The following is a 72089-nucleotide window of genomic DNA, read 5'->3' as shown; positions in this document are numbered from 1 at the left end:
ACAATCGTGTTATCTGAGAGAGGGACTTTGACAATTTCTTTAATGGCATCTGGGCCAAGCATCCTGTTCACAATGGCATTGCAAGCCAGTAATATTAATATCTCTGCCACGGTGTTTTGCTTTGTTGATTTGGCGACTAGTTAGCCACATCCAAGAGCTCTCTTAGACACTTTTGTGGTCTTCCTCATCAAAGCTACCTGTTTCTCAGTGTGATCACGCAAACAAACAAAATAGTCTGTGTTCTTGTTTTGGGGTGATCGGTGTTTCATTTGCAGATGGCATTTAAGCTTGCAAGGGCCATGGCACTGCTGGATTTTCCCCACATACTAAGCACAACAGAGTCGGTGCAGCAGGATCCCTGGTGAAAGAAAATCCGAACGACAGATAACTGTCACTGTATTGCCCTGAGTTAACCATTTTTGCTTTATTTTGACGCCAACTTGTATTGGGTTTTTCATCTGGGTCTGGAAGGACTTTGATCAGGATCAAGTCCAGGGTTTGTATTTTTCCTCTTCAAATATTTATCCATCTCTGTTGTTAGTATTGTCATTTGTTCTAACAGTCTACCTGCATCTCTAATTCTATTGTCTGAAATCAACAGGTCATTAGGCTACTAATCATGCTAAAGCCACCCACAGACATAGAAGAGTAGTAGACGTTGACTTTGCCTACCAATTGCCTCTATCAATAGTGCAACAATAAATGTTCAGAGTTGTATGAAATTAATTCTCTGGCGCAACTTAAGATTCATTTTTTTGGAACAATTAAGTGGAATTGGATAATTTCCCATGGCATACCTGGCGATATCTCACAGCCCGCTAGTGTGCCATGGCACAGTGGTTCAAAAACATGGGATTAGATGACAAAACGTCCCACGTTCACAAAGCACCTTTCACCCAGTTCTGGCCTGAGGCTGTATGTATATACGGAACATATATATGTTCTAAAGGTTCCACCAGTGAAGAGACATTAAAATTTCAGGGTGGAATAACCTCTCAGAGTGCCCACATAAATATTTAATGTGCTCCATTTCTCCATGCGAGGCCTCCAGTGGGTGTCTGTGCACGTGTGTGTGCAGACTGTAATTACCTCGCTGCTGCAAAAACACCAATAGACGAAGAGAGTGAAGGGGAGTGAGCAAAAGGATGAAAGAGAGGGCAGAGTGGGGAAAAGAAAAAAGTCAGACTACTCAGAAAACATGATTATGATAATTTACACTGTTGAAGGGGCATTGTAAAGGTTTCAACTCCTTTGCTCTGTAATTAGATGGAAGCACGTTTGCACAAATGCGTGTACCTACACCCACATGCACCCACTCACAAATTTAAGGCTCTCTTGCTGTCTCCATGTTTCACACAACTTAGATGAAAAACTATGGATGAGTTTTGAAAGACACAGATTATCAGCGGTCAAAGCACAGTGATGCCTGTCATACACATATGGGATGCATGTGTTTGATTTGGATTTAGGGTACAATAAAACTGAGATCTTAGGAATGAGTTAGAAATGCCCAGCAGAGTTTGTATTTCATTTTGGATCTATGACACAGAAAATCTGAAAGAATCACATGGAAACACATCGTCACCACCTGAAAATACTGATGGTAATAACTCACAAATCAAATCATATTCTGCAAAAATCACTATATTTTGCCAATATTGATCTTCCTCTGTCTGAATCAACTATAGAAAATTACAAGAGGGTAAAGACACCCAGCACATTCCAATGCACACCGATGCCCCAGTTAGGCATAATCAGCTTAAGGCAATATTTTAATAACATTTGCATAGTTTGAAGTAAGAAGGTTATTTAATATAATAACAAAATTATTTTCATAATGTCATTATTTAAATAATGCACAGTGGTTGAAATTCCTTGGTGTCTAAAATATTTTGATCAGTTGTAATCAGCATTGAACATTTTATATATATAACTATAATATGTAACACATGGACACAAAAATGTATGTTTTTGAAAGCAGCTTTCTTTGGACAAATTTTGTGGCGTTAATGTCAAGGCAGGATAGTAATTAGGTCGATGAGTCAAAGATGGAGGATGAGGAATGCTTGATTCACACATTACATCACTGTGGATTTTAATTTGCACAGGACTGTTAAACCTGCGCTAATTTTTTACTGTGCATTCACAAGGAGGTGAAAGGTGACACAATCTTCGCTTACGCAGGAGAATGAATCCACAAAAATTGCTGACATGGACGGGTTAAAAATCATTGAGATGTTCTGGTAATAATTACATTACCCCCTCGCTCCCTGTAAAATTGATCATGTCTGAATACCGCTTTACGCTCACAAAAAAAGTGTACACGGTTAATGATAGGCCCCTATGAGTGTACCTACTTGGATCAATGAGCTTGTTTAAGGAGGAGGGATGGAACATCAAGATAAACAATAGGAAATGTAAGCTGGGATTTGCAGTGATGGAGGAGACATGAAAGGGACATGGAGGTTACCTATCTATTAAACCTTAACTCCTCTGTGTAATTTCGTACTCCCTCTTTCCCACTTATCTCCCTCACCCCTACACTCCTCTCACTTATCTTAAGATAAGCATTTCTTGAGAGACAATTTACTGCTTGAGTGGTTCAGTATAAAAAGAGGGCAGAGAGCATGGAAGGATTATTATTATGAGGAATGTTGAAGTTTTTGCTACTATTTGGGCGAGAATCCTGCAACAGAATTTCATGGGAAAAAAAACTTGCAAAAGTACAGATGGACTGCCTAAAACAGTGATTCAGTCACCACATTACTATGTTGCTAATGCAAAACTTCCTATTTTCACACATGGAAGTCACCCCTCAGGTTTGAGAGCTTAAAACGGCCCCAGGGTTGGATGGAGTTGGGTGGAAAGCTGCCAACAAGGCAAGTCAAGATTTATATACAGTATATTTCAAGTGGCATGGGAATAGCACACTTTTTTCTACTGCCACCATGTTGAAGCTATAGGATGCCAGCTAAGTCTGGATTGATTCTCAAATTAATATATTGCAGTATTTCTGACTGGTGGACAGGACTAGATGTTTGTTGCCAGTGTTATATTACATATGACAGGAGGAGCTGACAACAGGCTCACGGGACCCAAACTGTCATTAATAAGACAGGTACAAGCTAGAATAGAATGAATAGCAGGATGCAAGAATAACATATGAGACCCATTTTTTCCACTTATAGTCACACGGAGAAATACTTTGTAAAAAGTAGCCGTAAGCAATCTGATAATAAGCATGAAAAAAGCATCCAATGATGAAACAGACTCATCTAAAGTCACATCACCGTGTTTATCCAAGTGTCAGGAATGAGCCAACATACTTGAACAATGCAGAACTCAGAACTATGAAATTCCACGCTAATATTTTCAAGGCTAGAACATTGCTGGGCAGAAAAAGATGAGTAAAAACAAAGGAACAAATGTATAAATGTAACAACTGTATCTACAAGCCAACAATGTATTTCTGTCATGTAAAATTAACAATCCACTTATTTAAAGAAGTGGACACCCATCAGTTGATAAATTTAAATACTTGGGACTCTATCAGTCAATTGTTTTACTCTCCAAGAAAACAAATTGTCCAACAGCTTTTATTTCCCATGATTAAATATGGTTATATTATATATCTTTTAAATGTAGTCTACAATAATATATGTAGATTTGTCCTGAGGTGTCCTTACCACATGCATCATTGTTTCATGTACGACATACTGAACTGGCTACCACTTCACTCTGGGAAACATTTTCATTGGTTGCTCTTTGTTTTCAAATACATTTTCTTTAACTGTCCTGTATACCTTAAATCATATTCATCATATTCACTCAGACACACTCAGCAACCTTTTTTTATTGTGCCTAGAATCTTTAAAGAAATTGGGAGACATGCTTTTAAGTTTAAAGCACCATCAGACGGGGATAATTTGCCTGACTCACTCACTACTTCTTTCCATGACTTCAAGACTTCTTTGCTTAAATCTACTTGTTCTTGTTTTTGATTGAATTTACCCTCATTTTAGTTTATAAGTAGACCCAGTACTTTGGCATAATGTTATTTGATCTATTCATTTATTTTGTTTCTTATTCATTCTTTGTACAGAAGACACATGTAACAGATGTAGTGGGCAGGTTTTGGGATGGTGTGAGAGCCCTTACGTTTATGTCCCTGTTGATGTTACTATGTTGATTGTTTTGTGTTGTTGTATTGTTTAATTTATTATCATTATTCTTAATAATGTATTTTGTTTTGTTTAAATGTTGTAAGTTTTATGTGTTGTGCCTGAGGACCCCCTTGAAAATGAGATGGTGCACCTCAAGGGGTTTATCCTCTAATTAAATTTTGAAATAAATAATCTTTGTCATTGACGTGGCAATGCCATTATGCATATGAGCAGACACAGAGTGCACTTGTACACATAAAAACACAGCAAACCTGCAAACACCAGCATGCACACTGTATTATTAACCCACATGAAGCAAATACTGGTAGTACTACTATGTCTGGTAGTAGTAGTCGTCCATGTGTAAACACGGATAAAGGAATTGTAACATTTTGCAGCTCTGCATACTGCAAGCACAAGCAAACTGTCACAGTCACACATTACGTACATGCTGCACTTAGGATGAGTGTTGGCCATGTGCTACTAGGTCAAGGAATTTGACATCATCAAATAGCTCTAAAGTCTTTCTTGTAGTTTGTAGTTTTACAGGACACATGCCGTGTCTACACATTTGTTCACCCCAAAACACACAGCAACACACACACACACACACACACACACACACACACACACACACACATGCACACGCAAACAGCTCACTGTGGGGCAGAGGGATCAGTCATGGACTCCCCAGAGCATGTCTGTGTTGTAGCGAATGCATTGCGACAGGGAACCTGACTCACCACAGCACCCGAGGGAGCTTGGCATCAGCGGCGAGCCTATACAGCCAACCGCTCGCAGCACCAAACCTCCTTTCGGAAGGGAAACAGCACCCAACGCACAGTCATCCTGCAACTGTCAGCGTCAATTACAGTGACTTTTTCAAATCATCTTCATGCTTCAATTCATCTCTCTGAACTGGAGCTGAATTGTCATCATCAGTTATGGTCTCAGGGGTTTCAGTGAAAGTGTTCCACGATCAGACATAATACGATCAGACTTTGATGACACTGAATAAAAGTCTAAATACTGAGTTAATTTGTAATCTGTATCTTAATGTAAGTCCCTCTGTGGCCAGTTGTCAGATTTTTTTTATTATACAGGAAAAGATTAAAAGAAACATTACAGATGTTAAAATGTGTTACATTTAAACTGACTCAATTAAGACTGGTTTACAGCAGGTTCCTGTTCTGCAGCACATAAAAGACAGAAACACATTACATAATAAAAACAGAAACAATCACAGAAACAAAACAACAACAACAAAACACAAACAAAGGAGAGGACTTGAGTGAAGTGAGTAAGATGGTGTGCCCTTCCATCAGATAGTGCCTATATGCCTGTTTGAAGTGTTTAGTGTATGTATGAAAAAATGATCTCTGACCGCAGTTGTTTTTGTAAGCCCGTACTAGAATAAGTGCATGTGAAATTCATCTCATGATGTCTTGTGTTGTGTCTTGGAAATAAAGTAGTAAGTGTTGGAGGGGAGTTATTGTTTTGGATCTGAAAGTAAAATTTAATGGCTAATATAGTTCTGAAAAGTCAGGGCATTAGAATGTGAGAGTGCAGTGCAGTGGTGAGTCCGAGGGGGAAGGTTGCCATGGATCTCATAAGCTCTATTGTATAGTCTTGCTGTTGGTTCAATAGTTTCCTTTGTGGTGAGGGACCAAATTGGGAGACAATAGGATATTGTTGAAAGAATGATTGCATGTAGATGTGAGCTGTGTCTCAACTCAGGGGCCGCATCCTTCAAAGGCTGCATTTGAAGACAAGGCTGTCCCATTTCGAAGACTCCTTCAAATGCAGCTGAGAAATGTGGCCTTCTTTTCCTTAAATTGGAGGATCCAACGGATGAATCCTTTGCAGCCCAACCTATCCCAGAATGCATTTCCCACCAACTGGCAGTGATATGGCTGAGATTTTGAGCCAGGCTAAAAGCTGTTGCAATTTTCACTGTAGAACTGTTGATATGTTACTTTATTAATTTACTGCTGCCTCTATTGTCTCTGTAGCATTTTGATGATATAATTCCTTGTGGAAGAATGTTGGTCTCACAGATGAAGTCTTACAGTTGTAGCCGCCACATCAATTTGTCTGAATGTAAAGTGATGCTTCATGTTTTTCACTGAAAAGAACAACAATTTTGCCTCTGGGGCTCTTTATGTACTGATACCACCACATTTCAATTAATATAAATCTATTAAAATGAACAGATTAGTCTACAGTTTGGATTTTTATTATAGCCACATTAAAAACTGAATAACATCATTTACTGCATCTCTCTGTCAATGAGGTTATTTTTGGTGAGAAAAAAAAAAAGTGTTAGTGGAGCTTTGAGTTGAGATTGTTTTGTCACAGTACAGTCAGGTAGGTGTGTTGAAGCTGAGCAGGTTCTGTTAGCAAGTACACTGCTGTTACAATTGCAGAATGACTGTACTGCATCCTCCTGTTCTCAGAACCCAAAACCACTTAAGAGAAAGAGAGAGAGAGAGAGACAGGATGAGCTTCTTTAGCTCATGAAGGAAGATATGAGGTTGCAGAAAGAGGCAGAGGAGAGGAGAGCTGAGAGAGAATGGATAGGCTCTTCTCTCTACTAGAAAGATTAGTTGAAAAATAAAAAATATTAAGTAATTGTTAAATACATTGTTTATTTCATTTACAGCAGTCTTTACAGCTAATTACAAAATAAATTAAGTACATAAGAAGTGGAATAACAGGGTGTCTGCAGGTCCTTAAAAAGTCTTACATTAAATTTTATACATATTAGGCCTCAGAAAATGTGTTTACGTGTATTTTGGTTCAGTGGAGCAGGGAGTCCCTAGTGATGCTACTGGATCTGGATGGGCTGTCACAATAATGAAATTAAAATTTCTGGCTCCATTTCTACTAACTGTATTCCGATTGTCAACTACAGCTGTCAAGGTTGCTTGGTGACTGGAGCGGCACTTTGTCATGCAAGGGTAAGGACGGGAACAGCTGGTGAGGCAAATAGGAAATCTTCCATGGACCAGACCATCTCATTTAACAATACTCAGTTTGGCCTTTGCGGTCTATGAAGGACACACTTTTGTAGACAGATGCGGCTCCTGAATTGAGACACAGCTATGGTCAGATCTTGTTATAAACATATAATTTCTGATTGAGCTTCACATTCTTATGAATGTGGTTTCAATAAGTGAGATGTGAATCAAGGAATACTCCAAAATAATTGTAATAAACCTTGCTGTAGGTATGAATATTTAATACTGGACTGGCTGAAAAGTTACTGCTGCCACCACCTTTTTTCTCGGTATGGTCCGGTGTCAGAGATCTGAGAAAGTTACACACTGACAACAATATACAAAAAATATATAGACTTTATTTTACAGCAATGAGTTCAGACAACAGCATTTTCATGGACCGAGGATAGTGCTGGCCAAGCTATAACATACCCCCCTCAGACAGTCTGTCCCCCAGCTAACCAGCCGCCCTGAGTGTCACAGCACACAAAACCACCCCACAAAAGTAACACACTAACAGTTGACAGGTGGGTACACATACACACCCACACGTCCTGTTGCAAGAAGCATTTAAGCAAACACATTAGACTTAACACAGTGAAAACCACACAATTCCACCCTAAATAGGCACACTTGATCTCACATTACTATGGGGCGTGCAGACTAAACTAGCCGAGACAGTCATGTATCCCCCCCGTACCTATCAGGTATCTTTCCCCCAGTTTGCCCTGGTTGCCACCAATATACTGCTGCTGCTGCTTTTAAGATCTATAATAAAAAGTCACAAATAACCATAGAATAAACCAGGACAATAACAGACAAACTAAACACAAAAACACTTAAAATGTCCTTATTTAAAATGACCACTTAACTGTCCGGTCAAACAAGACCCTCCCCCGCGGTCTAGGCTTGTTGCGCTGGTCCAACACAGCCCATATGCAGCAAGAGCCTGTGGGGGAATTGTCCGTCCAGCAACGGGACAGCGGAGCGTCTGACACGCTGTCAGCCGCAACACAAAGCTGGGAAGTAGCAGGGCACTCCTGGTGTTCCCTGGTCCCTGACTAAACTCAGCCCTACCACAGGAAAATCTTCCTCTGTCCTATCTGTCTTCACTGCCAGCAGCCCTAGACGGCTACGAACGGCACCCGCCCCCCTAACGTGAGTGAAGTATTAGTAGCTTCGTCGGGCAAACTACCCGCGACATACATGCTCGCTCCCCAGGACTCACTCCCGCTCTCTCGGCAGCCCCTTCACCAGTTCGCCACCTCCACAATCAAGGCCAACTGAGAACAATCAGCTCACCGAGTCTCTGTCAGCGGCAACAGTCCAGATCAGGTGAAACCCATAGTCTTTAGTTATTTGTCCACACCATCACAGCATATTACAACCCAACTTCACTACAATATTTGCAGGTTTCTGTGATGGTTAGTGTTTGATTTACAAAATCATTGATAGACATTGATAGATTAGATTTCAACCAGTCATGTAAATAGTGAAGATCAGAAGAGAGTCCTGAGTTTATGACATCAGGATTTGAATCAGAAAGTAAAATTAGTAGACAATTGGAATATTTACACACTTCGGGAAGGACATTGATATACAGAAGAAAGAGTAAAGGACCCAAAATGCTGCCTTGTGGAACTCCCATTTTACAAGTTATAGGGGGAGATGTTATATGACTGATTTTAACCACTTGGGATCTGTTAAATAAATATGAGGAGAGCATCATTCAACAGAAAAGGAAAGTTGAAATGAGCTGAGTTTGTTCAGCACAATCTGATGATTCACTGTATCAAAGACTTAATGAAAATCAGTAAAAAATGGCTCCAGTGACATGACCTTTGTTGAGTGAAGTAGGTATTTGTCCAATAAATAACAACGCAAATATGGTTGATCGGGTAGAACGGAAACCATACTGAAAGTCACTGAGGAGGTTATTGCTTTCAAGATGATTGTTTAATAGGTTAGAGAGAAGTTTTTGATATTACTGGGAAAATGGATACTGGCCTGTAATTCAAAATAAGAGTTGGATCCTCAGATTTAAAAATTGGAGTAATTTGAGCAGTTTTACAGCCGGAGGGAACAATAGAAAGCCTAAGACAAAGACTGATCAGATGGTGGAGGAGAGGCATGCAGCTGTCAGCATCAGTCTTAAAACAATGCATATTTAAACCATAAATATCACAAGCATGAGAAATTTTCAAAGGGTTCAAAATATCAGACAGCTCATTCTGTGTAATCTCAGAGAAAGAGAACTAGTGGGATGTAGAAGAAAAATAGGTGGGGAATAAGAGGGAGTAGATGCTAGTTCTTTAACAGATGTAACAAAATAATCACTAAAAGAGCTTGCAATCTTTTTGATTTCAGTGATAAGAGTGCCCTGTAGAGAAATTTGACTGTTGTCGTTCTTTTTCTTCTCATTTTCACCAATGATGACTTTAAGTGTCTGCAATAATGTTTTAGGTTTAGAAGCAGTTTCAATCATTTGCTTTTGGAAATAGACAGCCTTAGCCTTGTGTAGTTCAGTCGTACATTTCAGTTTCTGATCTCTACAAAATGTGTTTTACTCTCCAATGTTTTTGAAGATCTATACCTTTTGAGAGAGAGAGCCTTCTGTTTGAGTAATTGCAGAATTTCAGAATTAATCCATGGTAATTTAGTCTGCCAAAATTGTACCTTGTAGGCAGTGGTATATTTGTTATGTGTTGTCTCCACTCTGTCATAGAATTGAGCTGATTGAACTGATAACTCCAGACGATGCATATTTAGAAGGTTGATTTGTAAATACCAGGTCAAGGACTGAACTGCAAGTGTTCCCAATTCTAGTCTGCTTTTTGATTAATTGATAGAGACCAAGCTTTATTGCAAACACTTTAAAGGATTTTGATGGGCTGTCATTCCAGTCCAGATTGATATCACCCAATATAACAAGCTCCTTTGTTTTTACTGAGCTGCAATAAATAGACACTTGCACTGATATTTGGGGGCTTATAGTTGACAATGATTGTAATTGCATGTTCACATGTGAAATTTACAACCAGTTGCAAAGTCTAAGTTTCAGTTTCAATTTGTGTTTCTAATTATGCATATTTCTGACTCACATAAGAGGCAACTGTACTGCTAGTTTCAACAGTGCGGTCTCTATGATATATATAGTAATTTTCTATTGAAAGAAAAGAATGAGGTAGTAGTATGGAGTTGGAGTAGGAGTTGACTGTGATTCAGAAATTGCCATTATATGTGCTTTTGACTGCACAAGTATAATCTTAATTTCATTCAGTTTGGGGGCAAGACTTTCGAGTGTTTAGATGGCAAATTTTAAAACCTTGAATTCTACCAAGTTGGGACAGGGTAGATGGATTTTTTCTGAAGTGGATCAATCTTGTGGTTTAACTGCTTTAGTTTAAGGACACAGAACAGATTGAGAGGAGGGAGAGGAATAGTTAGAATTATTATATTTTTAGGAAAAGAGATAGGAATTGTGATTGGGAGCATGCGTTGTGGTTGTATTACATTTGGTAAAGGTGTGTACCAGCAGAGGCTATTATAGTTGCATGATGAGCATACAGTCCCAAAAAGTACAAGAAAGTTGACATAAAAACATTTAAGTCAGTTTAGGGATTAAATTAAACATTTCCAAAAGTTCAAAATGAATTGCAATAAACAGAAGAATCAATTAGCAGAAAAGTTTAGATGGTGTTAAAAAATATTCAAACCCGCTTTTGTCAGATTTCATTGGGCATGTTATTTAAAGGTCCGCTACCCACAGATGGAATATGATGGTATGTGCTGAGAGGATCACTCTTTTTGCTTGATTGATGGGTAATTGATACAGCTGGTCCAGCATAGTCCAGAGGTCATGCAGCCAGTCAAGCACATCCTACCCTAGGTCACACCATACCAAGGTGCCAAAGTCCACCATCCACCAATGGAAAATGAGGGTTGGCGCTGAGAAGAGTACCCTTGTCAGCTGGTTGGTTGATGATTGGTTGTGCTGGTCCAGCATAGCAACACCGAAGGTCCGGTGTTCATGCAGCCTGCCATGTGCGCCCTGCCCTGGGTCGCACTCCACCATGGTGCAGTGGATTTCCAGATTGTGTGATTCCTAAATGACTGGGGTTCTGGTAGCCAGCCATGCATGTCCTACCTCGTATCCAACGACTCCATGGGGTAGGCAGACAGCCAGCCAAGGCAGCTTCACTCAATGCTTCTCCAGCAGCGTGGCAGGCAGTACATTCCATCCAGGCCAGGGAAATCACTGTGGACAGCAGCAGTCTTGGCAAACAAGTACAAGTTCACCAAGACATTGATGGCTCAAATGAACTAACTTGTAGAGATAGCTGGTGGATTATCAGTAACTTTTGATAATGTAGATCTTGTAGTGTGTGTGGAGACTTTGCGGTTTTGTTTGAAAGTGACACCCACTGACCTCAGAGTGCGTTGAGACGGAGCGAGCTTGTTGGCCATGTGAAATCACTCAGATGTGCAAGCAGTTCTTTGTAGAAGTATGGCATGAGTAGTAGTACAATTGCAGCATATCTGACAAACAACAAACCTACAGACATGTGAATTGTCAGGTATTTGATGTTTGTTTGCTGCAATAGTTTACAGCCATCAGCGACTGCTGCCATCTTGTCCTCTGTGTTCATTTAACAGTGTTTGGTGGGCCTATCATATCAGTTGTGTGTGTCACACATATCTAATGAAATAGGATCAGTGCTGCATGCATAAATGTTCTGTAGGCTTGTCTCTCCTGTGGGAGCCAGAATCCCAAGAGAAGTTTTTTCAAAGACATGTCAGTTTCTAAGGCATACCATTTTTCAAATCTCTGTGTTACATTGTGCTATGCAGATCACCCCCCGCTTTACACAATGAAATCTTACATATTGATTTAAGTTTTGAAACCATTTAAAGTTTTAAACAATTTTGGGGATTCTCCTTTGGCAAATGTAGGTGGAAAAATCTCTTAAAGCCACATGAACTGTAAAATATCACAAAATGAGAAAACATTTTAAGATAAACTAGTGCTGATGAACTGAAACTGCAAAATATTTAGTTTTTTTGTTTGTTTGTTTGTTTTTGAAACAGCAAGAGTCAACCCATAAACAAGATTTTTTTTTTGTATTGAATCACGGCTCTTTTTTGATTAAATCTAATTTTCAAACTTGGCATATACTCAAATGCAGTAAATGTCATATACACATAAATAATCCAACGTGCTTTCCTCCAACTGTGAAATACCCTGTTTAGACAATTGATCAAAATCATTCCTTTAATCCCTGTAGATAGATGAAAGCAACTCTTTTCTTTAAAATATTGTAGCAGAGTGACTAGACTAGAGTGACTGGAAAAGTACAAAAGCTTCTGCTTTATCACCAACACATTAAAGGCTTACTTATACAAAAAATTAAATTGCAAAACCCAAACATTATCAGAAGTAATTTCAACCAACAAACACATCACCAAGTTTTTTTGTTTAATACCACTAACCATTTTGTGAATGGCTCTTCCCCTGGTGACTCTGCCTTTTTAAACGCTGACACAAACGTTTTTAACCTTTATCTCCTCAGCTTTTCATTTCCCTATAGAAACATATCTTGTCCTCATCTTGATGCTGATACTTCCAGTCACTGCATACTAATCTCTCTTAACAAAATAATATGTGCAGTTTCTAATTATATATAGCTGTGTTAATGTTATAATGGTTGTATTGCTGGGGCCTTGGAGAGAATGAGAGAATGGACAGAATGAAAAGGTGGTGAGAATTAGGCAGAATAAAAGAGATTACAGCTGTCACAGAGCCTCATGACAGCCCACTGCCCTGAGCAGAAACACACCAATGGAAGAAAAATGTCCGTCACTCTTCCCCTTTTTTGTCTGTCTCTCTCACTCTTGACCAGGACTGTCCTCAACCAAGAAAATTGTTGGTCAAATGCAAGCTTCTCTTTAATCAATCAATTTGTCAGACCAAAGACAGTCATGTTTACAGTTGGATTGTTGCAGTGTCACTTATGGCATTCTATGCGTGGCCTAAGTTGATGTATAGAGATCACATAGGTTGATTTCCTACAAGACATCCTGCATCATTAACTCAAAGTAAAACATGTTACAGTAAAAAAGCAAACTGTTGACTATTTGACATATTGATTGGATAAGTACACATCATTCATGTTTGTGTCTATCCTCTTTCTTTTCTCTTGTGTTATTGCTCTCTTTCAGTTTATACTCCCACTACACTTCCTCAGTGATTTTCAATGATTTAATTTTTTTTACATTCCCACATTCTTACTTTTTCCACTTTAGTTAGCATTTTCCTTCCTCATTTGCTCATCCTCCTCTTTCACATGCTCCCTCTTTTCTTTGTTTACCTTTTTTACTTTGTCTCTCGCCAAGGGACTCCCCTCCCTATAGTTTTCTTCCTCTTTTCATTGCATCCTCACTTGCACATCTCTCCCCTCATCCCTCTCAAGTTCTAGCGGTCAATGGCGAACAGGATTCAGAGCCTTAATTACACCCCAGAGGAGCCTCCTCCTCTTCTCTTCTTATCTTCTTATCACTGCTGCTCCCTCATTCTCTTTGCTTTGTTCTTCTCCACTTTCTCCCTCCTCTGCCTGCTCCTTTTGCACACTTACATATTCTCCTGCCTCACTCTCTGTTTCCATCTCTTGAACAGTCACTTAACCAATCTCGGAACCCATCGGCTATCTGTCTGATGGTGATTTAGCCTCTGGGGGCAACGGCCAATATTGTTGGGTTTCTAGTGTAGCCAGCAGATATCCGGGCCAAGACTTCCACTTTCATGCACTGGTTTTTGTTTACAGTCCAATTAGCAACTTGATATGGTCCAGACGACATTTTGGCTAATCTCTATAAACAGATATATGCATATGAATGCAGATGATTAAAAAAAAAGCTAATAAAAAGCCAAATCATCATCAGATCATAGCCAATGGGTTCCGAGATTGAATTTCAGCCAATGTGTTCCACCTCTTTTGCTCTCCACTGTTTATGTAATGGGTTGGAAATGCCACATGTTAAGTTTTGTATGTAAACAGACACCCCCTAATTTTTTGTTAATTATTTGAACTAATCTAACTCTGTTTATACAGTTTTGACATCAGGTCAATACTCAAAGATGTCAGTAGGCAGCGCTCTAATGCCACTGTGGATACCTGAGGGAGGTCACTTGTATCTGCTCTGCTCATGCGCAGCTCAATATTTAATGAGCATCGGCTAGAGCAAGACGCTAACTTTGGCTCTCTCCCTTATTAATCCACAGGTATGTTAAAACTTGCTTTTCTATGATTAGCTTTGTTTACTAGCTAATGTAAATGCATTGCAAATCGTTCTGTGAGGTTGTGATATGGTTTAGAGATGTATTTGAAACGTATTTTTGTTGCTGTATGTTTCGTGGGCGCCGACATTGATAATAGTTACCTCCGTGAATTTCGGTTTTCTACTATTTTGTCAGTGAAAGTTACAGACCTTTGCATGTGGTAACATATGAAAATGTGTTTAAAAGATTGTTTTAGAGTATAAGCCAGTCAGTCGCGAGTTAATGGTAAATAGAGATGCTATATTCAAACCAGTTTCACTTCCGGTCGCTCGTTAACAAGGCAGAGTCACGCCATTTTGTTAAGAGGTTAAGTGCAAGTGCAAGTGAGTGTTACGCTAATGTTGCAGAAAGGTTCTGTGTACGTCATATCAGTGTAGGATGAGTGTAACTGTGGTGTATGTGTTAAAATAGGAGTGATGGTAGTAATGTCAGTAAAGTAAATGTGTGTTTTGGGTAATATAATTTTTGTGCTGTATATTATATTTTATACATATATTACATTATATTGTAGTTAAGCCTATTCTTATTTATTTAGAAATGTAAGTCATATTTTGAATTTGTGTGAAGTTATTTTTCTTTGACAAAATGTTTTATATTGTTTATTGTGAATTTGGTTTCAACATTTTTTAATTTCTGTAACATGTTTTGGTGTGAATGTGAAATATGAACCTTGAAGCTGTAGGTTTCAGGAAACTGACATAACTGAGAAATATGTACAGTTTTATACTGTTGTGTCAATATTAAATGAGCATCGGCTAGAGCAAGACGCTAACTTTGGCTCTCTCCCTTATTAATCCACAGTCCACAGACCATGTTTTTATCGGCTACACAGTGCACCCTTGCCTGTGTAACCTTTGCTGCTGGTCCAGATTTCCCCTAGGTCTGGCGCCGGTAACATTTACCTGCATGGTAAACAACCAAAGCCTGCTCAAACGTGATTGATCAATACTACAAACAGACTACAAACAGAAACCAGAAGGCTTCTGGTACCGAAATCTTGTCCCGTTGCCTACAGATTCTGCATTCATATGCAGATATTTGTTTGTAGAGATTATCACTTAAGCCTACATTATTTATCTCTTTCTCATACAGTATAGCTTTCACTCTCAGCTCATTGCTCATTGTCATGATCATCTTATCCTGCTCTCTCACTCTGTCCATCACCTCTGCCCTTGTGGGTAACCATGAATTCTTTAAGGCAGAAGAACACCACAAAATATATCAAAAAAGTATGCTGTCAGGCTGTTTGTTGTTGTTGTTGTTTGTTTGTTTTCCAGTGACATTGGTTTGATCCTATAGGAACATTTTCTTTATTTCTCCCACTCCATAGGGAGGTCAAAGTTCAGAGTCAGCTCAATAACAATTAAACTGAGCGGATGTTTGCTGTTTTCTGGGTATGAACCAGCTGGTCTGCTGGGTAAGAATGTTCTCATAGTGGTTGAGCTGATATAAAAACTACATTGCCGTTTAAATAACCCCAAAATAAGCTCAGAAGCTAAAAGTGTGAACACTCTGATTCACTCAAACTGACACAGTTGACTTGAAGTATACAAACACATCTGTACTCTTTATCAAGCCATACAGTGTGTATGTGACGTCACATTTGTAAAAATGTCATCTGCTGACCATATTGTCTCCTCTGGTTTTCATTGCTGTGTGAATTAATGCACCTCCAGCATAACCCCCCCTCCACACACACACACACACACACACACACACACACACACACACACACGCACACACACACACACACACACGCACATATACATTCATTATATAAAGAAAGCTTTTCCACAATATTGTACGTCAGAATATAGATGAACATTAAACCAACTTTAGACAGGCTTCCTCTTCACGTCAAAATACTCCAAACTCCTCTTGTATCATTATAAAGTATATATTTTCATGTATCTTTATTAGAATACCACAAGGGCAACTGAGCAGGCTTGAGCTATGCAAAACATTTCACAGGGATCTAGAGCTGGCACACCAGAAAAATTAATGTTCTAGGCATGAATTATGGCATTATTCATATCCATGTCTTGCTGCTTCAGCAATCCTATTGAAAGTGAAGCTAGCTAGTGAAAGACAGCTTTAAATTTCATTACCTCATGGCGGGTGCTAGCCTCTCACCGGGCTGATGACTCATGGTGAAAATAGATAAATCAAACACTTTCCACTGCGTATATGTGTGTGCGTGTGTGTGTCTGTGTGTGTGTGTGTGTGTGTGTGTGTGTGTGTGTGTGTGTGTGCGTGTGTGAAATTTAATAGCTACATGTGTGTTTGCAGTCCATGCATGAACATGAGTGTTTCGAGTTGCTGTGCAGGGATTGCATGAGAGTGTGTGTGTGTGTGTGTCTCCTGTTTCTCTCTGAACACCATTCACATTCTCGGTGTGCAGCAGGGAAGGGAGTCAGCGGAGCGTAGCATTGCACTACCCTGCTTGTTATCAGGTGGAGAAGCTGAGGACAGAAAGTGGGCAGACGGGGCTGGCTGGTGAGTGGGTAAAAAGAGGTGAATGGAGGGATGAGCAGCGATGGAGAAAAAATGAGGGAGAAAGCCACAGATGTATTGAAAGACAAAAAGAGAGAGGATGGAGGGCAGCAGGCATGGACAAATGACTGGGAGATAGGAGAGAGGCAGGCAGACATACTTTAATCTTTGCTGAGAGCAGGCAAGAGACACTATGAGAGGATTGATATCGATGAAGATGGAGAGAAAAGGGAGGAAGAAGAGGGAGGGGAAAAACATTAGATGAGTTACAGGAGATCTTAAGTGTCAGACAGAACAGCGACGGCTATGCTATTAGCTTCCTGAAATATGAATCGGTACACACACTGACAAACACACAGGACTGCAGGACAGATTTGGGGTTGCTGAGGCAGCTTCACATCCATATGTTCACATGTCCACGTGAATACAAATACTCAGTTTAATACGGATTAAAATGTACACATACTCATGCATGAATATTGTGGTTTGCACGGTGTTGCCAGGATAAGTTTGAGGAAAAAATGCACTTAAGTACTGAGAGTAAATGCAACGTCTCATTAACAGTCACTATAAATAGTGAGATTCATGAGATTTTCATAGAGGTTCATGTAGAGGGCAAATTATTCAAATGTCCAACAGCCGTGAACTAGCAATGGGCAAAGAGCTGAACTGCCAGAAAGCAGAAAAGTTCAAAGTTCAAATGTCTGCAGTAATTGTATCACTGTACATACTTTACTCAGAAATTGATCATATGTCCCATCCCTACTGTCCAGCGACTGAAAACAGTCAGTTGCAGTCATATCACATGTGCTTCTAATTCACATTAGTGCCCACAGTGCATGTGTCATCCCAGTGCTGCCACTGGATGTATATGGTACATAAACAATGTTTTCCCTGTCCTTTCCACACACTTACACTTACAGTGTACATGCACACATACACATGTCAGCGCATATCAAATGTAAGAGGAAGAGTATTTTTGCCCCCTGATGCTCTAATCCCTGTGGGATCCCTGTTTATACAGTGCTTAGGAGGAAAGGGGATAACAAGGCAGCATGCAGAGTCACAAACGTAATCAGGATCATATAATGCTATAGGCTGACCTCTTCTGGAACAAATTCTCTGCAGTCAAAGAATTGGCCAAGGAATATTATGTCTGAAAAAAAGCAGCATTTATATAATCTTTATTTTGTGTGTGTGTGTGTTACAGAGGGTGTGTATTTTTCTGTTAGACGCATCTCTGCGTATTTTATGTAGATATGTTGTTTTGCATGCATGGCTGCACATGTGCACACAAGCGTCTCCGTGTGTAACCGCATGTGTGTGCAGCATGATAAACTTATTTATTAAAACACAGACTTTCAATATTTGATTTCCTGTGCTGAAGCTTCTAGGATGAGTGAGGTGAAAGGAGTGTCTTAAATATTTGATCAAACCCAGGTAGCGCCATGAAAAAGTCTGCTCTGACTGCTTGAAAAGGGGAGCACTGGTCTGACATCTCACTGGCAAGTAAGTAAAAACATTAAACCTTCTTTTAAGGCTGACTTTTTGTATGCATTGACATCAAAATGGAAAAAGGCAAGGATGCGATACAAACAGTATTTCAGTTTCAGTCTTACATTTTTCTTTCCTACACTTCACACTTTCATTTATAAATTATGTTATAAAATCATATAAGCACTCTAACAGGCTTTAAATTGAATACACGGACAAATGCAGAGATGATAAACATTGTCTCAAGAGTAAATGTGATGCAACAGTTGCCTTCACCAGATGATCTCTATAGCAACCACTCTAAGCTCTTGAATGGGTTAACACATTATATTGACCCCATGCAATGCAGGTTGTAGAAAACCATTCCTGTCTCAGTGATGAGCCATGAGTAAAGCACTTAAAGGGGCCCTATGGAGATTTATTGTCAACAAACAAAAGTTACATTTACATTTAATGTGGCACATTACTGCATTCCTCGGTGCATTCTGGCCACCTGTATCATTGGCATCCCTATGCCTAATTTTAATGTAACTACTTGAAAATCATGTCTGAGTGCAATTTCAAAATAAATATACCTTATATACACATGCACCATCAGGCTGATGACCAGGGACCTTACTGATGACCATCACACAGTCCTCTCAACAGCACATATAATATGGGTAATGGACATGTGCACTGTGATGTGCATTTATTCATACTTATATAAGGCAAGCCGCATCTAGAGAATTAATAAATAAAAACCTTTTCAGCATTCATTAGCTAGTATGTGGAGTATGCGCTAACAAACTGACAGCAAAGATCACACAACATGTGAATAAGACAACTTTTGGCTTTTCTGCTTCTCTGGAGCAGTCTGTCAGCTGCATGCAGAGACCACACTGATACCAACTCTCCATTAATCCCGGCAAGACAGTAGGCACGCTGACCTCCAAGTGTAAAAGTAGCAGAGCATTAATGGGATTAGTAACTGTAATGTAATTTACAAATTGTAATCCCTTACACTACTTGTTACTGAAAGAAGTAATTACATTACTCTAACCTGTTACAAAGTAAAGCATTACTGTCCAGCACTGGTCAGTACACTGTGACATCACTAATGGGTGTGGTTAGAGGTGCAACACACTTGTAACTTTCAACCAGAGAGGGCTGTGAAACACTGCTTTTGTCATTTATTTTAATAAGTTTTCATTCTTGAATCCAAAACTGATAAAACAATACAGATACTGTTTAAAAACACTTAATAAATTGTTCTGTGCATACAAGTAAGTGGTTCTTGGCTTCTAAACAGCTTATGTTTATTTGACTTTCATTGAGTAGAAACTTCAGACCTTGGCTGACTGTATGTCATTGAAAATGTACAAATGGAAAAACCTGCACACTACTGTAGGCCATCCATAATGGCATTACATCCGTCATTTAATTGCATCACAGACACTGACAGGTATATTGACATTAACAGACATAAACACCACATCTACCTTTCAAACTGAGGGCTTGTTTGCAGTGTCTGAACCTTGTGTTGATATTTCAATTTGCAGACACAGTCAGACAGTGAACAAGAGTTGTGAAGCTTATAGGGCCATTTCACAACAATAAATAAACCATTTGCACAAAGCTCACTGCCATGCCTCTCTCACACACAAATACAAATGGATGCACACACACACACACAGACACTGATGAGACAGGATGGTTCAGTAAGATTGTTCTAGTTTACCACAGAGTTAAGTTGTTGCCACTGAAATGAGGTTTGAAAAGGTTTTTCTCTTTGTTATTCATACTACCCGTCATGCTCGTTCCATAACATCACAAATGCATGATGACTAAGTATTTTTTTTATCACCTTTTCTTTCCTCCTCTTCTTTTTAAACTCCACCTTCTCTCTTTTTTCATGTACTTTGAATGTGAATTGACGGTAAACGTGCATTCACAGCTCCCGACACACATGTTGACCTATTGAACAGGTCTATCAATAAAAAAAGGGGCCTAGCTGTTATAGACATATTCAACAAGACATGAAACTTCATCACTGCCAAGTGTGCCAGTATAAAATGTTGACTCAGATAGTTAAATAATTATTGAAACGAGAAATTTCTCTCTGCTTGTCAGAGTTCCTCGGATAGGTAAAGTTTCCTGTCAAAGCTGCTAAGCACTTCATCTGCAGTACAGTTACTATCATGGTATAAAATTTACATAGATATGAATTATTCATAGTTTGTTAAAATGGGAAGAAGAAATTGATGTTAAGATTGTGTGTGTGTGTGTGTGTGTGTGTGTGTGTGTGTGTGTGTGTGTGTGTGTGTGTGTGTGTGTGTGTGTGTGTGAAGAGGAATATTTGAGCATAGACTATATTACATATTCATTAACATGTCTTCGAACACACATATGTGTAGTATGTTTGTTTTAACCTAAATCTAGGTAATGAATGGTCTCTGTTTATCTGTGTTTTTTTGTACAACGCTGCATATTTTCACCTACAGAAGGAGAAATCTTGTAGGTACTGTTTCTCATTTGGTTCAGATACCCACTGGGATGTATTTATTCAAAACAGGTTTTAATGAAGTCTCAGTGGTAACATTTCATGCATCCAAATTGCACCCAGCATTTTAACTTAATCTTACGTGACACAATTTTACATACTCATACTGTTTTTTTTTCTTTTTGATGATGTTGGTGGTATTCTGATTCTGATATATGCTAATCATGTTTAATTTCCATAAAACAGGACTGCAATCTATGTGCTGCTGCTTGTGTTTTGTAGTGGATCAGACTGTTAAGAGCTTTTTGTATGATTTCTTAACCAGGACTGAGAGTTCATCTGGAAGATTTGCTGAAGGTTGCAAACCTTACTTTGCTCCTGCACTCACACCCCCACTAACACATGACCATGACCTTTTATACGGCTACATAAATGTATGTAGAGACACGTTATTTATGCCACAATACCTCAATGCACATATGTTCCCTACCACATAGTCACTCTTTCTTTCATACACACAACACACACAAAGACCAAACAGCATTTATCAGCAGCCAGAATGTTGACAGAAAGTAAACAGCACTGCCTCTATCAGCCGATGTGTATCAGGGCTGCTGGGACCCCATTCATTCCCATTATCAATGATTACCACCACTGAGTGCTCTTCCTCCCCCTGATTTTTATCTGTGCTTGCAAGCCAAAAGATCTCTATCAGACACCACAGTAACTACTGCTTAAGATATGAATGTTCACACTGTGTGTCATCATTTATCATTATCTATAAATGCATAGGTGCACTAAGAGGGTGAGGTGGGATGGCTGGGTGATAATGCTGCCGAGATGGGCAAATCATTCTAAAAAATAGACTCTGCTGTGGCTTAAATGTGGACATTTGCAGGACCTTTTGCACATGTTATTCCCATTTCACTGTTTCATTTGCTATATTACTAGAAAAATATTAAAAAATATTGAGGCGCTTTTCTCCAGTGTACTTGGAATATGGTTTATACTGAGCACGTACTACACAGGACTGGGGACTGCGGGGTCCAATAGAAGAAGCTAGTTTTTACTGATAGCCTGGGACCATGGATGAGTAACTTTCAGAGAAAGAGATGGAGAGTCATGCTTGTGAATAAAATTGTCCTTCCAGTCTCTTCATAATTTTGAATGGGAACCCCTGCGCATCTTGGAAAACATGGCCATCTCAGAGAAGGTGAGATGGATCAGGCTGACTGACACACTGATTACCCTTGACAGTGTTGTAAAGAAAAGAAGTTTCAGCAACAAATAAGAAAATGTGAGGACATTTTGATTTAAAAAAAGGAGATCAGGGATCAGGGATAACAGATTTATATAATATAATATAATATATGATATTATGTTATTCTCTATTTAAAATATATAATATTTATAAATGACACTGCATGTATTTTTTGAGACACCGGCAGTAGTCAAGAACACTATGACAAAAGACCATCTGTTGTTCGTAGCTATATTACCACACACACACACACACACACACACACACACACACAAAGATGTGCATTCAGTCAGTTAACTCAGCAACTTTACTGACTAATAGACTTTCTCTTAAATTTTCCTAATCTTCCTGCTTTTTACCCATTAAGGTTTTGTATCAACCTCTTTACATTACTGATTACATCCATTATTGTCAATGCAGATGGTTGTATGAGTATCCATCTACAAGTCAGCATATGGAGCAAGGGCACATTGCTCTTTTATCCTCTTAGCCAGCACTTAGTGACAGACACACATAGATGTGCACACCCACATACACAGATGTGTAGATATACTGTAAGTCGTGACCTCTTTCCTATCCTTACTTTTTCTCAGAGACCTTTACTTTCCCCTTAGGTTTTTGCTCTCTCTTACTTTTTGCTTTCTTTAACAGACTAATGGGAGAGATAAAAAACAAGGTACAGTGGGCACCATCTCAATCCATCTCCATAAATGACACAATTAGCATACACATCTTTTTCTGCAGTCAGAAGCACAGACGCTTCTTGTATCAGTTAGATTAAACAATATAAATTTTTCAACAAAAATATGCCTAAACAATGTGTGTGTGTGTGTGTGTGTTTGGAGGGGGGGTTGCATTTACTGCTGAATTATGTAAAAAAACAAACAAAAAAACAAAACAAAACAAAAAAACGGGGGTGATAATAATGAAATCTGAGCAGCCTTTCTCCTGTCATGAAGTAAGATGCATACAGCTAAACCCAACAGTCCACCTGATATAAAGCAGGAAGCTAGTAATGTAAGCATGGGACAGATAATGATTAAGTTAAGCATCATTTCAGCATCATTTCATTGAAGCAGACAAACTTTTCTTATGAAATGCTAAGAAGCATTGATAAGCAGCAATTTGACCATATAGACTGTAAGTTGGCAATAAGTGCGGCAGAGTGCAGCAGCAGAGAAAACCGTAAAGCGGGAGTTCAGCAATTTATGACACGGAGAACAGTGAAGCAAGCTGTCACATACACCCACTGCTTTCTGTTGAAATATTTCTTGAATGGTTAGTTGAACATGAAGTGTGCAGAGAAAATGGAAATGTGACAACCTATCATACAAGACAAAAGCCATCGGTTTCCCATGATGCCAATATTACTGGGAAATGATTATGTGAATGAGCTGTGCGCAAGACAAATCCCTAAAGCCAATATACAATATTATACTCTGCTAGAAACCTGGTTGACAGTGAGATGAAAGAAACCCTCACGCCCACACCATAACAACAGGGGGTAGTATGCCACAAAACCTTTTCAGACCTTAACTCCTAATATGCCAATATGAGTTCCTATTACGTTCATATTTCACCGCGACTTAAATCATCAGCATGAAAGCATTATATTGTAAGTGCAAAACAACAACAGGAGAAAAAGGAAGCTCAGTCACAATAAGAGGTAATTCACAGTTATTGTGGAACATTGAATTCCACAATGAGAGTTCAAGGCTCTGCAGGGTTCCATAGACAACAATTTGCTCAATTTTACTGTTATTACATTTAAAACAAATTAGCACAATAAGTGAGAGAAAATGTAATGGTAGGAAAAGGTTTTTATATCTTTGTATTCCCAGCCACATCAGAGTTCTCACTCCTGCACTCATGTCTCACTTTAAAATCTACATGCACAGTGGACGGTCTGATGATTGGAGTATTGACATACTGTAAAATGACATAAAAAATGTGTATACTAATCTTCTAGTTCATAAAGGATTATGTCCCACATTCTTTTTAGAAATATCCATCAACTGTGAGTTAATCTGACCAGGCACACAAACACATACGTAGACAGACAGTCCGACACACTGTAGAGTGAGGGGTTCAAGGGTTAACAAGCATTACATACACGGTCATAAATACAAGAGGGAAGGGAGGAGGTTAGAGGGATTTATGTAGCTATAACATCTATTCATCTGTGTCTATCACTAAGACAAATAATGACTGACCTTCCACCCATCCAATGGCTACAGCAGATGGACAGAATGAATTGCTATACAAACAGCACATCCCTCATCGCTCGTGACAAGTAAAGACACTATACTGTAATGAAATTGTAGGCAAACATAAATCTATAATATATGAGTGTTATAATAAGTTCAGAGGATACCACGTTGCAGTTCTGTTGTTATATTGCAGTCTGATGTCCAATTTCCTTTTATGGTGGTAGTCTGGTGGCTGAGGTTTCTTTTAGTACTTTGTTAAGGGTTGGAAATAGAAGGATTTTATTGCAGTGGTACATTAATGCAGCTCTTTTATATGCCGCAGTGAAAATAACATCTACAAATTCTGCTGCGGCTTAATGATTACTATCTCCCATTTTAGCTCTGTATTTTACATCTCACACTGCAAATCTTACTCTTCCCTTCTCTTTCATTCAGCGTTACTTCCTTTGACCTTTGCGTCCATCATCTTACTCACCTCCTGTACATCAAATCAATTCCTGCGAGTGTGTTTTTTTGTACTGTATGTACTTTGGCTGCTCAGTGCACAATCTCCCAAATGACTTGACCTCCATAAATGATAAAACGGGCTTAGATAAAAAAGGGAAAATGTAATATTTGTATAGAAGTGCATTAAAGATGTCATGATACCCGTGAGACTCCTGTCATTCTTTCTCTTTCACTCCTCCTCCCCCCCTGGCCTACCCATAAATAACAAATAAGAAAAGAAGAAACATATACAGTAGAGCTAAAAACACAGAGTCATAAATACAAAGAACAGCCACTGCCATTAAAACACCCAAGAGAAAGAATTTGCCATTCCAATGCATAGCCCCTGCCCCTTACCTCCAATCCCCCTCATCACAGAAGAGGTCCTCTGAGACTGGAGGAACATCTGCGTGAAAGCCCCGTGATCTAACCCAAGAGACTCAGCCTGACTTAGTCTATCCTGGCCTTATATCCATAAATGGTGCAAATTATACCAATGGCAGAGGCCACATCATGGAGGTTACATTAACCTGTGCACTCTGTGTTGCTAAGGAGTGCCCTATGCTGTTATGATATGACAGTGGAGTCATGTAGACTGTATCATGTTCTGGCTCAATGGCTTCAAGTTGAATGATGTTGTGGCTGGATCCAAATGGAAATATTAGAATGTGGACATATGAGAGACTCACAGCCTATTGTGATATTAATATGCATGCTAGAGAAACATAGCACACACATATGACATGGTAAGGACACATATGTGTGCATGCATATGCATACAAATGAATATGCATGAACTGCGCCGATACACAAGCCTTTTTTTCATACGCATCAATGCATGCTTGCATGCATGCGCACATGTGGGGACTCACACACACACATACATTTACATTTACAATATACTCAAATGTGGCACACATACATGATTAATTGTGTGCTACTTGATATAATGCAACAGCGCTATCTTCTGTCCTGAAGAAAAACTGCATGACGGCAGCAAATTGACTCAGTGTGAACAAGTGTTGCTCTCTGTTTCTTTTCTTCTCTCCTCTCACTGATGGTAATCTGCTCATTCATATGAATCAATATTTATTCATCTGATCCAATGAGCATGGTCAATAACACTTGAACATGTGTGCTTGTATATGTGTGTGTGTGCTCACTTTAGAGTTCATGAATAACCCACCCACGTGTATAAGGCTGGGAGCCTGAGGTTTCTGTAGCTTCATGACCAATATTTCAGAAAAACGCCTCTTTCAGCCCACGCTCTCTCTCTTCTCTTTACTTTCTCTGTTTTTCACTGCAATCCTCACCTTACCCTTGCCCTTAATCATTCCCTCTTCTAAGCACACTCACTCACACACACACACACACACACACACACACACACACACACACACACACCATCTTGCTTAAATCTCTTGCTCATCCTCCTATATCTTTTCCATTCAATCTCCCCTTATCACAGCTGTGTTTCTCTTCCCACCCTCTCCCACATATCCTTCCACCCTCTGTGTTTCTCGATCTCTGTCCGTCTCCTCACTCCTCCCCTGGCATCTCCCTCCACCTCTCTCTGCCTCTGTCTGACGTCATAGCAACCGCAGTGTAAGATCCAGGGCTTGCTGGACAGTGCACATCACTCCATCAAAAAATTATGAAGACAGCCAGACAGATGAGCACTAGAGGAGGTGGAAGGAGGAGGCAGAGAGGGACAAACCGTGCCACACCCACATACTCTGATGTGTAGGACCGGTGCACTATTAAGGCTTTGTGGCCGGCAAGCTGTGGGCAAGGTCGACTTTAGGCTGCAGCATTTTAATGATGTGACTCATTGTGGCATGGTGCAGTAAACTGAGCATGCAAGCAGTGCAAGAGGGTTGGAATGACCAAAGCAGCATCATTCTGATGTGTCAGAAGGCAGAGGCAGAAGGGAGCATTTTAAAGGAAGAGAGAGATTGAGGGAAGGCTATGTAAGGTGAAAGAGATTTTTTGGGGGAAAATTATAAAGTAACTTTTCACTGTATGTAAGACACGATGGAGTAAAAATGGAGGAAGAATGTAGGAAATGAGGGATGAATTGATATGAAGGTAAAGCCAGAGACACAAGTGATTAGCATAAAGGGTTATTGGCTCCTGAGTCAGGAGGCTATACAACATGTCTTTTCATGTACATGTGTACACAAACACACACACATCCACACACACACACAATCTTATCTTTTAAAACAAGTAGTCAAAATGCAGTCTCTCTCACTGCAAAATTTTCAGCTCAAGCATCAAAGCTACTGTCACGCATGAATCCTCTGTGAGATAGGAGAAAAGCTTATTATTGGGATCTAATGCCCATTTACAGGCTGACTTCCACTGTACCCTAACTAACGTGAGATAACACATGGTACTTTCCCTTAAGGCTAGTTTGTGCAACAAGAGCAACCAAGACTGCAATTATAATATCTTTAGGTGTGTGTGTGTGTGTGTGTGTTGTGTGTGGAGGTGGAGGATGGAGGTAGCTTGTGGGGGCTGTAATAAAGGGAACATATACAGTATGCTCTAAGGTCTCTCTTTCAGTGGCTGAACTATGATGAATATGCCAATGTGAAGAAGGCTGTGCAATCACAACACTAGAGACATGTTGTTGAGCAATAGTGTAAAAGCATTATGTTGTATCAATCATTGTTTTGATTGATACAACATAATGATTGCAAAATTCATTATTTTGAAAAAGATTCAATGTTGCAACCTAATTCTTCTATTTCTGTTATTTTCTTTTATTTTCATATCCAGGAAAAACCAAGCAAACATATCTTCCTGTTTGATTTAGTAATTTAATATGTTGGTTAATTTAATATTTGTGGGTCACATGCTCAGTCTTAGGGGTAAGCGAAGTATGCCAGTATCATTGGTTAATACTAATTAATAATATTTGATAATATAGTTATTTTGTTGGCATGTGAACCTTTTAGATAAAAACCTGGTCATGAAATGATCAAAGACCAAACAATAAAACAGATTTTTTTTTTTTGCTCTTAGGGAAACATCGTAAAAAGGCATCGCTCAAAAGGTTGAAGTGTCAATTAAAATAGCAAAATAAACAGAAAAGTAACAGCCATCAATACAGACTTAGACTCCCATGACCATCTGTTTTGTTGGCGATAAACTGTCCTGATGGTGCTGCTGCTTTAATTTCACATTATGATTAATACTGTTGTGAATCGTGACTGGTTGGTTTTCGTGCTGGATGAATGAGGTAAAGGCCGAGAGAAATAATGAATGAACGGAACAAATAAACGTCGTGTGCCTACGTCATCCATTGCTGCGCGGAAGGATATTTTCAGTAAATAGTGTAGTTCCGGGATGTGGAACTACTTCTCCGGATGGAAAGGGAAAACCGTGAGAAGCGCAAGGATACAACGGAGCTACACGTCGCTAGCAGGTGCACAACGCAGGGAATTCACAAATACAGGACGAAAGATGGCATAGCATATGGTGTTTTCCCGTTTCCAGCGACAGAAGACACGTCTGCCATAAACCACAACCGTGTGCTTTCACTAGAATAATGTCACAGTAAGTGAAGCTAACAGGCTGTTGCACACCGTGGTATGTAACTGTTAGCTTTATGCTAATGTTAGCATGTATAATGGCTAACAGCTGACAACTTAGAATGAATACATTACAGGCTCCTGAGACGGGTGTTAGCAGTTTTACCAGTTCGTATGCAAAGCTTATTATCGTGCTGTGCGTTTTATGTAGTAACATGTGTAAGAACATTTAAATGCAGTCGACCAAACATATTGCCATTGAAAAATTAAGTATTGCTCATTATACAGTCTTTTGGCTGTAACTGACGTCAGCCGGGGGTTTGACGTAGTTTTGCTAATGATGAACATATGCTGTCTATAGGGTCGTGACCGTCATAATGTAACGCCAAGTGAGCAGAATACTTTGCTAACACCTGAGTTGATATTTTGCTTTATCATGTGTGCATACCACCTTCAAACGACTGCTTTAAGAGTGACACCTTAAAAGCTAATGAATGATGCCGTTTATAGAAAAAAAAAACTACCATAATTGCTACATCCTAACATGTGCTGCTCTGCTGTGTGTACTCTAACCACTAATGCCAAATTCAGTAGAGTCACTTGTTGCTGTATGTAATCTAATGTCGTATGGCTTGTTGCAAATAAATCTGTGGTACAGAAGGCTGCACAGCTTTAAAGTAGACTGATTTAGAGCTGTAAGTTGTTATAAAACCTCCTTTCCCCTGCTGAATGGTCTTTCTACCTCTAAGCTCTCTGTAAAGTTGTGGGTTTGGAGGGTTTTCCCCATATCTTCTTATTTCCCTGCTCTTGAGGAAGTGACAATCCAGTTAACCACAGTGGCACATGCCTAGATGTGACGCGTGGCAGTGTGTGTGTGTGAGAGAGATGGAAAAAAACAGTCTGCCAAAGTGAACAAGGTCCTGTCTATCATTATTCAGCCAAAGCTAACTTGGCGGGGAATGAGGCAGTAATTCTTAAGCATACATGGCTGTGTAGGTGGGCGTATTCACAGGAGGAGAACATGAGTCACCATTGTTGGGGTTACTGTGAAGAACAACTGGAGGAGGTGTTTGGGTAGGGGAGGGGGTATCAGCTAGGCAGGCAGACAGGAAAACACTCCCAGTTAAGAAGGTAAAAATAAAGATATGCTCCCACTGTTGTAAAAGGAATGGTTTACAATGTCCATACATGTGCCCTGTCTGTACAACAGGATGTAAATCTTTGCTTTTCTTCCAGTAGGGTGTTGACCAGTGTGTGCAAACATAGCTGAGCACAGTCTCAACAATGGAAATGGAGATCTCCTTTTGTTCAGAGAGAATTGGGAAGACTTTCTGTTATAGGCCCAGCCAAGTCCTCTGCTAAGTCAACAGAAATTATTTGGTTTCTTCTTCTTTCTTTTTCATCCTTGGGAGAAAATGAATAACAAGACTACTATATGTAAAAATGTGTTAGGGCTCTTTTATGCAACTGACAACATTAACTGTAATGAATGGAGTTTGGTTTTCCAATGGATGGGTTTTTACTGTATTGCTTTGCTAGTGCGTTTCAATAGTGCGTTTCAGTGCAGTTTTCACACACCTTGATAGCAGAGACTATATATATACCTGACAGTACCAGTCAAAAGTTTGGACCTTCCCATTCACTTGAATGAGAAAGTATGTCCAAAATTTTTGACTGGTACAGCTTTCTAAATGTGAAAATTTTCAGGTGTCTTTAGTCCTCTATGATAGTAATGAATGTCTGACTGAATGTCTTTGGGTTGTGGACTGTTGGTTGGTTCTATTTTTCTTAAGTAGAGCCCAACTGATACTCAACTTTTGAGGCAGAAGAAACCAATATTCTAATTTGAGATTTAAAAAAAGGAAAGATAAGATATATTTTCTTTTCCATACTTTTTGGTGAGGAGTCTTCAAATTTGGCCATAATGATGAAAGATTTATTGAGGTACTCCAATATTTTTGATATTATAAAATGAAAAATATATAAATATTCATATATAAATATCATAGCCTATAAGTTTAATGTAGGCTATAGCCTACATTAAACTTAAAGAAGGATCAAATATACATAAACATGCAGCCTATTAAACACTTATTTGCTGCAATCTCTTTTTCCATATCTGTCGACATATACCAAACCTACATGGTAAATCAGTATCTTCAGATAGTAATGGCTGGCTTCTATTCTTGAGTTTATATAGGGTACTTAAAAGGTGATCTTAGCATATTACCCTTCAACTACAGAAACAGTTGATGCCCACACCTAGCCACCTGCATTTAGACTATGGACATTCAACTTTCTCTCTGAAGTTTTTCAGATGTGCCATAATTCTTCTCAAGAGAGATCACCATACCTTCCATTGACTCAGAAATCAAGGATTAGACATGAAAAACTGCTTTCTGTGCGCCAACACTCACTTTTGCAGCTGAATATTGCTGTTAGATTGTCAATATGTGCAACAGTTTGCAGTAGGGGTTCTGTCATGTTGCCTTTCTTGGCAGGAGATTAAACTGTTCTTGTAAGAGAGTAGCTAAAATCCCAGGACTCCCCTGAGCTACACACAGAGCTAGCCTGAAAGTACTTGGCCATCCTCCAAACCTCAAATTGATTTCTCATCTCTCTTAAGTCCTAAATCCCTCTTCAGATGCCGCAAGCTTGCTGCTGGAATGAATCATTTTGGCGGGGTGTTTGCATGCTCGTGAGCCTCTTTTGCAGGTTATGGTTGTTATGCTGTGTCTATCTTTGTATGTTTGCTGGGGCTTACATGGCAAACAGTGTCCCCTCTTATGCTATACTGCGTATTTACATGTTTTCATTGTGATATTTTGGTGAAAGAGGAGAAACCGGAAGACTTTTGCAGGAATCTCTGGAGACTTTGTTGCCACGGACACATCATAGTGATAGCCGTACTACACACAAATGTGAAACCAAGATGCCAGGATTTTATTAGCATCTAAATTCCCTCCCTCTGTGCTATGGCTTGATTGATGTACAAGCTTTGGCTCTGAATCTAAAAAAATGGTGGTGACGCTCCAATAATCAGGGGATTGGTGATTATTCTGTGCTCAAAATTTATTTGGACAGCTGCTCATTTGATGTGGGTATTTTGGATCTGCGGTCTTTGGCACTGACTTCCAGTTTAAATATGTGTTTCTATGCAGCATGTTATTCATAACTCTACTATTCTGTGGTCATTCAAGTGCGTATGTTCCAGTGAGCCATAGACAATTTTCCACCCTAGTGGACAATAAAGATATATTCTATTCTCTTCTATTCTGTCGTATCTAAAATGGGACTCCATTTTACTGTTATTTTGAAGCTCATTGGATGTCATGCCTGCTGATTTTTGCAGACAAAGGAATACTGACAGAGGAATTGTGATCAAATAAAAACACACTATTAATAGGAGAAAGATCATGTTTTTTCATGGTGAGTTTGTGTGTTTATTACTCACCCTGCAAATAAAATGCTGTAAATATGATTATGATTATCTAATTGTGGACTAGCCAGTAGAGCAATCTATTTGTTGACCACCCATGTAGCCCTCACAAGAGGACCATGCAGTGAAAGTTGCTGTCAGCGCCATATTCACAAAGCCTTATAGAGTTAAACCTAGTGGTGAAATTCTAGGACAATTACAGCAGTTGTGATGTACAAAGAGTCTTTGTTATGAATTTCTAGTTAATAGGTCTGTTTGTAAAATTTGCCCCAGGACCTGTACTGTCTAAAAATAGAACATTAACACACACACACACACACACACACACACACACACACACACACACACACACACACACACACACACACACACACACACAGACCAGTTAATCGAGTTAATTAGCCTCTGGTAAATACAGCAGTCATATGGCCAAGACAAGAGACACCAGAATGTTCCTCTTTCTCTCTCTCTCAGCATCTTTTCCTCCCTCACTTACTGTAATTATACAGAACCTCTGAACCTCCCCATTCAGTCTTGTTAGAAGAAGGAGCTTTACTTTATGACAGGATTTTTGGATTTAAGTTTGGAATCTTTCTTCATTGTGAAGGTACTTGCATCATTTTTTAACAACAAACTGTGTTTAGGGCAAGAACAGGCAAGTTTAGAGAAAACACGCTGTAATAACTTGCAATCAAGATGGAAGAGGAAGTTGAGGCACAAACTTAATATGAAGATTTTAAGATATTGCGTATCAAAAACGAAGTCAGCAATGTACGTAATGCTGGCTAACCAGATGTGGTGCATTAACTGCAATTACTGTATATAACATAGTACCTTTATCCTCAGAGCTGTGCTATGCCTTACATTCACTGGTAAACACATGGAGTAGTTTGAATTTCAGTGTCCTCCTCAAGGAGACTCCTACATGCTGTTAGGAAGTGAACTACCAACCTTTTCTTTTCCTCTGTTTGTCTTTTCCATAGAGTGGCTACTATCTGCTGACCATTTTTCTCCAGAGTGACTGTAGTCTTTCCGTGTTGAAGACATCACTCTACTACCCAGTACCATGTCAGGTATAGATCTCAATTTGAAGAAAAGTCTTTTTAAATGTGCCTCTTGTTCTCAGCAAAGCTTTTTCATGTATCATACTGTATTTTCTGTTTCTATTAAGTGTCTCTCTGTTTTAGGTACCTACACACCGGCCCCTGGTGGGCCCTTCTCTGCTCTCACTCCAAGCATGTGGCCCCAGGACATTTTGGCCAAGTACCATCAAGTAAGGATGCAACTTCATATGTTTTTTATGTCCAAGTATTTATAAGAATAGAAATGTTATGGCAAAAGAAAAAATACTCGTATAAAGCATGTCAGCTCTTAATAAACAAAATAGCGGAAGATAACATTACAGGCTGTGACACATCTGCTTAGCGTGACAGAATATAAAGACAAACTAAAACGCTGCAGGAAGCTTGTGTCCATGTGACACTGTGACACATGAACTTTTGTGCTAACTGACATTTAAGATGTAAGAAAAGCTGTTGTCGCATCTTCAGCATTATTATTGACTATTTTCTAATCAAGTCATCTTTCCTTTATGAGATGTGGACTAAATTAAATGCATGTTATTTGTTTTTCTCTATAGAAAGACCTCCCAGAACAGTATGAACTCCAGTATGATGAGTTTGGCTTCAGAATGGACACTGAAGGTAATTTTTTCACTCACATGGACATTTGTACACATTGCCATTTTTTTTTTTGAAACCCTCTCAAAAAACATAAATGGAAATTGTCATATCTGGGCTACAGTGGCTGCATTATGTACACCAATTGAGTGCATGTGATCTCAAAGTTTTGACTGCAACTAACTGAGTTGCTCTTTCACTACTTTTGGTCTTTGCTGGTGGGGAAAAAAATATTTTATACCACTAAACATTTGTGTTTTTTTAATATATCCTTATATATTATTCTCTCTTTGCTCAGACGGTTCTGAGCCCAAGTCCTGGCTGGGCACTGAAGGCTCACCCCAGCGTGAAGACCCCCAGCAGAGATTGCGCTGGCAAGCCCACTTGGAGTTCACCCATAACCACACAGTGGGTGACCTGACCTGGGAGCTCATTGCTCCAGTCCTTCCGCGCTCCGAGCGCCTTCGTTCCCTGGTGCTAGGCGGCATACCTCACAGCATGAGGCCACAGGTAAGTAGAGTGGCACTATATTTGGCTAAAACACTGCCCAAGATTGCCAGTTACTTTTAAATGTAATAAGTAAGAAGCTACAGAGCTTTAACGATGTTCTGTCTGTTAGCTATGGATGCGTCTGTCTGGAGCACTGCAGAAGAAGAGGACTTCAGAGATCTCTTACAGAGAAATCATAAAGAACAGCTCTAATGATGACACCACTACAGCTAAACAGGTAAAATCCCTAACCGCAGGTACATGTCTGTGTAAACAAACATACTCCCATTGCAGTTAAGCTACTGTAAAGAGCATACTATTACCTTAGAACATGCCAAACGAATATCAGAAACAACTATTTAAATTAAGTCCTATTTATACATGACACAATTAAGCATAGATTTCTTAAAACACTGTACAGCTCGAAAAATAATTGGATGAAGCAGATTTGCACAGGGTATGCACATTATGTCACAGTATGTGGAAGTTGTCACTATCACACACATAGCAGTCAACATTTGCCATGGTGCATTCAAATGGAAAAAAACCCACTGATAACATGCTAAAGAGCTTTTGTGCAATTAACTGTACAGTCTTGTTTTGCCAGTAAGTGGAGGTTAGGAGGGTGAAGTCAATGCAATACCTTTTTTATAATGTGTTATTTCCTCATTAGCACACAGGTAAGTCACAATTAAGTGAAATGAAAATACCTTCAAGATAGGTCTTAGATAATGGGGTGCTTACATTAACAAAGGTGAATGTGACTTTATTAAAGCTTTTTTTTTTTCTCCACCTCCTCTCCCCAACTTTTCTCGCTGTTTATTGTAATAATGATTTGACAGTCCCTTGTTAACCTCTGTCTCTCAGATAGAGAAGGACCTGTTACGAACTATGCCAACCAATGCGTGTTTCAATAGCCTGACCAGTGTTGGAGTGCCAAGGTTGAGACGGGTACTGAGAGGCCTGGCCTGGCTTTATCCAGACATTGGGTACTGTCAAGGCACTGGCATGGTGAGAACACCTACATACAGAACCTGATGTCACCGTAAACAACTATATTACACCAGTCAGCTGAGTCAACACATAAACAGACACACTTAAAATTTGTATTTTGTTTACTCACAGTAACACCTCCATTGTACATCATCCTTACATTTTGCTCCTGCCTTTTCCATCTTCACTGTTCCCCTTTTCATTGTCTCACCCCCCATCTCTGTATCTTGATCTCCCAAGGTGGTTTCCTGTCTGTTGCTCTTTCTGGAGGAGGAGGATGTGCTATGGATGATGTGCGCCCTGATTGAAGACCTCCTCCCTCCATCCTACTTCTCATCCACCCTGCTGGGTGTTCAAACAGACCAGAGGGTTCTCCGACAGCTCATTGTTCAGTACCTGCCAGCCCTTGACCGCCTTCTGCAGGAGCATGACATAGGTAAGGGTAGGCAAGGGAGAGATGGAGCATGTGTGGCTGTGATGAATGGAAGAAGTAACTGTGAGTGAGGGCAGGGGATGGGCATTAAATGTACCTTGTAGCCTTCTGAAGGGTTTTAACTCAAATAAAATATGACAGTTATGAGATGCACCTGTCTGAGTTTGTTAGCGAATTCTTCTGAATTAATGACTGTGTTGAATGAATATACACGGTGTTGTATATTATAGATAATCCCTTCTTTCTCATACATCCAGAGTTGTCACTGATCACACTGCACTGGTTCCTGACATCATTTGCCAGTGTGGTGGACATCCGTCTGCTCCTTAGGATCTGGGACCTACTTTTCTACCAGGGCTCGTTGGTGCTCTTCCAGGTCACACTGGGCATGCTCAAGATCAAGGTATTTGCACTACACTGCATACTTCTGATTCTTGACTTCCTGATACATTTTATTTTGTGCTGAGATGCTTTAGATTCTTTAATACAAAGATCATGTTGCAGCGTTTTATGTCAACAGATATTTCTTTGTTACCTACATTACATTATTATTTCTAGATATTACCGTCCCACACCGACTATTCCCTTTTGTTAACAAAAATATCTCTATATGTTGACTATTAATCCTTGTGAATTTCACTCCACTACCCCAGGAGGAGGAGCTTGTGTCATCAGAGAACTCTGCGTCCATTTTTAACACTCTGTCAGACTTACCAAGCCAGCTGAGAGATGGGCCTGCAGTTCTTGGGGAGGCTATGAGGCTAGCAGGGACACTGTCCCAGGAAACACTAGAAGCCCACCGACACAAGCACCTAGCCTACATCCTAAATGAACAGGCCCAGCTCAACAATGGAAACAACACAATACTCAACTCCAATCTCAACAAGGTCAGTCACTGTAGACTTTACAAAGTCAGTGTGATGAAATATCAATATTTTTTGTCAGAAATTAAACAAGCAATGTGAAGATGTTTGTGTTTTAGCTGTCCAAACTACAGTCACATATTACCATCATTGGATACTGCCATAAAGTGTTTTAGACAAATTAGAGGGTGTGTTAATTTATTCTGTGTTTGTATATGTGCAGGTGGTGAGGAGACAGTCCCTGCGCAGAAAGTCCACCCTGAGCTCCCTGCTGTTTGGGGAGGATGAGGCCGAGGCTCTAAAGTCCAAGAACATAAAACAGACAGAGCTGGTGGCTGCCCTGCGAGAGGCCATAGCCCGCACTGCAGATCATTTCCATTGTCTGGACCCACGCCATTCCAGTACTGTGAGTTCACATACTGCAGTACATGAACAGTCTGGTTTATGTCCTGTTGTGGACCAAGTATAAGTCAATCTGCCAAAATGAGAGGGACATTAAATGAGGCATCCATTCATTTAGTAGCATGTCTGACTAAATGTTTAAGTCCTAAATTTAATATACCATCAAATCATGGCATTCAGTATAGACACTTTTGATACCATTTCTCCTGCCTTTTTTCTGTAGGACCTGACTCCTGACTACTCCATGGAAAGCCACCAGCGAGACCATGAAAACTTCCTTGTTGTGTCCCGTAATCGGCGGAGACGGGCAAAGGCATTGCTGGACTTTGAGAGACACGATGACGATGAACTGGGCTTCAGGAAGAATGACATCATCACTGTGAGTTATGACACCCACACAGACACATACAAACGAAATTCTACTTCCTGTTGTTTGTAACCATGTACACAAATTGCACATCCCATTCATGTCCCTGTGTAATTTTCTTTCTCTCAGATCATCTCGCAGAAGGATGAACACTGTTGGGTTGGAGAGCTCAATGGCCTCAGAGGTCTGTGCTTCTGTGCTTTTATGTATCAACATCTACTGTTGCCATATGGGTAACTGATTTTTTTATAATCTGTCTCAAGGCTGATTTAACATAACTTTTTTGGCTCTTTAACAGGTTGGTTCCCAGCAAAGTTTGTGGAGATTCTAGATGAAAGAAGCAAAGAGGTATGGAAGTAGTTCATTTACAGCTTAATAAGGCACAGTGCTTTTAAATAGGTTGGTTTGCCTAGCAGATGTTCCTTAAAGTTAAATCCATGTGATATTTGTCAGTGTTTATCTTAGTTTCCTCAGCATTTCCCTTCCAGCATCCTGAATATTAATTTATAATGCGTCATAAACATTGACTGGTGCTCTTCTGTCTGTACCCAGTACTCATTAGCAGGCGATGACTCTGTAACGGAGGCAGTGACAGATTTGGCCAGAGGGACTTTGTGCCCGGCCCTGAAGGCCATCTTTCAGCACGGTCTCAAGAAACCGTCTATACTGGGAGGGCCCTGTCACCCCTGGTTATTCATAGAAGAGGTATGAGACTTTTTTTTTTTTTTTTTTTTTTTTAAATCCACATGGCACCATATTACAATTGTTTCAAATTCCTACATAGGACTTAATCATTCTTTGTCCTCTGGGTTTCTCTCAGGCGGCCAGTAGAGAGGTAGAGAGGGACTTCAATTCTGTCTACTCCAGACTGGTGCTGTGTAAAACCTACAGGTAAAACACAGACACACACATCATTCTGTTTTCATTTGTTCTGTCAAACTCTCTGTTCACACAAACATTACAGATGGGTGTAGGGGATTTTAATCTTTTATAAATAAGTAAGTGTTTTAGGAATTGGATCATCCAAACACTTTCATATGTGGTCAGGGATGCACTTGCAATGTATTTGCAATATAATCCTAAATAAAATCAAGCAAGTGTTATGTGTATGTGTTATAGCAGGGGAATGAGAAATCTACTTTCAGTATGTACACCAGAGATGTATTTTATTGTTCCAACATTGCAAGGTTAACAATTTCTTCTGGCATTAACCAGGTTAGATGAAGATGGGAAAGTACTAACACCAGAGGAGCTGCTATACAGAGTGAGTATGTGTTATTGTAATTAGTTTTAGCGAAATGTATTTTGTGGACCTAAAAAGCTTGTCTCAGCTTCCAACAATAAAAATGTTTATTGAAAGTAGTGTTTATCTAGTGAGGCCTAGCCATGTCTGTAAATTCAGCCTGTAGAAATGAAGGTTAGTAGGAAGTGCATGAGCACCCTCTGTCTACTCTTCCCAGGCAGTGCAGTCAGTCAACATGAGCCACGACACAGCACACGCTCAGATGGATGTCAAGTTTAGGTCTCTTGTCTGCGTCGGCCTCAAGTGAGTTTTCCACACACACACACACACAGCATTAAAATCATCACAGTCGCTCTGTACTCCCTCTGGTATCAGAGAGTAGAAGCTTAAAAATGTGTCCACACATGAGCAAATGTGCTATATGCACACACTCAGGCTGTTTGGTTCCTAACATTTATCTAACCCAACAGTGAGCAGGTGCTGCACCTATGGCTGGAGGTGTTGTGTTCCAGTATGGCCGCTGTAGAGAAATGGTATCATCCGTGGTCCTTTCTTCGCAGTCCTGGATGGGTTCAGATCAAGTGTGAGCTCAGGTAAGAAACACATTATTATAAAACTGTTGTATTTCAATTTGGAGAACATCAGAACAGCTAAAGCATCCAGTGTGGTTGCAAACTCAGTACTGAATTTCTGGCATCCACATCTAACACACACTATCCAGTATTCTGAAATGTCAACTAGTAATCTATAAAGGGATTAAACAACAGAGAATTAAATGAAGAGGGGAACACTGTATATAATTAAACATGTAATGAACAGTCTACTGTTGTTTCCTCAGGGTCCTATCAAAGTTTGCCTTCAGTCTCTCCCAAGATTGTGAGCTACCTGACAAGAAAGAGGTGAGTCAAGGGGATTTCCACAGCATTCCTACATTAAACAGTAGTAAACTCACTATTCAAAGACAATATATCAGTCCTCAGGGGAGAAAACTTTGTCTTTATGCTGTTTAAGAAACCCCCTATTCTGGAGGCAGATGTTATGGATGTGCTTGGTTCAGCATCACCTTTTTAGTTGGGATCTCTTAACATGTCACAGTAGATGCTGTAGTATAGTGATTAATTACAGTAGTTTACTTATCTACACAAATCAACTCACTGTGTGAAGTTGTAAAGGTGCAACTGCACCAAAAACTTGTACCTGTTATGAAAAAGGCCTGTTAAGAAGAGCTGTTTATCTTGGCACTTCTGAGCTGTACTTCACCTTTGAGTCTCTCCAATTTCTGTTGTTATCACCATTCATCTTGTAAATTAGATATTCTCATTTCAGTGATCAGTGTTTCTCATTTTGTGAAGCCCCCTGACATTTAACAATGTGATAGTAGTCACCATAGGGAAAGTAATCATTGCTGCATTGCTCTCTGTGTGTTGAAAGTTAAAAGCATGATGTACTTCTGGCCAGACTCCAATCAGTGACATCAAAGCTGCCATTTTGCATCAGCCCTCTTCAAAATTGATGATTTGCATGTAATCTGAAGTGCAGTATGTTGGAATTACCCTCTCTGATGTAGTGTTGATTTTGTCTTTAGGTAATAGTTGTCCACATGTCCTTTCTTTTCCAGGAGAACGAGCAGAGACCATTGAAAGAGGGAGTACAGGATATGTTGGTGAAACATCATCTCTTCAGCTGGGACATTGATGGCTAGACACACAACAAAAACCTTCTGAATCCTACCGTCCTGTGTCTGTGTGTATATTTGATCTGTCTCTTCATCTGTTTCTTACACACTGGAAACTGTAACTTAGACACCATTGTCTGCTTTTATCCCTGGATGATGATGACACCCAAATAATGATGACACCCAAATAATGATGACTCTGAAACTCTCATGTCATCATAAGGTCCACTGGGTGGTATGAACTGAAGTATGTGTGCATTAAAGTGCATAATTACAAGACAGTTTCTATTCAGACTCGGTGTAGGAGGTTTTGCAACATGGTTGAAACTATATGAAGTTTTACAAGTAAAACACTCCTGTAGTACAGAACGGTCTGTACCCACTGGCCTGGAACACTTAAGTATTTCTTCAGTAGTCACTACACTGGCTGTTCAGCTTTTTATAGCTAACTGGGTGTTTGTTTTGTGCAGGAGTGAGACGTACAGTACATCCTCTTGCACTGGTTTGTGTCTATGTAAAATGCAGTGTCAGGTTACCCCACAACAAACACTGGACCTTTGGCATGGTCCTAAATTCCACATGACCCTGTAAATTCCAAAATATTAAGACCAAAACATTCCTAAACATGTTACAAATTATTTTTGAGAGGAATGCTACTTACCTCAGTATCATGAATTCCACAAAATATTTCATTAAAGTCATACTATGCAGGATTTTCCTTAAAAAAACAAAACAATGTATAGACTTGTACAAAAATAATCCCTCTCAATCGTCACCTATGACCCACTAGAAGGTTGTGGCGGTGTCTGTATCTACAGAGACCTTGTCATCTACCTGTATTTTCTTATTATTTTGCTGTGTTCAGGATGTTTCTGGCCTTCAGCCTTTGGGTAGTTGTTGTTTAGCCCCCAGCCAATAAGAGCATGCAGGCTGTGAGTGTGGGACTCTATAAAAACGTAGCGACATAGACAAGAGGAAGCTACAAAAATGGTGGACACAGCACCGATGTTCTGCTTGTTCAACAGATACAGCAGCGAGTTGTAGTCAACTCGAGTGAAGTATAAGTGAAGTCTGTTTCATTCTGTCTGCTATGGACTCTGTGCTCTGCAGCAGACTGCTGTCTGCTCTGTGCGTGTGTGTGTGTATAGCTCAGCCCCGCCTTCGTTCATACAGGCAAAGAGCAGACAGAAAGAATGAGCCGGAGCGGAGGGGCCAACTTTGAATGTTGTTTACAAACAGCAATCAACAAATCCTGCATAGTATGCCTTTAAATACTAATGTTGCACATGCCAAGTAAAGCCTTTTAAACTGTGATATGAGACTATATGTTTGTGCTACCTTAAGAGTGGTAGTGAACAGTCTGCACTTGTATGACATGATGTAAATGAAGCAGATAAATACTTTTTGTGTTACAGTCAAAATAAATGTTACATACATGTTTTTCTGTATAGAAAGTAAACACATCTGTCGCTTGTGACTACATGTACCTTGTAAGTTAAAGAAATTTGACATAGAACTTTATCTTTCTGATCTTGACATACTGATTTCCAAATTGACCTCGAGTACTTACTTCAACCTGCATCAAAAAACAAAGAATAGCCTGTGGATATGTATTCAAACTGTGGACTAATAATAGATGATAAATGAGGACTTAAGAGGATTGATATGTGAACAAAATTGTAATACTTTTGAGTAATCTGTTACGACAAGTTTGTTCATAATTAATTATGTTGTGATATTTTTTGGATATTTGGTGTAAACAACTTTTAATTTCAGGCAAAGATTTTGTTGTATCAGTTGTTATTCTTGCCAAGCCAATTGGATCTTGGAGGTGACAAGATTGACATAGTCATGTAGTTTCAGTTAAGAGTTTTTTTTAACTTACATTGTTATCTGTAACTTTCCCTTGTGCAGAAAACACAATCAACTTAGTTTCTGGTTTTACATGATGGTAAGTTATTGTAGCCTGTAAAAAATCACATTATGTTATCAAAAATGTACGACTGAAAGAAAAAACTTGTGTGGCAGTGACTCTTATAAGACTGAGACCACACAGTAACACTCCTGGGCTTACTGTACATAAAATATGACAAAGTATATTGGAAAAGAACACTATAAACACATGGAAAACCCATTCATTGTCCTGTTGAGTTATTCCCAATTTTAATATATTTTTTACACACTGTCATGAATTGTATACTGTTAAGATTTTTAATTTGTAATGACAAAAATCTGAGGAAAATGCAAATATAGAAAAAGACCCACTATTGAAAAGTTCAGTAAAGCCTGTTTATTAATGGTCAGTTTTTTTTTTTTGGCGGCAAAGTGTGTTTAAAATGTCACAACATGTTAACAGCAACAGGCCATAACGCATGGGGTACTAGAGTTACAAGTAGCACTGCAAGTACTGTATGTCTTACAATCATGAGCAACTGTTGAAGTGACAGGGTTATGTGCTGTATTTGTTTGTACTAACACTATTGATATAAGGTTTGTAAAATGGACAAGTAACAGTGGTAGCATGATGGATACTACTGAATCTAAGAGCGCGAGTGAGAGAAGGTTGAAAGAGTTAAAACCATCCAAGAGTCGACGTTCTGCATGTATACCAAATAAATAACTGACAATTATAAAATGTTAACAGCTTATATTTTCCATATATGTAGAATTTGAAATCACTATGTGCCCTCTGCTACATTCATTTGTGATTTGCATACATTTTGTACAATGGCATATTTCCAATGGGGGCACAACTAACAGCTAATTTACATATGCAGTATAAATAGTACATTGTTTTTCATTGCAAATACACAGGGAATGCATGGGAGGAGTTTCACTTATAGCTGCTCATATTGACTTGACCTTGTTTGGGTTTAGCCTTCCTCCCTGCCACTGACATTGAGCCAGAGGACTGAATTGTAGATTTCATAGATCCACATAAAATATGGATAAAATTAAATAAATCATCATCCTGAGTGAGGCTAACCTCAAAAACCACACTGCCTGCTTTCCATCACATAAACCACTTAAAATAGTGAAGGCAGCTGACATTAAAATGCATTAAGGGCGTATCCCTTTGTGTTCCCTTTAAAATAAAAACCACAGGGCCTGGTATAAAAAGGCAAGGAGAGTATCTTGCTCTAAAACATCGGTATCCTTCATGGTTTTGTGGAATGAAGACACTTGGTGGAGTGATAGCAGAGAGGGAGGTATGCGACGGACAAGAGGGCAGTTCAGCAGCCTCCTAACCCTGATGAGGAGGGAGCTGCCGTAGAGTTGGTGCTGCTGTTCTGGCCTTTTCCTTTGTGCCTTTGTCCGCCCCTTCTCCTCCCACCTCCTCCAGACTTTGGCTACAAAGGAAAAGTAAACAAAACAAAAACACTTGATAAGGGACCTTCAAACTTCTATTTGAAATACTTAACTAATACTGTTGTCCAGAAAAAAAAAATCAGTGCAAGTGGTTACATTTGGCAACATGTTAAAATCGAGAAAACATTATTTAGGAAACAAGATTGCAGGGCAATGAACTTGTTTAGTAAAAGACAATTTGGATTATCCGGGTTCTCCATTGTTCTGGTTCATTTTGAATCAGCCCATTTTACCTTGTTCTCTTTGTTCCCCTCCTTTATCTGAGGGTCTTCCTCTCCCTCTCCCTTAGGAATCCAGCCACGCAAGCAAAGGAGAGGGAGAGAGTGTGATGGAGTAATGTGGAATGACAAAGGAAGGATGTTAAATGATGGTGGATGAAAGGAAGTGGAAGGAGGAGGACACAGTAGTTAGAAAGTTAGAAAATGGCAGCAATGTTAGGGCAAGCACACAGTAAGCAGGAAGGAAACCACATACAAATGCTGGAAGACAACTCTAACATTCATAAACTCGTATTCTAAAACCACACTAAATACCACCTCACGCAGTATTTGTTAATATTGTGTTTTTAACTTGTGTCTCACCGGTTGTGTCGTGTTTGGGCCTGCCGACTGTGCTATCGTTGTTGCATCTTCACCGGCTGCTAAGGTGCCGTCCTCTTTTCGGAGTGGTGCCTTTTTTGTAGACTGCATTTTGATTTGTGGAGGTTTGGAATTTGATGGTAAATTGTTGGTGGATTGCAGCAGCTGAAAAGAATGTGAGTCAATATTTGAGTCTCAACAAGATAACGAAATCAGCTTTTGTCATTAGAAAAGGTCATTACAACAGCATTCTACAAATTCTACAAAAATCAGCTTGTAAATGTCGTTTTTCTTCTGGTCTTTAACCTTCTTTTAAGTGCTAAAAAATAACTTTATCTTATAGCAGTCTCTTGAAATTCTTGGTAAATGTAATGAATATTCTTGTGAAACGGTCCTTCCCAGAATTTTCTGCTCTTATCCCGTAGGAATTGCTTGTCAGCATTACAGATTTCCTTTGACAAAAAAATTACAAATACTGTCCACAAAAAGTATTTAATCCAATTGGGGCTTTAGGTACTTGTACAACATTGTGGGGAGAAAAACAAACAAACAGAACTTTGATTTGGACCGTACTATGCCATATGCCACCACTCTCATCCTACTATAAGCATAGGTCCTTGATCTTTCAGAAGGCTTTCCTACCTTAGTGATGGTCCCCACAGCCTTGGTGCGTCCCTCCCTGAACACCAGCCTCTGGTCACAGTGCAGATACTCAGGGGTCTTGATGAAGCGGAAGTGGACAGAGGCCTTGTCTCCTGTCCGTAAGCAGTCTCTGTTCATGGACAAGATGGTGGCTGTCTGCCTTATGCTGCCACAGTGGACTGAGTGAAGAGAAAGAAAAAGAGACAATAGGGGGAAAAAATGAGTTTTTGCATATTGCGATCACCACAGTGTGTCAATAGGAAATACAGTCTGAGCAACACATGTGCCTTTCTGTGTTACTGTTACCCACCCATGGCCTGGTATCTGGGGGATATCGTAGTGGGATGATGCAGTACCAGGATCTCCGCCTCAAACTCCCAGGTGGCCTGTGGGCTCAGCCTCGGGGACACCATCACCATACCTTTCCTTATGGAAGAACGCTTGATCTTTACGGATAGCCATGTGGTAGGAGTTGTAAAGACGACAGGAGATACAGACAGAGGAACACGGAACTGTTAATTGTTCTGCACAACAACAATCAGTTGTCTAGAGCATTTTAAGACATTGATGTATTAGAGCATGATAAAGTAAAAAGACAAGGAAGATGACCATGCTTCCCCAAAACAACACAGCACATGGTTTTCAGTCAGTGAGCAGCAGGCTTAAGGGGAGGACACAAAAAAACAAACAATGCATTCCAGACTTTCCAACTAGATGCTTCTGTGGAAGAGCTGTCCACTCCTACCTTTTTGAGAGCAAAAGAGGCAGTCTGGCCACCTCTAACTTCCTTCACAGGCATTCTCTTGCGGTGGATTGATTTGACAGCAATGGGGATGAAGCTGCCCAGAGGGTCTGGCCCCAGCAGCATGGTATCGTTCAGACGTATGAGTCCACGTAAAGTAGTTCCTGATACTACCGTTCCCACTCCCTGATACATAAGCAGAACACAACCGGTTTTAGGTTCCTTACTTATAATAACACACGCAGTAAAATGCATTTAGTGATAAGAAATTGTCAGCGTATGTACCGGTACAGAGTAGGTATCATCTATCTGAAACTCAGCCGGCTGGTCGTCTCTGTAGGATGTTCTAGAGGAGAGCAGGTTGAGAAACATCTTGAGTAGGTCCATGTTTTCCCCGGTCACATTAGAGATCTGAAAGATGGGACACATCCTGGACACACACAGACACACAGACGTTACAAATGAGCTTTTTCACTCTTATTCTGAATCTGGCTGGGACAGATTTAGTACCTCTCCGAGCTGAAGTTTGAAGCGGTGACTATGACGTCGTCCTTGTTCTGTACCAGGACAGGGATCTTCCTACAACCGGGGGACTTCAGTAACCTCTGGAGCAGCTTCAATGTCTCTGTTATGATCAAAGAAAGACCATGAGAATTACAACACATAATGTATTTCATGTCAGGTTTTGTTAGCAAGTGCAGCCAAACTACGTATAAAATTACAAAGTACCCAACACATCAACACAAGCTGTTCCTTTCGTTCCATTTTGTATGAGAGAACTATATAAAAGAGAGTAAGAAAGACTCCAGACTGACCTTGCAGGATGTTGGATGGACACATATCTATCTTGGTTACCACTACGAACACAGGCACATTCAGAGCTAAGGCCAGACCCAAGTGCTCTTTGGTCATCCCTACGATACCTGCATTACTGCCCACCTGGAGGGAGGGGGAGAGAGCGAGGAATTCTATTAATATATTTTTGTTTTTAAAATTGTGAACACTGAACATAAGCCTCACTTCACATCTTGGTATGTAATAAAACTGCTAAAGGTTTAAGCTCAAATTTAGATATTGACTGCAAATAATTAAAATGCTTTACAGATATACATTAAAATACATACAGGCTGACATTTTTATATTTTTTTGATATATGGGACCCAATGTCCTATTGTCCATACCATAAGCATGCAGAAGTCAGGCAGGTGTCCAGTCATCCCAAACACAGTGGTCTTGAGGTATTTCTCATGTCCAGCCAGATCTATGAAGGTAATGACTTTGGAGGACTTCTCACAGATTTTTGTCCAGTCCAGGCTTCCTCCGTGACTATCTGGTTTGTTCACCACCTATGGACACACAGAAAGGAAGTTATATACTCAGCAGTCATACTGTCTACACCTACATGTACTGCTTCACACTAAAGTCACATCTATATCCACTGTTATATGTTGATTGTTATTTCATTTATATTTGGGTTTATTTTCTGGATGCCATCCTCTGCCCCTTCATCTCTTGCAGAGGTAAACCTGCTTCAGTTTTTTAGCTAGATAACTTCTGTTATGATTTGGCGCTATATAAATAAAGTTGACTTGACTAATTTTTCCTTTAGAATATCGCACATTTGAGCACCTCGTTGTACGGTACAAAACTCCATCATATAAACTATTATTCTAATGATTTAACAATTCCAGCTCTTTCAGAGGCATGCCAACCTCACCTGTCCCTCCTGGTCAAACCCGAGGATATCGTTGCCCACACTGCTGGTCCTGCCACTCTCCATCTCGTGCTTGTGTCTGAAGAGTTTCTGGCGAGCAAAGCCTCTGCCATTATCCAGTTCTCCGTGCGTTAACACTCCCAGAAGAGTACTTTTACCAGCATCCACGTTCCCCACCACTGCAACCCTGAGGGACGGCGGAATACCAAAATATCACCAAAAAAGGTAAACCTTAGATGAACTGGTAAATAGACCAATGGGAACCATCACTGTAGCCGTGGGTATTGTGAGTGGAATCAGAGACGGTTCACAAAGGAGACAGCACTTAAGAGTCATTTCCTGTATCTGGGTTTTGCCACTGCCCAACCCCTCTAGAAGACTAGAGGCAGGTCCTGAGTCTATTCACTCCAACGGGAGAAGCGAAAGGACCACAGATTATTTCAGATTCTTTCGCCTAATAGTCACCTAAGTAAATATCAGACCCATTTTTCACAAGCCACATATCTTCCGAACACTTCTTCTGACACTAAAATGGCATTTTTCAGACGGACAAATCAGAAGAAAATTAACTTTGTTCGAGACCTGTCTCAGCAACACATTCTCGTGAGATCTGGCAACACATAATTCTTCTCTCTGTCAGGGCAACCTTCATTTAATTCACATGACAATAAACCTGAACGCCATAGTAATCCATACAGCTATGTGTTTGTGTTGTTTGCGTGTTTTGTTAATCAATTTGTTGTCATGAACTTCTGTTTTACCCCTTTTCTCTCATCGAGGGGGGTTGCTATATGCTAAATATCCAGGTGCTAATGCTAACGTTAGCTTGGCCATATATATGCCTGCTTCCCGCCTCATATAATCAATGTAATGCAATTTAAATAAAGATTAAACACATCAGGGTTGATTATGTTGTGAATTTGCACCGTGTTTTATATAACTTAACTCCACTGGAAGCTGTGGTTGTAGCCTTGGTGCTGGCAGTTTGAGTTTGTGGGGTTGAAAATGCGAAGCCAGCCTGTTAGTATTGGTCATGTCTAGATGGGAGGGGGGGCGACCACGCTCACTTAGAAGACAGAAAGTGCATACCATTTCATACAATTGGTGCAGCCTGTAACGCGTCATCTTTTGTTACAGAGTGCCTTTGGTGGAATCTGATCTGTGACCACTCACCTGACCTCCAGGAAGTCCAGTTCACCCACACGCCGGCGGATCAGATAGTCACGTACCCAACCAGCAGCCTCATTGCGTTCCCGGAGTGGGATAAGGTCGGCGTCAATTTGCTCACACATAGAGAGCACCGTGGCCACAGAGGCCTCCATGTCCTTCTCATCCAGACCCCAGTCACCACCATCTACAACAAAGACATGGAGGAGGAAGGAGAATAAGACTTAAGTTACAATTTAACAAGAGGGCCCTGTGAATTGTCCAGCCTTTATAAACTGTGCTGACATAGATTGATTAAAAAATAGGAGAAAGAGGGAAAAATAGGAGTTTTATATGCAGTATCATGACTTTGCAATCGTCTAAAAAGGCTCAGCATGTGAACTGTTTGCGTGTCTCTCACCTGAGCCCATCCCAACCACATAGATGGTCTCTCCGCACCCTTCTTCCATCCTGTCTCGTAGCTGGCGAAGTAACGAGTCATACTGCTCTCCATTTGGGCTAACAAGTGCCAGCTATTGGGTTCATGGATGCGGAGGAGGAGAAAGAAAGAGAGGGAATATTGGCTAATGTTGACATTATGACCCTGTCTGCTATTATTGATGTTATATAAAAAGCACATCCTTCATCTAGTGAGTTGCCTTGAGTGACAGTCAGTAACTGTTCAGAAAGTGGTGGAAATTGCATCAGGTGCAGCTGCTTTCAAGTGACACAGAGACTGGATCTTAGAGTAAGTGTCACTCAGGATATTTTTCATTCACTGCAGACAACCCTCACATTCAAAATGTAAGCCAGAAGAGAAACTCAAAAGCTGCTCTCCTGGCACAAACACAGCTGTATCTCTTCCCATGAAACACCTCAAGGTTACATGTGAACGCCATACTATTATCTCTGCTGATATCAGCTCCCTTGTACAAATCAGTAGCACAGTAGAACTGCTGCAGGCTGTTGGAAGATCTATCTAGTTACACAAAATAAAACCAAAACCATTGTAACATTTTATCTTGTTTTAACTGTATGTCAGAAATTAACCAAAAAGTTAAAATGACAAATGGAATAAATGTACCTTGATATTGTGGAGGTGTGATTCAAGTTTTTAAGCAGTCACGCCATTAGATTACATCTACAATTACAACCACGATATAGTTGAGGTGTGAATGGTGTGACTTTTTTGTTCAACTATTAGGATAAATAGTCCCTGGAAAACCTGGTTAAGACACTACAGATATCACAACTTATGCATTTGGAAGTAGAGTGAAGCAAATCATGCTGCAGTATCATTGAGCCACATCAACAACTATTTACATAAGCAGATTAAAGTATGGATTTACTGATAAAAGTTAGTACACAGCATATCAGCAGTAGAAACAAAGCAATGTAAGGAACAGAAACCAAAGGTGAACAAGCGACTGCATGCCTGATGCAACCATATGCAATCTGATTGTGTGACTTCTAAAACTATTGTAATATGTAGCCACAAACCTGATTGTCTAGGGCTCAAACCAACGATTCTTTTCGACTAATGATGAATCAATTAATAGTATAATCTATGAATTGCAAGAAAATAGTGAAAAATGCCCTTATAATTCCCCACACCTCAATAAGAGGTATTCAAAATGTCTTGTTTTGTGTGGCAAACAGTCACAAAGATACTCATTTTACTGTCGTATGAGACACAAAAAAGCAGCAAAATCATCACATTTGAGAAGCTGGTGCCAGGGAATTTGGGGATTTTTTTCTTGATATTGTACTAAAATGTTGATCAAAATAGTTTCCAATTCATTTTCTATCACTTGACTAATCCACTGCAGCTCTCTTGCTGTCGCTGGTTTACGTCATTGAAAACTCGTTTGACAGGTCTGAATATATTATGACTACTTTCAGTAAATCGAAAGTCATCTGTTTGTGTTTGTACCGCCTAGTCCAAGTCGTTGCTCTAGGATATTATTGTTGGTATAGCTAACTAATTACAAACACACTGCTTTATTGCCCTGTGCTTCATCAGCCTGTTTGTTTTTATTGTAGTATTACTCACCACGTCCAGTCAGTGTCATGGTTTGTTTGACAACAGAGTCATTCACATTGCAGTGCCTTGCCTTAGACAGTAATAGCATCATTAGCTTTGGTTCAGCAATGAGCCTGCTGTGGTAACAAATGGTGCAACGTGCTTTAACTGAAAGACAACTTATGTTACGTTAGATAAGGTTACGTGCTCAAGCATTAGCGGGAGCTAGCGTTAGCCACAACTAGCTATTTTATCTCAACGCCAGCAAAAGAAGCCCCTGAAATTCAGACAGCCAGTCGTGCATAAGTTAATATATGGTAGCTACTAATGTACCTTCTCGGTACCTACAGTGTGGAATAGCGTGCAATGTTTGGTAATTACATATATGCAAGAAACACCATCTGTTTCATTCATTCATCTGGCAGCGCAACGATATCCAAGGCCTAGCTTTTACCTTGCTAGTAAAGTCAATCCTGCGGTCCTCGGGCTCGCCATTGACCATGTCCCCGTCATCGAAGCACTCGTCCCCGGTATCGTCCCCGCCGCATCCTCCCCGGTCTGGAGCGAATATACTCGCTGGGACTAAAGCATCAGCCAGCGGTATGGAGCCTGGGCTTATTCCTGGCTCATGCGCCGCAGCTACTGATGCCATTTCTGTGTGAGTATTGCAGTAATAAATCTCAAGCTGTCTCAATTGTTGTGATGACGGTTGGCAACCAAACAGACACACAGACACACACATACACACACACTCTGACACCCCGCAAGCTCTACACGCTAACAGTTAGCAAGCATTAGCTACACCCATTTGTCTCTTTAGCTAATTTTACAATAACCTGCTGCTTATTTGTGTTCCGTCAGTTTGGAGTCGTGCCATTTAAAAATAAAAATGCCACCACCTCGTCAATAATAATGAGGAAGGTGTGGGTGAGCGAGTAAACACGCCTTGACGCTTAATTCACCAATGGTGTTCGAGTCAGCGCGAATATGTGAGCAGTGGACCAATACCAGTGAGGGGGTCGTTCATATTATTATCATCGTCAGTCCCTCTGAGGACAGCAGGGCCGGTCATGTGTCTGTGTAATATACTGCTGTTGATGCAATGATCCTACTAACGTTGTAATGCTCTGTAATGGTGATTAATTCCTATCATAATTTAACAAGTTTATTCCTGTTCGTGTAGTCTAACAGTTCTTAATCGGTGTAATAATAATTCTCCTGGTCTTGTAGAGGTTTGTTGTGACAAACCAAGTTCGAAAGGAAATAGACGTTAATTATAATTTGACCAAAGTTGATAATTAAAATGTCTTTTTAAAAATCAAAATCAGTGACAAGGAAGGACTCTAATTATAGACTTTTCAGTTATTGTGATTTCATCATTTCCTTCATCATCAACATTATTCTACAGACTGAACATAGGGAGAAAAATGCCCTGTTCAACCTGTCATGGTTGGGATTTGCTAGACAGGTTATTCAAGCAGAGCTCTGATTAATGTTATTATTATTATTATCGTTGAGTTGTTGATTTGTTGTTATCCCCAGAAACAATTATGAAAGGAGGATGCCTGGAAAGCCCACTTCCTTGATTCCTCTCTTAATCAGCACAGCTGTTATGCTGAATGTTTATAAGAACCCAGAGCTGTTTAACTAAATACAGCAGGATGTTGTTCATAAGTGAAATATGTTGAGTTCAAACTCTTGAGCTGAACGAATCATGAATTAAGACTAATAACGCAAAAGAATCGAAATGATTTGAATTGTTACTCGCAGACTTTCTTTGTTGAGGACATACAGCCTGAAGAACTAAAAATGCTTTAACCCTCCTACTGTGTTTCGGTCAATTTTGACCTCTTTTCAAGTTTAGATGTGTGAAACATACTTTTAATTTTTTCTGATCAAAGCAAGACTTCATCACATCCTTTTCAATGACCTACTGAATACAGTAAAAAACATTTTGATCATTTTCCTTTTTTTAAAATGCCAAAAGTTATGGGTCAAATTTGATCCGGTAGTAATTATGGGTTGTTTATGCAGAGAAATACATAGTAAATGTTGTCAAACCATCATGAATTACAAAAATAATAGTAATAAAATCCTATAAAAATGTCATAATAATATTGTGTAGTGATATTAAAATTATGTTTCATGCCAAGAAAGTGTACTGACTTGAATTCAATTGTAGAGTGGCACGGAGCAAATATGATCCCACACACACATCTTCTGTCCCCCAGCATAAAGGCTGTGGCTTTCCCGCGCTTTATTTCTCACATCTCACCGCACATCTGGCACAGCACACACACACACACACACTCATACGCACATGCACACACAGACAAAGACACACACACATACACATCTCCTGTTCCCCAACTGTATAGCAGTATATAGGCTGGGGCTTTCTCGTGCTTATCTCACCGCACACATTGCACAGCATGCACACACACACACGCACACACACACACACACACACGCACTCACTCACACACACATACACACTCACTCACACACACACACCATGCTGGAGATGACACTGTTGATTTTGGAACTAAACAGACTTTTCTGCTTTTTTATAGGAAAGACAATTTTGACCCCTAACACAACAGATGTAACAATAATTGCTAATTTTAACATATAAGAAAATACAAACAAGTTATTTTGGGAATTATGTTGTTTATCATTAGCCTTTCATGGTCTTATAATATATTTGCCTGTTCTGTTCATCATAAATATAACTTTTATGTAAAGTTAAATGCAGTCTATATATGTATAGATAGATAGATAGATATTAGCACTAAGGGTGTTAACCATTTTCGAACGGCAATAGGAGAGTTAAACAGAAGATTTTTTAAGGTAGTATTACATAATACAATTATTGGGCTACCTCACTGTTAAACCACAGTTATTGCTGTCAGTAATCCAACGTGTGGTATTTTGCTAAAGATCCAGTATATTGCCAATAATGAGTTAGCTGACTTAACAGAAGAAGTAGAAGCAGCATTTGATTACATAGCACATACTAGTCTGAAAATTGTTGTCACCAGATTACATACATACATTTGCCCTCACTCAAGCCTACATTAGAGCTTCAGGCTCAGGTGTAGTCAGAAATGTCTCAAAAGCTTTTTAATAAAAATTTACCTGGAAACCTTTTCTTCAAACCAAATTATGCAAGTTTTGGGCCCATTCACTGTAATTTCAATTAATAATTTGAAAACTTTTGATGAGTTTGTGTGTAAAACAAATTAATTTCCTAATTTTCATCAAGTTTATTTTTTTTTTAGAAAAAAAAAAAAACCCACATGACCTGGTTAAAGTTTGATTGAAATATGTACTGTCAGGTGTGTAGAGAAAATAAGTAACTGCAGCTGGACACAGAAAAATACTTATATATTTGAATGGAGAGTGTGAGCAAACCGCTAGGTGCTTGGACCCTAATAAAGGAAAAACTGCAGTACAGAGCTTCAAATTTTAGTTTTGATTTTATTTTTCTGCAGCACTTTGACCACCAGGGGACAGTGAACACTCAGCATTTTAAATACACTCTGGTCAACTGTCAACTCCACCCAGCCTCAATTAAAGCAGACACCATCAATACCATACTAATTTAACAAACCTGCTTTACTTTTAATATTCTGTCCACTGCCAAGTATGGAAATTTAAATATTCACAAATACAGTATTTATCGCAGAGGTTTATATTTTTTGATGAATTGTTTGTGCATTATTCAAACAGATTATGATTAGCACATAATGACAAAGAATAGCCTACTCTTATTGATATCCGTATAATAATAACGAAAATCTGTAAAGCATAAATGTCTGTATTATTCCCACTGAAAGAGACACTGACACTGATGTGGTGTTGTAATTTATAAGTGTGAGTGTGTGTGGTCTTCCTCTGTTTTCCTCTGTCTTCTCAAAGATCTCTGTGTCATTCGATCTCCTGACTGTCTTAAGACTGGGTCTTGTGGCAAGAGGAAACATATCACGTCCTTGTGCCCCACTGAACGTCTGATGAACTCTACTTCCCGCATGGTTACCAACCATATTAATATATCTTCCAAGAAACATACTGTACCAAAAGAGATCAGCCTATAAATTAAGTTATATCCACAGCATGATGTGATAAGGAATGCACCTCTGTTTGTTGAGGAGGAGGTCAACAGAGCTGTGGCTCAGACACTGTTAGTTCATTGGATCATTGATACATGCCAGCTGTTCAGAACTATTTGTCAGCGTACATTCATAAAGAACAGCTGAACTAAGTTCTACAGATGTGCACTTGGAAGCTGGTGTGTAATTGTGAGTGAACATTATAAAGCAGATGTGTTGTTCATAGTGAGCAGATATACAGGTCATCAGTGTTAACAAGCAGACATTGTAGACAGGACACATATTAAAAAAATCTGACAAAATAATCTCAACTCAAGGACCACTTATCTCTTTCTGACCTTCAACTCATCATCATCAAAGAGCAAAACTCTTTCACACTTTATCGAACACACATATGCACACAAGACTCCAGCCTTAGTTAGACAAAGAGACAAAGAGCGAGCCACACAATGTTATAGAAGACTCAGAGACCCTTACAATATACAACCTTGGCAGCTAAATTGTACAACAGTTGGTTCTTTGTTCTTCACTTATCAGTGTTTCTTCCTGGAGGAGTTCTGCCTCCACATCCATCTGCTGGAAACTGGAAGTTGAAAGTCGAATGACACAGTGTCGCTTTTAACATTTCTGTACTTTCTCACTTGAAATAAACAGGTTTCACTCACATGCACACCTAAGTATAAACACATGAATTATAAAACAGTATAACAAAGAGTATGAATTTCCATTACATCAGCAAAAGGAGCTGAGCCAGTTTTTTGCATCATTAACCAAAGACAATCATGGACACATGATCATTTTTAAAGGTTGTTTTGCATTGAGATGGAGCATATATTGAGATGAAATCAAAGTTTTGTGCATATATATTTGTCTTGATGTGGGCTATGCCCACGACCAAACGTCTCTAACACCACAATTGAAAGAGTACATTTCAGCACAACAAGTGAATCATATGATTTAGAATCAACTGAGGCACAAGCAAAATGAAGGCTATTACTGGCACAGAATGACTGCCATACAGATTTTAGTCCTCAAATCCTTGTGATCCAACACCACAATTTTGGTCACCACAGAAACAAGGAAATAGAAAAACAACAAAAAAAAAAAAACATAATCCTTGACAGTTGCTCCTCGTGATTTTAATCTAAATTACATTGGGCTGCATTGCATTGCAGTGTCTGTCTTACTGCCTTATTGAGTCACAGCAGCTGTGTCAGTTGTAAGTCATCAGATGAAAGTTAAGCCTATTGCTGGCTGTGATTCAGATTTAAATCATTTTTAGGATTTGACTTAGTTTCAACGTTTCACTTTGGCTCATTTCTCTCCTAACCAAAGATTTGTAGGGGTCGGACTGAACTCATACACTGCCATTTGATCCTGTATTGTAGGCAATATACAGTACATTGTAAGTGGACATTATGGCTATCAGCAGTGCCAAATATTTAGTCGTCTCCCTGGAAACAAATTCATGTCTATTTCTGTCCAGCACTCTGGCTAGTGTTCCCTCTCGCAGTCAGACTCAACACCACCAAGCTACAATGTAACAGTCCTCTCTCAACAAATAATCTGTCGCTAATTAGCCTTGCTTCACTGAGGACTACAATCACTTGTTAAGCAATAAATGAGTTATTTATGGTCTATAACTACACTGTGAAGTCATTTGTCGATGTTCTCTAAAGGCCTGATTGTATTGGCTGCTTGAAATGTCACTCAGATCGAAGGATCCTCCCACACTGTATAAACTCTCCTGACGGTGCACTGAGGCGAGGCCCTGCAGCACTCTCACTCCTTCTCTGCTGTAATTCTTGACCACATCTGCAAACATGATGACCGTAAGTATGATTTTGATAATGATATTGTGCTCCTGCATGGCTTTTGCTCTGTATTTTATGACTCAGATGGACAAGCAGTGTCAGGCCATATGTTAAAAGAGAGACTAACAGCTGGTTGACATGTGACAGCTCACTCTATGCCATGCCAATGTAACTGAACCAGCTGAACTGTGCTTTGACTAAACTTCACTACATATAACATTTATTTAGCTATTGAGAGTTCTGGACATGTGGATTTCATTGATTTCCTTTTATGGGCAAAATATTCACTACAGGACATACATGCATTAATCACCTAATGACATCAGTGAGTATGAATTCTGTGCATCCTGTGTTTTCTCAGTGATGGCAAATGAGTCAGCTGTTTAGGGCGCTCCATTCTTCATGCAATAATTTAATTTCACTGCAGTTGGAATTCTTAATATCATTTGTCTGTTTTGTCCACTCATGCTTCCTTAGTTTCAGTATCAATAACTGGGAGCTTAACACAGGCAGTGATGCATTCTGGCCCCCTTGGACTCATAAACTGAGTAGATTACAATAAAGGCCTTGTATCATGTTGGCTTTTTGGCTTCTGGGGTGAACATGTGTTTGTTGAGGGGCATAGTGAGGAGGGGGAGGCAGGCTTAAATCACATTATAGGATAAAATGAAATAAAGTCATCATGTGGATGTAAGAATAGATGCGGCTATACTGTGATTCTGAGTTTCAACACTTGGGTGAACAAATCCATTTCATCAGCAGAAGATTGTGAGGGCTTATTTTCATGCAGCTCTATAAGGGGATGATTCTTGTACTGTAAAAAGAAATAAGAAAAGAAAAGAAGTCAGAAATTTGTTTGTACAACATAGAAATTCCAGCAGGATGGCTGTTATCTTTGAGTGAAATAATTACTTAATAATTCCTCTATAGCCATGAGTATATGTGGTCAATAGATGTGTGTTACTTGTACATATTTGGGATGTGCAGTCATTTGGCAGCCTGATCTTGTTTCTTTGTCAGTGAGAAGTGCAGTGAAATGTCTTCTCACACACATGCAGTATGCATATTCCTTTAGAACAGTGATTCCAAACCTGTGGGTTGGGACCCCCACACAGGGTCATGAGATAAACTCAGTTGGTCATGAAATGATTGCCTTGATAAGAAATAAGAGAAAGAAATAATTCAGATAGAGAAATGTATTTTTTTTTTTTTTACAACTTTTCTCTAACTTTTGCTTCTTTCTTATGAAAGACTCTATAGTTTGACCTCTTTAGACCACTCCTTTAGACAGCCGTGTCTAGGAGATACACGGTGACCGCCAGCTCAGACTGACCTCAGCCCAGCCCCAGACAGCTCAAGAACTAGTGCTATGTGTTATACTTAACAGCTGGACTCTAACATGGAAAGAATGTCAGACCCATGTCATTCTATCCCCTACCATCCCTTTCATTTCATGGTTTGGTTGATCTTTCAGATCAAATGTTTGTTCTTTTTCTCCGGATCTATCCTTCCAGGATCTGGCAACACTCTAGCAAACCACTAACTATACAGCTTTCATTCGCAATGAGTGTATCTAAACATTGTTAATACTCGCTGAGATTTTTTCCAACAGCTGCAGCATGTTAAACTCATGCAACTCATTTTTGCTCCTATCCTCTGAAAAGGTAATAGATTCAGCCTCTGAAAGGCTGATGAACTGCAATTTTTTTTCATTAATGATTAGATTTTTAACATTTTAAGCTTTTTAGATATAAGGAATGTTCCCCTCAAATGTAGGTGGATATATATTTGTGTCAAATCCTTTCCTGTTTAATTATCACTGTGTTTCTGACCATAACATAAATTATTGCAAAGAGCTCATGTTTCAGACTGTTACTACTCTGTCTGCTCAGAATTACTGTAATTTTTTATAATGTTTGACATTAGTGCACATTAAACTTTATTGTGAAAAATCCTCAATTCTCAATCATCCGCTTTATTTGTCCTTGTTGCCTTAGTTACTGTTAATGGTTCCTCAGATGCATCATTGGACTGACATGACAAAATGTCGAACAGTGGTGATCCGTGTTTCACAACCAAATACTAAATTGCTCAAGTGCAATTTCCTAATCATGACACAACCCAGTATTCCCCCGCCACATGTGCAGTGGCAACCGAGCAGAGGATTTCTGCTGTGCTCAGCCTTCTTTTCCACTGTGCACTTACCATTCAGCACTTAGGAAAATATTGCTCATTTTAACGAAGGTAGTCCCTCATCATTTTTCCACATTTTTAGCCTCTGCCAAAATCGGCGTAGAGGAAAATGGGAGTGGTAAGAGGAGAAGAGAAAAGATCTGGAATCTTTGACCAGTCTTCCAATGTGAATTTAATGTGAAACACATGTTTCGTAATTTTGGGGGGATTTGAGAGTTCACTGAGGCTACTACTGGTGCAGGTTTTTTTTTCTTTTGCGTAAAGCCACAATAATAATTGGATCTTGTAAAATCCAGTAGTTTCACCACACAGTAATGTACTGTATTCCCCCCCTTCCCCCCTTTTCTCTGTACAGGGAATGATTATAAAGAACATGTCCTTCAAGGTCGGGCAGACTATGACCATTGTTGGAGTCCCTAAGCCTGATGCTACAAAGTAAGTGCAAATGTAAAACATTATTTTGATATTTTGAAATATGTCATTCTCCTTCTGTGCTTGTTTCACTTTTCTTGTGAAATGAAGACACTAAACTCAACACGAGGGACATTTACTCTCAGTTACTACTCTTAACCTGACCTCAGCAATAAAGATGATAATGACTAGCAGATGAAAAGAGCAACCATGCAACTGCTGAGGATGTCTCAATATCTTACATGTAAGGATCCATATCAAAATCTGATAAGTATCTTTGTGTCTGTGCAGTTTTGCTGTGAATATCGGCCCCGATGACAAGGATATTACAATGCATATCAACCCTCGTTTTAACGCCCATGGAGATGAGAATACGGTGGTCTGCAACTCTTACCAGGGAGGCAGCTGGTGTGAAGAGCACCGTGAGGGAGGTTTTCCTTTCCACCTGGGAGAGGAGTTCAAGGTGAGAGGTCCAGTGCATACGATTTTAGCCATGAATGTGTGGCTGCTGGTATGCAGTCTGTCCCATGCCTCTTTTTGTCTGTTAGTGACCTCTGTTGGAAAGTGTGTGTCACTGTAGCTCTGATAATTTGACCATAATCAGTTGAGCACCAATATATGTATTTGCAGAGATCTGTGAAAGCTATAGCCAATTATTTTTTTTACCAGATAAGCCATTTCCAGGTAATTATATTACATACAGTATCCTATGGTACGTTTTACATAGAACTGGGAAGAGGTGTTAAGTTTGGTTCCTGTCCAATTATGCAGCAGAAGTTCAATCTGTAACACCTTTCCTATCTTTGTCTATATATTCTTCCTCTTCCTTTCTCCTCAGTTGACCATCACATTCACCCCTTCGGAGTTCCAGGTGAATTTATCAGATGGCTCTACAATCCATTTCCCCAACCGCATGGGTGCGGAGAAGTACTCATTCATCAGCTTTGATGGGGAAGTTCGCATCACAAGCTTTGAAATCAAATAAACCTCCACCCTCCCAGGAATCGTTGGATTGAAATCCTGTTTTACTTTTTTTTAAATTTGTCTGGCATCAGGTCACTTATTGCCCCAGCTTTCAAATTCCTGGTATAAGTAGTGCCTTACACGCTTATCACATGAGGTACAGTGCAAGAATTGAGCTTGTTTACAAATGCAGATTCAGTAAACTACAGAGAAGACTACAGATGAGATAGAGACATACATAGTTATAATGCTCAGATGTACACGCAGAAACACATACAGCAAATATCACTGCATGTCCTTCTTGCACACATGACAGAAAAGCAAACCAAACATAAAGTACCCCAAAGTTGTCTGAGTGTTATTTGCTTTGCAGTTTCAACTGTTAAGCTTAAAAGAACCTACTGCATAAAATGTGATCAGTTGTCATTTAAGGTGCCTTGAAAATGCATTGTGCTTTTTTTTTCTTTCTCCCAAACATTCCAGTTTTGTAACTGAGTACATTGCTTGCCTGTATTAACACATATTAAAGCAGGATAAAACATGGACTCTTGTGATTCCTTAAACAGCCAAGAACACATTTTCTTCGGTGTGGAATTATTTCGATTTGATATCTCTGAACAATTGCATATTACTTTTTATTCTCTCATTATTTCTGTCACACTGACACACTCATCGCCCTCTTCTGACTTACACAAGTGTATTTACAAGCATATTCTGTGTCCTCTGCTTAGTTACACAGTAAAAATACTCCAACATCAGCCCCCTCTTTAATTACGATCACTGTAGTGAAACATACGCACCAACAGGTTATGAACTGGCACGTGTGACAATTATTCATCATCCATATGTAAACTATAATGTTTTAGATTAATAATTAACCCTGTATAAACATTAATGGTTTGAAGTTTGCAGTTTCCATTACTATGCAGGTCTTTGTGCAGTGTGTTTAGCTATTTTTCTACATGAAGGCTGAGCTCATAGTTTCCTGCTGTGAATTCTTTTGATCCCAAGTAAACAGGACTTAAAGTCTCGAGCAATGAACGCTTCTTCAACATAGATGCCTGGGAAAGCTCAAGTTCCCTTTCTGGTTTTGTAAATTGTTTCTGTTTTATGTTGCTTGATTTAAAAAAAGAAACAAAAAAACTCAATTAGCTATGTTAGCCCATAGATGTCAAGTACAAAGGAGTGAAGTGTGCACACTGTTAAGCTCCCAATGAATAATTTTATTCTCTTTTTTTGAGGCAACATTTCGATCTGTAAGATCTTCTTTAGGCTGAGAATATTATATTTTTATGTGCAAAAAGTACAAAAAAGTGGGGAAGGCTTAGGAAGATCTTACAGATCAAAACATTGCCTCAAAAAAGAGAATACAATTATTTCTTGGTAGCTTAACAGTGTGCAGACCTCACTCCTTTGTACACTGCAATGAAAAATGTTTTTGTCTTGCACCTGAATAACTTGCCTGACTGTGCGCACACTTAGTCCCTCTAGCCAGTAGATGTCACCATTGCTGTATTAATGTGATTTACAAGCAGATGGTGGGAAACATGTTTGATGTCACACTTGGCTACAAGATGTAAGTTACTTTTGATTTTATGTCAGTGAATTATGATTTATTTTTCCCTTATGAGATTGTTTAATGTCTGATGTCTTAAATGTCTGATCTTTTTTTTCCAGCCTTTTTCACTTTTTATTGTCTTTAAATGGTATGTATATACAAAAAGGGCTCAACTCAAGACTGTGAAGGAGATAGTGATATCTTACATAAACAAATATTATGTAATCTGGAAACTATCGATCTTTTGGTGACCTGCACCAGCATAATTGTCTGCTGCATGAATTCAATGACGCAGAGATGGAAATGAAAATTAGAAGTGAGACAGATATCTGCATTAGCTCCAACCAGATACTATTTTGAATGTGCGGGCATGTTTGAGAGACTTGTAAGTATTATTTTAATCTAATATGATGTAACAGAAGGCAATGTGTGTGTGTGTGGCTAATTTGAGGAGAGATGGAGAAGAGAGAGTGAGACACACAGGAGAGTTTCTGCGTGAACAGGTTCCCATGCTCTGATCCTTCAAGATAAAAGCTGACAGGATCGTGTCGGATGACCTTTCCTTTCTTTCGTTTGTTAGGATTCATTAACAACAGTGCAGTGTGTGTGTTGTTTTTATGACATATTTGATCAGTATTTATATATATATATATATATATATATATATATATATATATATGTGTGTGTGTGTGTGTGTGTGTGTGTGTGTGTGTGTGTGTGTGTATGTGGTAATCAGTACTCAGGAGCTACCTGGCAGTGTCAAACGCTCTCTCTCGGGAGGAGAAGGAGCAGATTTGGTCGCCATGATGACCACAGTCTCTTGCTCTTTCCCCCCCTTCTTCACTTCCCCCGTTATTTGTTTTTTTTTTTGGTATTTCTCTCTGCTCTTCTTAACCTCTGTCATATAGCTCATCATTTTCCTTCCTCCATCTCTTCTGTTTGATTATTTTTCTATCTTCCTTCCTCTGCTGAGTTGTCTCTCTTATTCTCTCCCTTTCTCAGTCATTCCTCAGCTGTAACCCATCCCTCTTCCCTCATAATTGGAAATAATTCTTCATTATTTTGTGGCAAGATCAATATCTAGGGCTGTGTTGTGAGTGTACTTACGTGTTTGTGTTTGTACTGCATCCACTTCATCCGCATCATTTTAGCATGGCTTGAGACCAGTATATTTATAAATATATGGTATATATAAAGAGATGTGAGCTTACCAAACCTGTGTACTAGAGTGTGTGTTGCACACTGATCCATACTCGTCTTTTTTGGCAAAGACTGCGACGCTTCTGGGAAGGACAATCTTCCGGCTCTTCAACACACATCCAATCAATAATGTTAAGGCATTGATGAGCACATTCAAATCACCTTGCTTATAGTAAACCCGGAGGACACACACACACACACACACACACACACACACACACACACATACACATGCAAGCAGACAGCAGGCATATGCTGTGTTGTCAGTTCTCCATTTCATGTGATGAGTATCGCAGATTTTTAACACATCCCCATGTTTCCTTCACCTGTGTCATGCCACTTATTCAATGTCTGTGAGTAAATGTGGTGAAATGTGTGGAATGGAATGATTCACCTCAGCTTACATAAAACCTTTGTCTATATTTAGCGCCAGCATGACTCCAGATTTCTGCACCGAAGCTATCAGCCACACATTGAGATGTGCGTGGGCCCGCCCTGAGCTGACTGTGGTCCTGGATTCATGTTCTGCCTGCCTGCCTCACCTCAGGCTTGGTTTTTATCTTAGTAACATGATAATACATAAACAGAAGAGAACCTGTTGTGTTGCACCATCATGATAGTGTTACCTTGGGGAGTTTAGATAAATATTATAGTTCATTTATTTATACAAACATAATAATAGAAAAGATAGAAAACATAACAGCTGTGCAGGAGAAGACAGAAACCAAGTGGGCTTGTTATAGCTGTCCCCAAAGAGCACTGAAAATCAAGCAGAAATGCAAGCAGACAAAAACAACACAATAACACTACCAATAAATGACAAATTAAGTCTAAATATGAATGTATATGTTCCATTTGTGTGGATGGCAGGCAACTGAGGGTAAGAGGAAGACAGTAAGGAGAGTACAATGAGGACAACAGAAATACTCATTATAAACACTTGTCAGTATGAAAAAATCAAATGAAAAAAAGTTGGAAAAATATGGGTATATGAGGCAGTAATGTTAGACAAGCCATTACACTCTGCGGGTGATCTCAAACAAATATGTCGTTTTATAACCTAGTTGAGTGCTTGTACAATCCTTCCAAGTCAACTTTCATTAGTCATTACACGAAGGTATTGAGCGGACTGCCCTTGAGTCGATCATCACTTATTGGTTTAGCAATGATTTTGATGGTTATACTTTTTATTATTTCATTCAATTTTATCAGTGAAGATTTATAAAATAGAATCTATTTGAGAATTTAAGAAGACTGTTGTTAGCCTGACTAATAAATATATGTTTCTTAGATACAGAATTAAATTGTAATCACGTTCAGAAAGAAGATACTGTATATTAAGTGCATGATGATAAAGAACAAATGTCCAAGTATGGAGCCTTGTGGAACTCCATATCTTAATTTATCTTCATTCACGAATAAAAAGGTACTGAATATCATGAATATTAAACACAAATTCAATTGACTATTTCAGATAGAAATTTATTAGCTAATTATAAAATTGGTCAGGCTTCTATATAGGCAGGTAGAGTGAGAGAAAATGTTTAAACATACTTCTGTGTACCCCTTTCAAATTTCTTTTTCACTGCCTCACTTTACTGTGGATGTGAATATGTTTATCAAAGCACCTTGACTTTCTGGATCAAAATACTTTGTGTCTCATGGAGAATAGATATTACAGTTCTTCACCTGCAATCTAATATTCAAAATGATACGACTGAAATTGATATTCTTTGGTTGTGCACTGTAGCTGATAAAACTTGAGCTGAGCTGTGACCCTGAATCACAGTGTGTTCCTCGGAGGAGTACCATATAAAATATCCATTTATAAATATCTATCCGGCTGAGACGGATCCATTGTGCACTCATCTCCATTTGGTGGCATGAAAGGGCTTTACTGGAATGGAACAGAGGATTGCTGCTGTAATTTATGTTAATGAAGTTGTGTGCCTTAAGTTGTGTGCCAGTGTGAGCATACAAAAACCGCTTGTTTTTGTTTACTTAGCTCAGTCATTATCTGTGTGTTTCTGTATTTGTGAGGAATACCATGTACACGTCAGCCCAGGGGATTTTTTCGTTTTGTCCCGGGCAAACCAGAAAATAACCCTGACAGCTTGGGAGAGTACATTATCATTGACCTGCCCCACAGTGACAGTGTGTGTGTGTGCCTGTGTGTGTCTGTGGGCAGACATGTGCATGCACAGCAGCACAGGTGACCTTTTACATGGAGTAAGTCCTTTCCAATATCAAGTATGAGCCCTTAGTTGTTCTGCACATATATGTAATGTTTGAAAGCTAATGTTAACAAACCTGTTGTTACAGCCTGCAGAAACAGCGGAGTGAAACAGGTGGGACAGAGACAGCACTTTTCTCAACTGGTGGATATCTTAATAACATTATTGAATGTGAAACATATGTAATACATGAATCTCATGCACATCTCCACATTTCCATTTTAAATAAAGAAATCGCCAGGTAGGCACATGCCTCACACTCTGCTGTAATTCCACAATACATATTTGCAGGACCAGTATGCTTCACTGAACATGCATTTGTTCTTACACCGCTGATGATGAACTTTTCTTTGTTAATGTACCAGTGTCCTTTGCACTCAGAATTAGCTCAGTGTACCCTGTTGATGCCTGAGGAACATTTTATAAATTCATTTTAGATAAACATGTTTGCTAAATGCCATAGAGAAGCTTTAAATTTTATTTGGGCTAGAGATCACAGAATACAAATAACTGTTGTGTAAGTCAAGCCTTCCTTATGATGCATTGATCTACATTTATTTACAATCCAATGGGCATATATACGTACCTCTAGCAACTATGTAATGAGTCACCTTCAGGCTATACCTTCATAATTTAAATGACAAGTCCACCCTAAAACAGAATTTTCATTTAATGTCCCCTTAAACTTGTTACATAGTCCATCAAGCAAAAACGCTGAACAGAAGCTTAACCTCATTGTTTGTTTATTTCATGGCTATCTCACAGTTCCAATATTCTGGTAATTTTTATGTCCCCTTAACATCAAGTACATTGTGGGCTAAATTGTGGGAGTTATATGATTCATACTGTATTTGAAATATGTCTGTAAGAACAATATACTCCTCATCCAGGGAAAACAGGTTCTCCACAGTCTTAACAATTCAGGAATTAAAAAAAAAAGATAAGTAAAAAAAAGTTTTGTCTTCAGACTTTGTGAGAGCAGAGCTGTCAAATGAAACAATTGTTCTAAATGACAAAACTACACTGACAGAGCTGACAAGAAACACATTGAAAATGTGGGTGTACATCAGTGATAAAAATAAGCATTTAGGAGCCATAAGCTCTGCTGTTGTGTTCATCCAGATATTGTAGCACCCTTGTTAGTTTGCTTAGCATCAACTGCAAACACAAGAATTTCAAACTGAATGTTTTTTGACATCCTCTTCCCCATCTGTTTGTCTAGCAACTTGCATACAGAGTTGTTCTTATTGTCTCTCAGTTGCTTTTATTTATGTCACTTCATCATCTTGTATTGCAATGAGCTACATTACCTAGCATTTGTATATTTAAATACATTACAGTCAGAGACTCTTAATCAAGGAACTGACCATTTAGCAAAAGGTTATAAATTTGGCAGGAAAACACTCTGTGTTTGCAGGGAGCTCTGAAAGAATCTGAGTAGCAATTAGGTTTCTGCATAGGAAGCTAATCCCCCTAAAAACAGGCATGAAGATAAATCTTAGTTAAATCAACAATATGAAATAAAGATGAGGTTGGTGGAGGGAACTGCAGTACTTGAATGTGTAACCAGGAGGTTAAAAATAAATGCCCACTTCAGTGTGTGCAACTCGGCCAATTCAGTCACTTGGCTCAATGAGACAGGAAATAAATACCATGGGAAGTGCTCTCCCCCTTTGGCTGCTGCTGGATGTCTCTGCTACGCCTAACCATAACCATAACCTAAGTCTTTACCCCAACTGTGGAGGTGATGCTACGGAAAACACAATTTTGACAGGAGAGGGAACATTATTTGAGGGGGGAACAGACTTTGACAGAACACTGTCTTGAAACTGACTGTGGGAGTGTCTGTCAGCCAAGGTATCCTATCTAAAATGTCTCATGGTAAATCATTTTATGTATTAGACCACATGTATCAATAACTTCTCATTTCTACTTAGGACAGAGTTAGCCACAGCTGCTTTGCTTTACCTGTAATATATGGTTAAATTATCATTGTTTTTATTACTTCTCATTTCATTTGTTTTTAGTCTTGTCATACAGCACCACAAGACATCAGCTCATCTGCTTTTTTATGAATAGCAATACAAATACACAGATTGCAAATGAATACATTAAGTTTTAGCAGCATAATAGAGGACTGAGCAGCCAGCAGTACATCACCTGCAAGCATGTGGAAGCCATAAATACTAATAATTCATGCTAATCACAAATTGAATCTGAACAGCAACAGCGCAGCAACAAAACTCAACCAAGAACATAGCCAACAACAATGCAGCCTCATTGTTTACAGCATTTACTAAGCAAACACAGCCTGTATTAAGCCAAAAATATGAAGTGACACTAGGAATGAATGAAAGCTCAAGTACCAGATACTTAACTTAGATCTGAGTCAAAGGCACCTGACAGTAAACACAGTAAATGGTGTTGGCATGAGCTTAATCAGAATAGTAACATTAAGTGTCAGGTTATAATGTCTGCGCCTTACACCTGCATGAATACGATCTGACATAACTAGCCACACAGCTGTCACTGAGCCAGTAAGTGTGAAGGATGTTGAAAACAGTTGATGCCAAACAGCCAATACAAGCACAACTTCAGTGCTATGCCTGAACTGATGGTATGCTTCATGCATGCTCAGTGAGGGAGCTACGCCGCGCTGTGAGTGTGACTACAGTCCTCCGTGTTCCTGTGAAACATGCTGTGAGAAGATCTTTTCAATTCTGCTTCATCATCTAAGTGGAGAGATTTTATCAAAGAGTGATCATCTAAAAGAGGAGTACTCTTCATGCTAAAATCTTCTCTGGCCATGTAATTTTTATATCTTGTAGTTTGTGGTCACTGGGTCTGTATTTGGTCAGGATTTTTCTTAGTGTTTTACTTATTTTTAGGGCCAGGTACCAGAGATATATGTTGAGTTCTTTTCTGTTCACCTCTCTTCTCCCTCCTCTGTGCCTTACCTGATCCCTCCCTATCACCTCGACTCCTTCACTACTCTCTCTGGACTCATCTCTTCCTTTATTCACTCTGTTGCCTCTCGCCACCACTTTTTTCTCTCTCACCGTCTATACCAGTGTCTCTGAAGAAATGTCCCACATAATCTTCTTTTTTTTCTTCGGGTTTACTCACACTCGCCCCCTCAGGCAGGGTGAGTCAGGTGTGACCACATCTGTGGTTTCAAGAACTGCCTAGGTTAAACATCACACACACACACACACACACACACACACACACACACACACACACACACACGCAAACAAAGTCCAATATCTTTACTGTATAGCACACATTCCCCAGATTTCTCTTCCATTTATGGTTTTTCAAACCTGTCTGGCTCTTGCTATGGTCACCTTCCATATCACTGTCCAGTGTGTGCAAACATGTGCATGTGTGTGTGCCTGTGCATGAGGTACTGTCAGGTCTCTGCACTGTTCAAATGATATGCATGCTGTCAATTTGAATCAGTGTGTTGTGGAACTCCATGCGCCCACACAGTCAGTATGTATGTAAAATGTCAGTGCATCAGAACGCAATTCTCTCATGCGCATAACTTGAAGACAAATGCACTTTGAGTACACTGATTTGCAATTTATACAAGTATACATTTGTCAACGTTGCTGTTAATGCTATATATATGAGCACACCAAGGCAACATTTCCTGTATTGATATACTGATGCTCTGGTGATCAATCTGAGGGTGTGACAACTGACTTATGGTTTACAGTTGGATGCAGTTGTAGCTCTCTCCTTCACTTCTTATTTCTATCTCCCCCTATCTTCATCTCTCTATTTATTTTTTTCATTCCTCTACCAAAAGCTGCCCCCCACCCCTCCCACTCTCCCACCTTTTCCCGCCTCCACCCTCAAACCACTGTGGCCTCCGCTGGGCTCCACTTGCTACTTTTCTTGCATGTCTCCCTGAATGTTCGGATCGATAAGAGCTGGCTGCGTAATAGAATTAGGCTCTAATGGAAAGTACAAACTAGCTTTCTATTTACTAAATCCCTCCAGGGGGGTTCTGGGTAGGTAAAGATCAGACTGTGAAATGAGACTGTAGTCGAAGATGTATGTGCACAATTTTCTCACGTATGGTTGTGTGTACGTGTGTGTGTACATATTTGTGCATTAGGGGAAGAGAGAGACTGTAAATAGACTTGAAATCATGTAAAATTGGTTTAAATTCATCAGCTGCTGTCACAACGTCAGGTGGTGGAATTTTTCCACAAGTGATGTGTGGCTGGGGACAGCAGGAGTGAGAGAGTTCTGTGTTCATGTATATCATTAAATATGTGTTTTTGTAAGTGCAAACATCTCTAATGTGGACAAAGACTGGCTTAGGCTTACAATGCTTCCAATCTACAAAGATGTCAGGTGGTTTCCTGTAAAACACCAGTCTAGAAGCACAAATAGCAGTAAGTTAATATTCAGTAATTTATTGTATTAACAGGCATGAACAGGCAACACTTTGTTCAATAAAGGCAAGTGTCCACCCATTAATAGTACAAGATATGAAAATAAACAACTTTGGTGTAATATTGTGATTAAATATTACAGCATCTATCCTCCTGTAATGCATGCAAAACACACATTTTCGCAGTCATTATCCATGGCTGCCGTCAATGTTAAATAACACTCAAAGAGATTACATGGTTATATTCACAGCAACTGAAACCTGATGGGAAACAATTAAAAAGATGCAATTAGACATATTGTTTGGTTTGTATGATTTTTTTGGTTGAAACAAAAACACTTGCTGCCAAAGCAACAAAGCTAACAGCACACAGCTAAACAAACAATCCATCAGTACACTGGGCAAAACATCACATTTGGGGTTTAATGGAAGCAGAGTTGTTGTGTGAATTGTCCTCTTAAATGTGAACATTTTAAAGTAATGAAATGACTCCTCTCCTCTCCTCTCTCCACATCTGTACCTTCCCCCTCATCACTCCCACTTTCTTTACATTGTATCTCCCCATTTCCCTCTCTCTTATTTCCCCTCTTTCCTCTCTGACAGTATTCTCATTGAAAGAGTAACATAACCGTATTGTAAGGCCGCCTCAACACGGCCTATACATGACTGATGTGATACAAGCCCGCACACATATTCAGAGGTTTATCCACACTCAAAGGTGAACATATGTCCAGTCAACTGGGACTCTGAATGTTTCATAAGATCACAGGGGGCCACAGTTCAGGTTTCAGTCGAGGTGTATGTGTGTGCATGTGTGTAAAGAGGGAGAAAGTTTGTGTGTATGTGTGTAGAGAGAAAAAGGCAGGGCAAGTTTATGGCACACAGAGAAAATTCAAAGTGCTTTACGTAAGACATAACAGACATTACAGAGGAGGAGCCTCACGGTTGAAACAAATGTTTTATGTCACATGAGATTGTAGAGATGAATGTTGTTTACACGCTACGTACTAAAGTGAACTCCTGGAGGTTTGTGCACATCTCTCTCTCTCTCCCACTCTCTGTGTGTATGTGCATGACTGCATATGCTTAACCATATGTCAGTTTGGCACACGGACACACACCAACAAGCTGCTTACATGTGTGTCCATATGTGTGTGTAAAATGTCTTTTCATGTTAGTATGGTTATCTACATAGATACAGTTGTTTTTAACAGAGTATAGATAGTGAGTGTGTGGTTTGAGTCTGTGGCAGTAATCACTTTCCTCTAGATCTTTCCATGCTTAAAGTATCTCCAGGACTCAACCTTATCTCTACCAAGGGAAGGTGAGAGCTAACACTCACACACACTAACACAACCACATACACACACGGACCTTGGGATGTAGCCTATCTTTTTCCCAGCAGCCCCAGAGGCTGCGTACAACTGGCATCTCTGTGGAAAACCAACCTCTATCTGCACGGTCATCCAAACTGACATACCTGATTTGACCACACGACTCATTCAGGCATGTTGGGTTTGTCCTACTTGTTATGACTCTAAGAACAATGTCAAACAGAGCATCTTAATAACCATCCTTGTTCTGTTTCCTGCTTGTAATCAACTCTTACACTGTATTAGCACTGAGCCAGAGGCTGAAGTCTGACTTTTTGGATTAGAAGCCAATGGGCCATAAGCCAAGGAGGTGTTTAGGTGAGTTTGAAACTGTTTTCATAAAAGCTAAGCAGCACCCGACAATGCACTTTGTCAGGTGCATTTAGATGCCAGAAACAAAGCCAAAAAGGTCAACAATAACTTTCTGTAAAGTGTAAGTACTTGCAGTATTTTGTCCTGGGAGAGTTTTTATTTTGCATCAGTCTTCTGCACAATTGGGTGACGTCTTTGTTGCATAAATATGCAGATTGTGGATAAATTATGTTCCACAGTTATCCCGGTGCTGTAAAATTGATTCCCACTTTTGCAGATTGTGGTAAAAATGCACCTGTGTTACTGTTTGGAATAAAAAAGCTCATTATGTTGAACTTTTGTGTTACAGCCCTGTCTTGTGTTACTGTGTTATTGCATTGCTCTGTTGTAATGCAATGCATTGTGACATGAGGTGACTTGATGGAATGTGACCTGATGTGATGGATTTGATGTGACACTAGGTAACATGAGTTGATGCAATGCAATATAATGTTATAATTCACATTTGCACATTGTTTCTATTCTATCATGAGTGTTGTTACACTGTCCAGCCAAAGTGGCTTTAAGTCAGTGACATATCCATTGTTAATAGAAAAAGACTAGCTTGGTAGCTCATTCTTCACCAATAAAACACACAGGGTACCTTGTTTCACTTCTTTGTTCTGCCTGCTAATTGCCTGACCCAAGCATTGTATTTGCTCATAAGTGCCAACCCAGACAAAGCACACAGTCAGCAAATACCTAACACCCTCCCACCCTTCCCCTTGGTTCCAACTGTGCTCCCTAAACCTCAATTATTCACAACTTATGAATAACGCACTTTACCTCAAGCTGGCAAGTGGGGGTATTTTTGCACATGGCGCTTTGAATTAGTCATAACCTCACAATGGCAAAACATACAATTTTCATGCCTCCAGCCTTTCTCTTGTGCGTTGTATAAAAGTGCCATAATAAGTATTTTGCTGTCAATACACGTAGGGAGTGTCTAAAACTAACCCATATGCCTAAGCTTCAAAGCGGATAGCTGCTTTCTGCTTTCAATGTGACTGACTTGGCATGCGAAGTAATGTAGTCATGTTTAATTGATCTAAATCTCTGCAACTTCACTCTTTATACTGTATGGATCAGCATTATTTCTAATGAACAACAAACAATAAAAATACATTTTTGGCTTATGGAGCACTTACGTAAGTCATTGATGCAGACATTCTGTATCTAGGAAACAATGTGACAAGGCTTTGAATCTCTATC

General features: G+C 39.5%; 3 protein-coding genes across 6 annotated transcripts; 2 read left to right on the top strand and 1 right to left on the bottom strand.

Moving 5' to 3' along the window:
- The first annotated feature begins 28269 nt into the window (after positions 1-28269).
- On the top strand, positions 28270-42180 carry sgsm3 (small G protein signaling modulator 3). 2 transcript variants are annotated; one of them, XM_067571115.1, is made up of 21 exons: positions 28270-28357; positions 32886-32975; positions 33090-33175; positions 33542-33605; positions 33880-34091; positions 34201-34308; positions 34938-35081; positions 35304-35499; positions 35754-35899; positions 36150-36383; positions 36583-36765; positions 36985-37140; positions 37258-37312; positions 37427-37476; positions 37681-37833; positions 37949-38019; positions 38344-38392; positions 38589-38674; positions 38842-38964; positions 39210-39270; positions 39990-42180. In XM_067571115.1, exons 2-21 carry the CDS (start codon positions 32969-32971, stop codon positions 40071-40073), a joined length of 2268 nt encoding a protein of 755 aa, XP_067427216.1. In that variant the 5' UTR covers positions 28270-28357; positions 32886-32968; the 3' UTR covers positions 40074-42180. The 2 variants fall into 2 exon arrangements, with proteins under 2 accessions (XP_067427216.1, XP_067427215.1); XM_067571114.1 differs by having other exon boundaries at positions 28281-28488.
- Positions 42181-42313: 133 nt separating this feature from the next.
- Positions 42314-51264, bottom strand: gtpbp1 (GTP binding protein 1). Of its 3 annotated transcripts, none has more exons than XM_067571116.1 (14): positions 50715-51264; positions 48659-48770; positions 48265-48445; positions 47095-47278; positions 46559-46723; positions 46193-46316; positions 45888-46002; positions 45663-45807; positions 45381-45563; positions 44946-45081; positions 44636-44814; positions 43997-44158; positions 43649-43699; positions 42314-43396 (listed from the first exon to the last, which is right to left on the bottom strand). In XM_067571116.1, the coding sequence occupies exons 1-14, from the start codon at positions 51000-51002 to the stop codon at positions 43280-43282; spliced, it is 2142 nt and encodes a 713-aa protein (XP_067427217.1). In that variant the 5' UTR covers positions 51003-51264; the 3' UTR covers positions 42314-43279. The 3 variants fall into 3 exon arrangements, with proteins under 3 accessions (XP_067427217.1, XP_067427219.1, XP_067427218.1); XM_067571118.1 differs by lacking the exon at positions 50715-51264 and adding an exon at positions 50291-50395; XM_067571117.1 differs by lacking the exon at positions 43649-43699 and having other exon boundaries at positions 50715-51261.
- A 4806-nt stretch (positions 51265-56070) lies between these two features.
- On the top strand, positions 56071-60298 carry LOC137168497 (beta-galactoside-binding lectin-like). The gene is made up of 4 exons (XM_067571119.1): positions 56071-56204; positions 58735-58814; positions 59082-59253; positions 59629-60298. The coding sequence occupies exons 1-4, from the start codon at positions 56196-56198 to the stop codon at positions 59773-59775; spliced, it is 408 nt and encodes a 135-aa protein (XP_067427220.1). The 5' UTR covers positions 56071-56195; the 3' UTR covers positions 59776-60298.
- Positions 60299-72089: the final 11791 nt, after the last annotated feature.

The sequence above is a fragment of the Thunnus thynnus genome, chromosome 17 (assembly GCF_963924715.1).
Source record: "Thunnus thynnus chromosome 17, fThuThy2.1, whole genome shotgun sequence".
Lineage (NCBI taxonomy): Eukaryota > Metazoa > Chordata > Actinopteri > Scombriformes > Scombridae > Thunnus > Thunnus thynnus.
Note: the sequence above shows the minus strand (reverse complement) of the source record. Positions and strands in the feature narration are given on the sequence as shown.

What these genes read in the sequence shown, in the direction of transcription:
- sgsm3 (XM_067571115.1), top strand. An exon ending in TCTGCAGGAGCATGACATAG is followed by an intron (nt 35,500 to 35,753) that starts GTAAGGGTAGGC and finishes TCATACATCCAG; the next exon opens with AGTTGTCACTGATCACACTG. An exon ending in AGCTACCTGACAAGAAAGAG is followed by an intron (nt 39,271 to 39,989) that starts GTGAGTCAAGGG and finishes TTTCTTTTCCAG; the next exon opens with GAGAACGAGCAGAGACCATT.
- gtpbp1 (XM_067571116.1), bottom strand. Translation starts at nt 51,002, where the DNA reads ATGTGTGTGTCTGTGTGTCTGTTTGGTTGCCAACCGTCATCACAACAA. An exon ending in TGTGGTTGGGATGGGCTCAG is followed by an intron (nt 48,446 to 48,658) that starts GTGAGAGACACG and finishes TCTTTGTTGTAG; the next exon opens with ATGGTGGTGACTGGGGTCTG. An exon ending in AGGGGAACAAAGAGAACAAG is followed by an intron (nt 43,397 to 43,648) that starts GTAAAATGGGCT and finishes TTTCCTTTGTAG; the next exon opens with CCAAAGTCTGGAGGAGGTGG.
- LOC137168497 (XM_067571119.1), top strand. An exon ending in CCTAAGCCTGATGCTACAAA is followed by an intron (nt 58,815 to 59,081) that starts GTAAGTGCAAAT and finishes GTGTCTGTGCAG; the next exon opens with TTTTGCTGTGAATATCGGCC. An exon ending in ACCTGGGAGAGGAGTTCAAG is followed by an intron (nt 59,254 to 59,628) that starts GTGAGAGGTCCA and finishes CTTTCTCCTCAG; the next exon opens with TTGACCATCACATTCACCCC.